We start from the raw sequence: 72089 nt of genomic DNA, 5'->3' as shown, positions 1-72089 counted from the left end.
TTACCCTACGCACCCAGCCCACCCGAGCCCCGGGCCCGGGTCCGGACCCCCGCACGTGGAAGGGGCCCAGGTGAAGGTGAAGAAGGAGGAGGAGGAGGTGGGGACGGAGGAGGTGAAGGTGAAGATGGAGGTTATGGAGGAGCGGAAGGCGGAGGGGAGCAGCGGCGTGGGAGGTAGGCCTGTCACAATTAATGCATAATCGTCTAATCGCAATTATTTGACGTCGCAATTATTTTTGCATGATTGTCAATCGTTTTCATGTTGAAATAATGATATTATTATTCAACAAAAGGGAAAAAAAGGTTGCACAGCTCGTAGTCACGATGCAAAAAACGTACCGACGTTTCGGCAACAAAATGCCTTCAGGGTATGCATACCCTGACAGCTTGTAAATCAACTATTTCCGCTATTCTTTTTTTATGTGTACTGATTTCTTTGTATATTTAAGTTTATTTGTCATATCTGACCTTATTTAAGTTTATTTGTCATATCTGACCTGTGCAACTTGTGATCCCGAACAGAAATACAACTTCCAATGTTCAATGCAAATGAATACAATTCAATCGCTAGGTCCCTCCACAACCCGTCCTTGTCCAATAGGCACGTTAGCAGCGAGGAGACTCCCCCATAGAGATGCATGTTAAATGACGGGATTTCTCCATATAAATAATCAATCATTCCACTAGCAAGAGCATCAAAATGTCTTCTAAATCTAGTCAACCAGGCCTGCAGTAGACTATGCCCTGGACAAATTTGCATGACATTATTTATATAAACTAGAAATACGAGGAAATTACAGAGGGAGAAATCAAATTTAACGACCACCCGACAGGAGTTTTCATTTTGCACGGTAAGACTACGGTCATTAGTATTATCGCCATCACCTGGGTGGATCAGTCGTGTAACTTTATCGACGTTAAGCTCTGTATATGTTCAACAATACAGCCATGCAAAATAACATAGCTATGAGGTGGCGAAAGCTTGACCTGCATAGCAACAGCTGCTAAACTATTTGGATTGGCATTGGACAATTGCTTTTTGGGGTGGGATTTAGTGAAGGGCTAATTATTCGTGTAACAATTAATGGTCAACTTGAATTTGTGATGGCGACAGCCCTAGTGGGAGGCCCGGTGGTGGGCCCTGGGGGTCCGTCGCAGCAGCAGCAGCAGCAGACGCAGCAGCAGACGCAGCAGCCCTCCGTCATCCAGCAGAGGTCCAACATGTACATGCAGCCTCTGTACTACAACCAGTACGCCTACGTTCCCCCGTACACCTACCACCACCCGGACCAGGCCTACCACACCCACCTGATGAACACCAGCCCCGCCTACCGCCAGCAGTACGAGGAGAGGCAGCGCATGTCCGATCAGAGCCGGACCGCGCCGTCGGCGGCCGACAAGAAACCCGACGTCATGGGTACGTACAGTAGGCCCGTCGCAATTACTACCTAATTGACCTAATGCTGCGTTCAGTCATGCAAAAGATACAAAGATGCAAGGCCACACGGTGTGTTTGTAGCTTTGTATCTTTGTAGCTGAAGCTGAAACCAGCTCAAGTTTTTTATTGTAGCCGTTGTAGCTTGTAGGCTTCCATTGACAATGAATGCTAGGCAGTATCTTTGCATCTGCCCGTCTGAACACAACATAATCGCAATTATTTTGTCGTCATAATCGTCAATTGTTGAATCGTCCATGTTGAATGATTTTCATACGTTCAAAAAATGATAATGTCAAATAGCAGATCTACAAGCTGGAGATCAAAGCTTCCACTATTTTGTAATTTAGTTTGGAAATAAATAATAATTATTTTTTAAACGTGTCAGTGATATTAAGTTATTTGTCATATCTGCCCTGTGCAATTTGAGATTACGAAGAAGACTAAATGGCATAAAGAAATACAAATTGTAACGTTCCAAAGTTGAATGCAAAAAGATGTTTTTTGTTTTGTATGTATATATATATATATATATATATATATATATATATATATATATATATATATTAAAGTTCAATGCAAAAGTTCATTCAATGCATGGGGAGGGGGAGAGGGCCTGGGCCGTGGCTCAGCGGTCCGTTCGACTCCTGATCCCGACGGGGTGACATGCAGTAAAGGCCGTCACACTGCCAGACTGGATTACCAGCCAAGGTGCCTGGGCCGCTGAGCCACAGCCCAGGCCTAAAAAAACAAAAACAAAAATGTAATCATTAATCGCAATTATGTGTGACCATGTGTTAATCGTCAACATACATTTGTAATCGTGACAGCCCTGGCCATGGGAGGCAAGGAGAGAGGTGAGCGCGAGCGCGAGTGTCCTGGGAAGATGCCGGAAGAGTGGAAGCAGAAGCCGTCCGCTCCCCCGGCCCTCTCCAAGGCACCCAGCCTGCCCGACCTGGGCTGCAAGGCTCCGCCACCCCAGGGTAAGGCTAAGGACGCAGCTCCACCCCCACTGGCCTCCTCGGAGCAGCCCAAGTCTGTCATCATGCCCAAGGGAGAGGAGGCCAAGACGCCTACCCAGCAGACCGAGGGGCTCAAGGTCAAGTTGAGCGAAGCGGGGCATCATGGGAAGGACGATCCCAAACCGGGCATGGAGTCGAACCGACCATCCAGCATGGAGCAGGCCATGTGGTACAGACAGGTAAATACTCACCTGGTAGGTTATAAATACTATCTATACAGACAGGTAAATACTCACCTGGTAGGTTATAAATACTATCTATACAGACAGGTAAATACTCACCTGGTAGGTTATAAATACTATCTATACAGACAGGTAAATACTCACCTGGTAGGTTATAAATACTATCTATACAGACAGGTAAATGATAAATAAGACAGATTTTTGTTCCATCATGCTCATTTAAGGACGGCTAGATGGCTATGTCAACGAATCTGATTGCTTCCTCGAAACGACCTGATGTATGATGTTTGTTTGCACATTTTTCCTCAGGAGCCAGACTCCAGGCTGTGGCCGTACGTTTACCCCAACAAGTACCCGGACACCCCAAAACCTCACGACGAAGACCGCTGGAAGGAGGAGAGGGAGAGGGACAGGGAGAGAGAGAGGGACAGGAAAGGGGGCAAAGACGACAGGGCCCGACCAAATAAGGACATGCCGCTTAAAGAAGAGGGCAAAGAAGGGGGGGCAGAGCCCAGGACTCAGCCGAGCTCCTCCGAGGAGCAGCAGCGGGGGGGTGGGAAGGAGGTGAGACCCCCCCACATGCAGTTCTCGTCCCCCCTGCCCCAGCACCAGGGCTACCTGCCCTACATGCACGGAGCCTACGCCTACAGCCAGGGCTACGAACCCAGCCACCCCGGATACAGAGGCATGCCCTCTGTTATGATGCAGAACTACCCCGGTAAGACACAGCTTGCACTTGTCTAAGAACCGCAATATCCCATGCCCGGATGGGCATGGCCTATTGGCAGGGCCGAGTTTGCACTCTATTTTTATTGCTGTTAAAACTCTGCCTTGCTAGTCTCTGCCCATCATGTGACTGCGGAGGTTGTCCATTTATCTCTCTCTCAAAAGCATGGTCCAGCTGACTAAAGCACAGGTACTTATAACTGGTTGACTGTCTAACTAGCCTACTTTATAGCTGTCAACCACAACAGTTTCGAGGCACGACCGGTCCCAATCTCCCAAGATCTGGGTCGGTCCGATCAAAGCAATCTCCCAAGATCGGGGTCGGTCCAATCAAAGCAAATTTAAAGTGATGGGAATTGGCTATTTTAAGAGATTTTTAACTCTGACCATCAGCTGCCATATATCCAACAGGCAAGTCTTTAGACATCCGATATTCATTTGATCACACAATCATATAAGCCCATTCAATTTATAGTGCCTGATATTGTCCTGATGAATGGGGAGACCTTCCCATTTAATTTTTTTCATGCGTGGACTTAAAGGACCACTTCACCACTTTTCAACATCTCTTCATATATGTGGTCCTCACTAATGTTCATGATAAAACACCACCATTTTTTTCTACTCGGTCTGTGTCTCATAGTAGGGCTGTGGGCAATTCAGACACCCGTCCACCAGTGACATCATCGTTAGACAGATTTTTTTAAAACAAGATTTGTTTTAAAATATATTTAGATTTGTATTATCGTGAGAACTATGGCTTCCATTTTTGCATTGCAACTTTTCAGGAAAAGAAAGCCTGCAGTTTCTATTAGCTTGGATTCCCCATCGATGATGTCACTGGTGGACGGGTTTCTGAACTGTCCACAGCCCTCATATGAGACACAGACTGAGTAGGAAAAGAATTGTGGTATTTTATCATAACATTAGTGAGGACCAATTATATGAAGATAAGTTGAAAAGTGGTGAAGTGGTCCTTTAATTGATTTCAAGTATGGATGTATAGGACTCCTTGATACATCAATCAATAATTGAAGGCCTCCTCATTCATTAGGACAATATCAGCCAGGGATGTTTGTTTAAAGTCAAATGGGTGTATAGGATCAAGTGAATCAAATATCAATATCTAAATATTGGATCAAGGCATTTAAAAACGGTCTGGGGTGCACACACAAGCCATAGTAGACAACAAAATGACCCTTAACGTGTCATAACGACTAAATTGAGAAAATAAAGGGATTCAGCCATGATGGATCAATTGATAACAAACACCTTTCTAACCCTCCACCGACTCGCTAACATCGTCCTTACAGGGTCCTACCTGTCGTCCGGCTACTCCTTCTCTCCCTACGGAGGAAAGCTGCCTCCCGGGGAGGAGTCGGGGGAGAAGGGAAGTCGTGCGAGCCCCACGGTGAGCTCCAAGCCCGGTCCCGACACCCCCAAAGCCCTGGAGCTGTTGCACCAACACGCCAACCAATACAAGACCAAGTCGCCCACCGTCCCCACCGACAAGCCCCCCCACGACGCCCGTGATCGCAGCACGGGGGGCGGGCCAGAGAGAGACCGAGACAGAGACCGTGAGAGGGAGAGGGAGAGAGAGCGAGAGTCGGAGAGGCCGAGGTCGTCTCCCTCCCAGCGCATGCTGCCTTCCCATCACCACCTGGGCTACCCCCTGCTGTCAGGGCAGTACGACCTCTCCTACGCCACAGGTCAGAACATGCATCAATTGAACCGTGTTCCAATAGATCCAATTCTACCGTATATTGGATAACGTTTTAATTGACAACATGCAGAATTCTGTATTGACCGACAATGGGAAGGAATTGGTGACCGGAATGCTCGCCTTAAACCCTGTTTTACTGAGGTTAGGATTAGGAATAAGTTTAGGTTTAACCGTTTAGTCATAGTTTACTGAGGTCACGGTTAGGTTTAACCGTTTAGTCATAGTTCACTGAGGTTAGGGTTAGGTTTAACCGTTTAGTCATAGTTTACTGAGGTCACGGTTAGGTTTAACTGTTTAGTCATAGTTTACTGAGGTCACGGTTAGGTTTAACCGTTTAGTCATAGTTTACTGAGGTTAAGGTTAGGTTTAACCGTTTAGTCATAGTTTACTGAGGTTACGGTTAGGTTTAACCGTTTAGTCATAGTTTACTGAGGTTACGGTTAGGTTTAACTGTTTAGTCATAGTTTACTGAGGTTAAGGTTAGGTTTAACCGTTTAGTCATAGTTTACTGAGGTTACGTTTAGGAATACCAGTTAGGCCAGCTGTACACCCGAAGCGACTGTTTTGAGGCGAGCATTCTGCTAGTCAAGGAATTTGATCCGAGTGTGTAAGGACCTTAAGGGTTAATGTGCCTTTAAGTCCACATGTGATTGACAGCAGATAGTGGCCCTTTCAATCCCTCTGTTAAAGAAAACCGTTAAACCCTGTTGACTGCCCCAGGGCTCTACACTATGCTTTCCCTTGACACCATATCTCAGAAAATAGTTTATCCACAGGCTGACTACTGTGAGCTTGTAGATATGCTCCACAGGCTGACTACTGTGAGCTTGTAGATATGCTCCACAGGCTGACTACTGTGAGCTTGTAGATATGCTCCACAGGCTGACTACTGTGAGCTTGTAGATATGCTCCACAGGCTGACTGCTGTGAGCTTGTAGATATGCTATATTTCACGACTGTTGGTCCCCAGAATAGGGTTGCTGGAGATCAAGTGGTTGAAGTAGTAGTAGTGAACTTCTCAGACAGTAGTAGTAGTAGTAGTAGTAGTAGTAGTAGTAGTAGTAGTAGTAGTAGTAGTAGTAGTGAACTGCTCAGACAGTAGTAGTAGTGAACTGCTCAGACAGTAGTAGTAGTACTCTGCTCAGACAGAAGCGTTGTTCATCCAACCGCATCATAACTGGCTACGATCCCGCAGGTTTGTCCTCGTCAGCCATAGTGGCCAGTCAGCAAGGCTCTGCCCCCTCCATGTACCCCCCTGCACGGAGGTGAGAAAGGTGAGAATACGCACGGTAATAGATCTGTCACAAATTACCCCAGTTCAACTGGTATTTTATTGATGTACGGTAATGTGTATATTGCCATCTAGTGGAAGTTTTTTTATTTCCTTAATGTGACAAAGTACCAGAGAGAAATCTCTTCATTTGGTAAGTCACAAAAGTACATACAAATATTTATACATGGCGTACACGGTAGGGCTGTCGTTTTAACAAAATGTCGTCTTCTGTACCCTTCCATAGGAACACCTGATTGGCTGAACTCTGCCCTCCCTGGGGTCATGTGACTGGATCACATGAGGAAGCGTGTGACGTTGACTGGTTTATATTGGGACATCAGTTCACTGGTGTGTATGTGCGTTTGATTTGTCTGCCTGCGAGGGGGGGTGTTTGCTTCCCCCCCACCCCCCCCTCCTCCCCACGGGCTCTGAGATGGGCGGGGCTAATGGATGTACAGACTCCTCCCCTTTTGACTCTGTACCGCCCAGTCGGCCAGCCAGTCAGCCAGCCAGTCAGTCAGTCAGCCCTGGGTACAGCACTGAGATCTTCCCACAGGCAGTGTTCTGTTCGAGAGCGCTCTGGTGGATCCGGACTTGCACCGACAACCCATTAAGACCTGTGAGGGGTTAGGAGGGGGGTGGGGTGGGGGTGGGAGTTGTTTTGACACAAACTGGATTATGTTTGGGAATCACTACATTCATCTAAGTTCTGCATCTAAAGTCCTGAATGGTTCCGTCGTGTTCTGGAGGAATGGGTCGACGGAGGCTCTCGTTTTTGGAGTATGGTTTATTTTGAGCCAGAGAAGGAGAAGAAGAGGAGAGTGGTGAGGTCACTCTATGGCTCTCTATGCAAAACTGCTGCTGTCCATCACTCAGACTCTGCCAATAACTGACAGTTCTGCCTGCTTGGACCCGCCCCCCACCGGGCACTTTGTGATTCCGTTGTCGTTTCTAACACACAGCACTTCCTGTTCACCTCTTGGAAAAATGTATTTCCTTTTTTGTTTTTCTCTCTCCATAATATGAGACATTTTGTTGCCATGTCGTTCGCTATTGTTTTCACGTTTGTTTGTTTTTATGTCCGGGAGGAGGCCGGTTGTTGTCGATGCCCGCAACAGTCACCACTTACACTCTGAACCCGCAATGACCCCCTGATCCCTGACCTTATGTCTGTCAACTCACAAGTCAAAGGTCAGCCGGCCCACGGGCTCCACCCACCACCTGCTCTCTGCTGTCTGGAGGACCTGTGATGTCACAGGAAGTACTCAACATGCGTGCGGCGGGGCTCTCAGGAGGATGAGCCAATCAGCCTTAGGGTTTCTGTGGCCTCTGTCTGTGCAGCCTTCCTCTGGAACACATTGCTGCGTGTTGTTGCGTTTGGTCCGGGAGAGGAGAGAGAGAGGAAGGGCCCGGAGCCTAGAACAGCCTGGTGCTGATGATGCTCTGAGACTTTGGCTGGCTTTGACTTTGTGGCGCTGTGGACAGAGCGTCCCAGCATCCCAGACACACACAAACCCCAGCAGGAGGCTGTAGTCCCTGTTTGGGGAGGAACTACTTCTTAGTTGTGTGTGGTGGATGTACTTCCTAAATTGTGGAGTGGAAGACCATGAACATGTTCCCTCCGTCTCTCCACTGTGCAGAGGACTGGAAGACTATGAACATGTTCCCTCCGTCTCTCCACTGTGCAGAGGACCGGAAGATCTGGAGAAAGTCTACTGGCTCCGTAACAGCACTCTCTCTCCTCTCTGTGTGTTTTCTGTATATTCTGTACAGAGGAATTATTTTAAAATAAAAGTAACAAGGTTGTTGGATGCTATTGGAAAAGATAAATTCTTACTCGTTTCTTCATTTTCTTTTCTCTCTCTTTTGTTTTTGTCTCTTAGCCTTGTTGTTTATTTTCTACGGTTGTTTATATGCTATTAAACCTGTAGCTGGTGGTAACGGCTTTATAACTCACGTCTTGTGAATTCTTTTTCAGTTTTACACTTTTCCCTCTTGTCCCTGTTCTTCCCTCCATCCTCTTTCGTTGGCCAACCTGAGTCTGTGAATGAAGGAGAATCCATTGATTCTCCTTCATCCTATCGTCATAGATACAGCCATTTCAGTTGAGCGTCACCCGTTTGGTTTGGTTGACTGAAGGACTAGCATGTACATGTGTTTATAAAATGGTTACTTGTTAAAAGCATATGGCTGAGAGACGCTTTATGAGAGAGAGAGACAGTCACTGGGTTATGAGGAGGCGAAGGTAATCCCTCCCCCCACCCCACACTTCCCTCCTACCCCTCCCAACCACAATTACCTCGTCAACTGGAGCTGTCAATGCTTCTCGCCCCCCAGAATGTTATGGGTTATAAAAGCTATAATATGACACAGATGCGTCCTCAGGTCTAAATGGGTTAAATCACCATTTGCAGAGCGCGTTCAAAAAGGTATTCGCTTTAAAAGATCACCGGCGTTGAATTTTAACAGTTGTGATGTCATATCCTGTTCACACGTAATTTCATTGGGAGTTGATGATCGGGCCATGTTACTGATGAAACGAGTTCAGCTCAGCCACGATCACCAAGCCTGTTTAGAAACAAGAATACTAATTGTAGAAGAATGAATTTTAGCTGTCCCCTTGTCTCCTAGTTGAGCCACTGTGGTGGCAGGTCTATTTCTTCAAATCATAAACAAAAAAATGAATTCATTTTATTCTTTAACGTTGGAGGACTTTTTCTTGTTTTACTAATGTTTGACGCCCCACCATAGCTGTGAACACGTGTGGCTCGGTATCAGTCAGTGGTACTTGAAAGAGATGTTTACAACATTTTCTTTGTTTTATTTTTGTCCTTATGTTTTGTTTTGTCCACACCCTTCTCCCCTCCATCCCCCTCGCCCCAGGGAATGTCTCTGATGTAAAGTGTACTTTGTCACATTTCTGTTTTTATACAATACTGTAATTTGCCTTTGTACATTTAGGCAAAAAATAAATCTTTTTATGAGACAATCACTCCAGTTCAGCGGCCAGTCTGTTTATTTCAGGACTAGAATGTTGTGTTGCTCGTAGTGCATTCTGAGCCAGGGGTTCCCATGCCAAGGACCCTGAAACAGCCATGGACTGGCTGCTCACTCATGATGCAATGTGGTGAGTTAGCCACAGAGAGACGCTGTTGTACTGTTTAGTACCACACTATAGGGTTGATTGAACATCAACCACAAACCACACGTGTTTTCATGTCATATGAAAGCAGGGAATCATAGCTTCAAATTGACATTGGTTGTTCAGTTTGACCCACCAGTTTTGGAGATATAGAGTAATGTCTTGCAGAAAACAGCGAGTTGAGAAAACAGGCTTGAAAGGTTCACTTCTGTGGTCTCTAACATTACACCTAGCTACATGTTTAAGCATTTATTTCATATTTACATGTCGATTTCAGCTCTGACACTTATTTCAGACATGAAATAAGTGTGGGGGGGGGGGGGGGAGTTTTTCTCAGGTGAAAAGTTGGAATTTGTGCGATGGCAGGCTCTCAGTCAAATCTGGTCACAAATGATTAACATCAACCACATTCCAGGACCACATTGGAAACGAGTGTCTCATTGCGCTTGTATGTGTATATCCTGGTTTTAAGGTATATTGTGTTATCTCTTGTTTCTTTACCGGTCCGAAACCAACGAGAGAAGACACCGTGGCTTTATGTAGACTGGTTTCCTTCTGCAGCCTGCAGGGAGACTTTCTCCCTTTTTGAGTGGTGCAACCACTCCAAGGAACAGCAATGTCCGTCCCAACCTGTGAGACTATGTTTAGAGTACCAGTAGGGGCAGAAGTGGTGCTGTTGTGCCAGAAATAGAGAGAGAGCACCGAAGTCTGACGTCACTTTCAGTAGAGGGCGCCAGTACACAGGTTCATGTATTTTCTTATTTGCATTGAAATCACCATAGGGCGATTTTAGGTCGCTTCATATAAGAACTGTGTTTGAAAGATAAACCGATCATCCCGGCCTTTCTGTCAGGGGGGTGGCTGTGCGTCGTTAATGATGTCCATTCATATTTGATACAGCCAGTTTCTGGAGAAAATGGAATTACTTTGGCCGCAAAAGCCTTGAAACTACATATGAAAGCAATGTTGCTGCTAATATACGTCACGCCCAGCTGTCAACACATTTTGTTCCTGAGATTCCTCGTTGACGTAAGCTCTGCTGGCGTTGACTCGACTCGTACTAACCACGAAACATTAAATATCAATACAAAAAAAACGTAATTAACATGTCAGTTTCTGTTGTGCGACGGGCAGCTGCAACCACCGCCTACCCGGAAATGTAGTCTGGGTTGTTTGACTCGTTTCTAACGCTTATTGTGTTACTCTTTGGGCATATTTGTACATTTCCACCTTCAGTTGATGCTTCATATCCATATGAGTGAAAAGGCCGGGATGATCGGTTTATTTTTCAAACACCGTTCTTATAATGAAGAGATCTAAAATCCCCCTATGGTGATTTCAATGCAAATAAAAACCTGTGGACTGGCGCCCTCTACTGACAGTGACGTCAGGACTTTGGTGCTCTAGTGTTGCACTGTTGCCTGCTAATGAGAGAGAGAGAGAGAGAGAGAGAGGGGAGTTGCACCACTCAGTTCACACGGGTGTGATTTTTTTTAGTAGGCCTAATGGCCGGGTTGGCCTGTGTGTGTGTGTGTCCAAACTAATATGACAGTATAATAGAGGAACGTGTTAAACGATAGGCAGGCAGCACGTTCGCTGAGAATGTAGGGAATTAATATGAGAAATTTGTAATTATATTATTAGCTTCTGACCTCTCTCTCGCGACTCTAAATATTTCATTGTTTTAAATACTGTGTCAGTTATTCTCCCTATTCGCATCTCTGGATTTAATCCAGAGGGGATTTATTGAGGGGATTATCGTCGACCAGTTGCATTTATAAAGTCTACCATTGTCAGTACTTTTCCATCAAAATGATGAACCCACTCCTACCACTAGAGGTCAGTCAGTGTGGCAGGAGGATCACACAATCACGCCCGCGAATAAAGTATTCATGATAATCAATCAGTCAATCAATCAAAGCATATAATGTCAAATGCTTTGATTGAAGTATTTAATATTAACGGATTGGAGAGTTACAGTACATTTCAAGCACACCTCAATACAAAACTTAACTGGACAACACCATAAAGCATTACACTTGTTTACAATAGGGTCCGCCATGTTCAATTGATCATAAAACACCTGCTGGCACGTTGGAATATAGAACTATAATGGATCTACATGGTTGTTTATGCCTGCATTGCCTGGTGGAGATGGTAAACTGTGAAAAGGAATAAAGGACCGGAATACTACTCGTCTGGAGTCACATAATTCGATAGGTCTCTGATTTCGGTGTAGCTCCCAAAGGAGGACGTTCACGAGCGTCGTGGCGGAACTTTTTTCACTGCCTCCATTTACAGCCTTTACATATAGATAAACCTTCAGATTTCAACTATAAAGCGCTCATTCCAAGGCAACGGATGTTTCAATTCTCCTCGGGTCGGGTTAAGTACCCGTATTTTACGTATTGTCAAATAAAAAGGTTTGTAATCCGATCGGTGGCCATTTTCCTCATAGTTATATATGTATACGAAGTGCAGTACACCTCCCAAATGATAGGGGTCGCATATTTGAAAGTTTATGGCGAAAGAACTGAGAAAATGGTCACCGGCCGGATTAAAATACCCTTTTTATTGAACAATACGGAAAATACTGGTACTTATTCCCGCCCGGGGAGAATTGTAACATCTGTGGCCATAGGATAAGCACTTTATATTTGAAATCATGAACGTTTTATGTAGATGTAGTAATGGTTGTAAATGGAGGAAGTGCAAAAAAAACATGTTCCACCATGACTAGGACATTAATACAGACTCAGACTGCTGCTCCTCCTTCAACGGAACACCCCCCCCCACACACACACACACGCGTACACTCAATTCAAACTCAAAGGGCTTGCCAAAGCAAAAAGCACAATAAAACAATACAATCCAAACAAAATGTATGTACATTTGAACTACACACAATGATTGATTAGTCTTTAGGGTGCTTATGTTCCATTTGATATCATCCTATCACAGCAGCTCACATCGACACCCACACCGACCGTCCGACCACTACCGACTCCCCCCGCCTATCTCCTCTTCCTCCGCTGTTTACTCCTCCCACTCTCCCTTTAGTGTCCCCCTTCTTCTCTCCTCCGTTACCGGTCTCCCCTCTCTCTCGCTCTCGCTCTCGCTCTCTCTCTCTCCCCCCGACGGAGAATGAAATACTTTTCGTCTGTGTTGTGTGTGTGACTGACTCGCTGGAATAAATGGTGCTAACGGGAGATTGAAGCTGTGTAGGAGCGGAGAGGTAAGAAAGAAAAGAAGACGTTGTTTTGCTTTTGTGTCGTTCGTGTGTCTGTCTTTGGTAACGGGACCGTGAAAACTGGGGTATAGATGCATGGGGTCGGTTATCTAATGTTTTGTAAATACGCCTTTGACCGTTTTACCCTCCGATCCGTGGAGGAACGGTTCAGTCGGTTACCGAGGAGGATTTTAATAGGTTACTTGCTGGTGCTAGTCTATTTATGGTTCAACGGCTGTTTTGTCGTCAACGTTAAATTACACTCCAGCAGTGCAGAATTGTGAATAGAACTATAGTGTTAATTTTCGTGCGTGTGTGTGTGTGTGTGTGTGTGTGTGTGTGTGTGTGTGTGTGTGTGTGTGCGCGCGCGCATGCGTGCGGCTGCAGTTTGGATTTAAAAAATATGTATAGATTATAGCCTAGATATATGTTCTCCCGTATTTGTCAGAATGTTTTTTTGGGTATTTTGAAATTATTTATTTATACGTATATTTTTGATTTTGAATATTTATGACATAATTAAGCATTCATTTTCGTGTATGGGAGCTGTGAATTAGAATACACCTTGGTCCTTGACCACTGATGGTCGTCTGCTGAGTTGGCACATTAACCCTAACCTGGCACGGCTCACTTGAACCTTAGACCGCTGCTTAGCCTGGAAAGATACACAAATAAAGATAGTTACTTTATTAAAACACACACACACACACACACACACACACACACACAGTTCCTAGTAATACCCTAGTAGTCTGTTATGTAAACAACATGAATAAATCCTTATACCCACCACAGGGACAACATGGTGCTTCTGGTAAATCAACCCCTTGTAAAACTGCAAAACAGAAGCACACTACCTGTGTTGTTTGAACTTTCTACAGCAGTGGGTTTCAACCCTTTTCATATCAAGGGCCATTATGTATTCAGCATTTGATGAGATTTAGCCTCTCAGACCCAAGACTTTAATATTTAGTTGCGGTTGGAATATTTTGTCCACAATTCCATGCTGTATTGATGTGGTACCACAGCAACAAAAGTTCAGAAACTTAACTTTAGTCCATTATTTCTCCACTTTAATAATACCAATTTGTATTGTATTTTATGTAATTTTAATCGTTGATTAGTCACCTTTACAACGAGGTATAGATTGTAAGGATCGGGCATTTGTGGAATAAGTAACACAGCTAAACCAAAAAATTGCCAAAATGGCAAGTGGTTGGTATTCTCCCTTGCTTTGAGTTGCTTAGTTAGTGGATTGGACGATTGCACACTCTCACAGTAATAAGGAAAAAAACAACACATATTGGCCATTTTTACATTTTATTAATTTTGCACTCAGTGTTATGGAACTCAGTAGCTGGTGGAAGATCCAAATGCCAAGTGGGATGGCATCCCATTCCTCAACCAGTTAGCCAACGTGGTTCTGTTGGTCACTCTCGCCCAAGCTGATCCCACAAGTGGCCAATATGTGTTGTTTATTTGCTTATTACTGTGTGAGAGTGCAATCATCCAAACCACTAAGCAACTCAAAGAAAGGGTGTATACCAACCACTTGCCATTTTGGCAAACCTTTTGGAAGCACTACACACACGTTTAGCTGTGTTGCTCATTCCATGAACGTCTGATCCTTACAAGCTATACCTCGTTGTGAAGGTATTATTATTATGGTATTATTAAAGTGGAGAAATAATGGACCAAAGTTTGGACTTTTGTTGCCGAGTTTAGATTTGTACCAATAATAAAACTTTTGAGAGCGTAGACATTTTACCCAAGCAAGAGTTAAAGATCTATAAGGGTCCATTTGGTTACCAGCTCACCATCAATTAGCTGAGGACCACCTTTAACCCCCTCAAGGACCCTCAAGGTCCCCGGACCACTGGTTGAAAACCACAGCCCTACAGTATAATGAGCAGTAGCAGCTATGTCAATAATACATACAGCGTTCTATAAAGGTCCATTTGGTTACCAGCTCTCCATTTAGCTGAGGACCACCTGGAACCCCCTCAAGGACCCTCAAGGTCCCCGGACCACTGGTTGAAAACCACAGCCCTACAGTAAAATGAGCAGTAGCAGCTATGTCAATAATACATACAGCGTTTCAAAAAGGAAATCACTGACTGATAAAGCAAAACCACTCTCAACTGGATTTTGATTCTGTCCCAGGCATCTTTCAGTGGAACTGATTCTCCAGGAGATGATATATCACTATACCGTAGTGGCCCTGGGCCTTATGTAGACCAGTGGTCTACAAGGACCCCAAATTGACACTTTTTGGGGGTCCACAGATAGACAGTCCATTTGAAAAGATATGCCAGGGACCCCCATAAGAGAAGACTTTTACGGCTCTAGCAGTGATTCTCAACCATTTTAATTTCAAGGACCCCCAGTTTGACATGCATTAGACCCCCATTTAATGGCATTTCTATCGAGAGGTTTGCACTGCAATAGTTTGTTCATTACATATTTCGATTGTATTGCTTTGCTTGGTTTTAATTTGAATTCCTAAAAAGCCACAAAGGCCACTGTACTAAGCTGTATAAACAACTCAGCCATTAAACGTGCATGTTCCAGGCAGCAGTGCTATCCCTCAGCCAGGCCACAGATCACGGAAGAGCTGGATTAAACTCTCTACATGGACCATTAACTCCCATTAATCCACTTGAATCCTAGCATCCATATTCTGGGGGAGCATTAGCCAAAAATAGCTGATCTAGACTCTTAGAGCAGCTATTTTCATTGTGGAGATTCTGTGTAGAGAGAAATACCAGCAGACCTAGTATAAATAAATAGTATAAAGCTATATAAGCGTGTGGATCGTCTATTTTGAAAGTATTTAGATTATTAATAAATATATGATATATCAGTCATTTTCTGTATTTGTCACATCTGCCCTGTGTGCAGGTTTTGTTTACAAAGCCTAAAAAGCAATCAGAAATAGTTTGTGCATATGTTCAATTTACAATTTAGGCATTTAGCAGACACTCTTAATCCAGAGCGATTTACAGTAAGCAGGAACAAAAGACATTGGTAATACATCAAATACTTCAGTATGCTAAGAACCTAACAGTGGAATATCTATATAATGAACTATGCATATATACTATATAGTGCTATGTCTAGTTGTCTACATAAAATGCTATCTAAGTTACGTAAATTGAGCCTTTGCGTATGCCTGTAAGGTAATCGGGGCAATGGCAAGTGCTGGGGCTTGTTTCCATGTTCCCATGTTCAATGCCAAAAAACACAATTGAATCGCAATTATTCGTATGACAATTCATCGGCAAGTAACGTCATGATCGTGAGTGACGGCAATCTGTGCAGAATAATATATGAGCGGTGTGTCCCTTTAAGTAGCAGCAGCACAGCACTCCATGGTTGTGTTATTTACACTTCACAGTCCACTACATCTGAATGGAGAACTCCTCAGATGTTCTCTGTTGCTTGGCATGACATGGCATGGTTTAGTTTGGCAGGTTAGGAACTGTGCGCGTGCGTGTGTGCGTGCATGTGCGTGTCTCCAGAGCAGAGGCACTGAAACAAAACAGGCTTTCACTGAAAAATATTACAGGTTTCAAACCCCTACTACACACACACACACACACATGACAACACTGCACAACAACAACACAACTGCACAAACAACGTACTACTTAATGGCACAAAAATAACACTACAACAACACAACTACACAAACATTAGGGCTGCACTGTCTCTATGCTCATCGGTGTCATGTCTTTGGTCTCACACGGTATGTAATAGCCTCTGATTTTGAATGAATTTATTTATTTATTTTAATTTTTTATTGTCTCCACCAGGCTGAAGGCATGGGGAGAGAGTATGTTTTGCACTCCGTCCGTCCGTGTGTGTGTGTCCGTCCGTCCGTGTGTGTACAGCTAATCTCCGGCACGTTAACCCGGTCGATGCCAAATTTTGCACACACTCCCTGGATGCCAACGATGAACCTCTGCCCCAAACTTTCCAGAACGGCCTGTTATAGCGACACCAGGAGGCCAACTTTTGATAAACACATTTTTTTATATTACTACTCAGGCAAATCGTTACACACTATCTCTATAGTCATGTGTTCAAGCCGGATCTGTCCGATATTTCATATTCCATCCTAATTGGCTAACATTGGCTTTCAAAGTTGGCAGGATTGGCCCGTTTTGAACAAAAAGCCTCAAATCATGAACGCAGCGTGCAATTTACGTGAAATCTTTCACAGACTTTCCTACTAGGCTGAGCAAAACACATTTTTGGAACAAAATGCCTCAAATCATCCAATTGCCATCCAAGGCGTAAGAAGAAATGGCATCCTTTTCACATTGGCCTATTATAGCGCCACCAGGAGGCCACAACCTGACCTGCCCTGGTGGAGACCTGTGCCCCGAGGGGCACTTTATCTAGTTGTTCCTCTGACTGTGAGCCTGATGGCTGAGATGGCTTCAGTGGTGGAAAAAGTACTCAAATGTTTTACTTGAGTAAAAGTATCAATACTGCCCTATATAAATACTCTGTTACAAGTCTGTAATTCAAAATTGACTTGAGTAAAAGTACAAAAGTATTGGTATCAACTATCAAAATGTACTTAAAGTACCAAAAGTAAAAGTGCTCATTATGCAGAATGTTTGAATGTATAAAAATCTTTTGGAAATGCGTCACATCGCATTGTGAGCTATTTTCAAATGGCCGAAAATGTATATATAGGGCTGTAGTTAATGTATGTTTGTAATAATAATCAAAATCTAAAAAGTAACTATTAACTAAAGTTTTAAAATAATTGTAGTGGAGGAAAGTACAATATTTGCCTCTGAGATTTAGTGAAGTAAAAGTATTAACATTTTGTAACTAGTTACTTTTCCACCACTGCTGCGGTTATTAACACTTAAGTGTTGTGTAATGATGAGGAGACGAGGGCAAGGTACAACAGCTGGCGTCCAAAGAAAGGCTTTGAAATAATCGCCAAGTTTCACGATTACATCATTTTGAAACATAAAAAAACATTGATTATTTGTGATTAATTGTGCAGCAGCGCTATACAACAACACAGCACAAAACTAATTCCAACAATAACACAACTACAGTGCACTGGCCCAACTATACAGCACAAACGCACAATAACACAAACACCTGCTGTGATTGATTTGATTTATTTATTAAATCCCCCATTAGCTTGCTGTACATGACAGCAGCTACTCTTCCTGGGGTCTCAAACACATCATCAAAAACAATATATTTAATATTATTACATACACCACGCTCACAACAGTGTGAGCTTGCTCTCTGTGCACAATACTGTTGCGCAATGAAGTATAAATGTCTCCTAGGGTGCACCTCACTAGCCAACACACAAGAGGAGGTTGAATGGACTGAAACCAGCACTCCCCAAAACAACAGGTTTGGAGATCTGTTGGGAATTGATTACATGAAACAGTCACCCGTGCGCCCAGTCCCAATGTTTGTAAACAAATAATTGGTCTATACATATCAAATGTTCCTTTCCCCTCCATCAGGCACTCGGGCTTACCAGCGGGAGGCAGTATAGAGACCAGGATTACTGCTAAGTTTTTGGTACCTACCAAGCCTCAAGAAGGGCTGGCCAACATTGGAGCTTCCACTACATACTGGCCAAAAGTGGAACTGCAGCACGGTCATGGAGGTGGACAGACGTTCAGTGACCTTATGTGCGTAACGTGCGTCAACCCTGACCTCAAATTTGAGGTCTGCTCTCAACTTCTGCTCGCTCGAGCCATTGAGTTATAATGGTACTTCCGGCAGTCTTCCGGGTGCTTCAAAACACCACTGAGCAACTTCTATTGAAATGAATAGCAGGGGGTAGTGCTGTCGTTCCCGGTCCTCACTCTATACTTTATAAGTACCCTAGGGTACACGAGGAGAACATGCAAACTCCACACAGAAAGGCCCTTTCGCCAACCCCACCTAGGGTATGGGCGCTGATGACGTGGAGGAAAGAACTTCTAACTGTGAGGCGACAGCGCCACCATGCCCCCCAAGTTTATTGAGCATGTCAGAGCAGAACTCATCCATCCATCAGCTTTGGAACCCATGGAACCCATTCTCTGTATAATTTTTAAAAAGTTTAAAATAAATAAATGAAATTAAACGAGATTAATCAATAAAATTTACAGAAAACTCACATTAGTATTCTGATGAAATATTTCATGTCAGAAAGGAACAGCTCAGTTGACACCACCGCTACACCAATCACAGTCCCCACAAAAAAGTAGACCAATCACAGCGAACAACTGACACTGTCAGGCCAATCACACTCACAGTTCATCGTGTATATCTCGGTGATGTGTGTGTGTAGGCATTGTTCAGGATGGAACTCTAAGACTGAAGAAAAAAATTAAGATGTAGCCCTATGCTAAAGCTCACATTAGCATCTTAGCTCATGATTAATGATGATGAAATAGGCATATCACACTGCTAGAGCAGTGTAATACCAATGATGTAATACCAATGATGTAATACCAATGATGTAATACCAATGATGGTTTCGGTTCTAGGGATAATGATGATGGCAATTATAATAGATAAGCATTCACTACACCCGGTGAAAACCAGTGTCCTTGACCTTGAGCCAGGCAATCAGACCCTACCTGCACACTCATGAGTCTATGGCCCCTTTTCCACTGGGGGTGAACATGTTCACTTATTCTTTTCCCACCTAATATTGAACCAGTTCAGACTCTCAGAGTGTTTCCACTGAAAATGAATTGGTTCAGAACCCTAAAAGTTGGAATGAAAGCACCAAGGTTCCAAGAATCTAGAATGGAACCAGTTCTAGAACCGAAGCTCTTTTGGTGGAAATGTGGCTAGAATGTAAAGCCTGCCCTGCCTGGTGGGCTGTCCTCGTTTGGAGGTTGTGGGTGGTTTCACCTGTAAATCAGAGTTCTTCATCCAGATTATTTTAAAGCCATTATTTTGTTGTGTAATTGGACCTCACTGTGGACGGAAATAGAGACAGAGACCGACCGGAGGACATGTGACACACCAGGTTATGTGACACAGGACATGTGCTGGGCTTGGAACCCATGATGTTGGCAGGCTGACCAACCTACGATGATAGATCACATTTCTAACTGCGTGCGTGCGTGCGTGCGTGCGAGAGAGAGAGAGAGAGAGAGAGAGAGAGAGTTTGTCAAAGACACACTGACGCACACAGACACACGTAGGTTTTGCTTTCGTGGTGACACATTGTGACTGTGAGCTTGTAGATCTACTATTTTGGAAACCTTTCGATTCGTTTTTATATTTTTGCTACATGCCCAAAACAGGAACGTCACGCCAGGGATAAAGTGCTTAACAACAATATCCTGTTAAATGTCAAACCAGGTCGTGAGCTGACCTTGATGTCATGTGACAGAGGAACCAGGTCGTGAGCTGACCTTGATGTCATGTGACAGAGACCAGGTCGTGAGCTGACCTTGATGTCATGTGACAGAGACCAGGTCGTGAGCTGACCTTGATGTCATGTGACCTTGATGTCATGTGACCTTGATGTCATGTGACAGAGGGATGTATATTGTTGCTGTTGAACAGAAACCTCTTATCTCCATATTGCATATTTCTACTTTTTATGGCGTTTGTTTTTTTCATTTTGCAGATTTTCACGAATTTTGCTACATTTTTGAAAATAGCCAACGTACTTGTAAGCTCACAAACAGGTTGCGATCTTGCGTATCGGCTATTTTCGCTGCCTTACTATTTTCTTTTTGTATAATACCGTGATAAAAAAGAGGTTTTGGACAGCAACGATATATTAATGAAAGCACCGTGGGTCTCTCCCACTGGATGGGTGATGCTGTCTGGCATCCCTCAGGTCTTCAGTGATTTAATCAGCAGCATTCTAGATGGTTCCCTGTACGGTACACCTGTCATGGAAACAACAGCCTACCTGTGTGTGTGTGTGTGTGTGTGTGTGTGTGTGTGTGTGTGTGTGTGTGTGTGTGTGTGTGTGTGTGTGTGTGTGTGTGTGTGTGTGTGTGTGTGTGTACACACATACACACACACACACACACACACACTACTACACGCCAGTAGTACAGAAGAGTCGGTCAACCAAAACGACAAGAATGTATAGTGTCACCACCTTTGTTGACTCTCTGACTTGTGTGCGTAAAGTCAGAGTGTGTGTGTGGAGGGGGTGGTCTGTTTCCGAGCTCAGGAAGTACGAAGAAAATCTCATTTAAACTGCTTGTTACCATAACAACAGAGAGAAAAGAGCTCTCCTGCTTCTGGGGTTTTACCACCTCTGTTCATTCCTCCCACGTGGAAAGAGAAGCAACCTGTCCTGCTCCAAATACACTTACACACTGTGTAATACAGAGGATGTTTACAACTTCCAATCCATGTTTGATTTACAAATGTACAGCTGTGTTGATTTCGTCGACTACCTTTTTTTTCACTGACGAAAACGAAATGGAAACGACATGAAAATTACGCTATGATGACTACAGTGTAAAAGTAAGACTAAATATACAGTTGAGTATTGACAATTTCGTCAACAAATAAAAGACTGTGGGCGACTGTGGCTCAAGAGGTAGAGCAGGTCGTCCAATGATCCATGGGTCGGCGGTTCGAATCCCGGCTCCTCCTGTCTACATGTCGAAGTGTCCTTGGGCAAGACACTGAACCCCAAATTGCTCCTGATGTGCTGGTTGGTACCTTGCATGGCTTCCGCCACAATCGGTGTATGAATGTGTGTGTGGATGGGTGAATGTAATGCACAATCTATGTAAAGCGCCTTGGATAAAGGCGCTATATAAATGCACCATTTACCATTTACCATTTAGACTAAAATGTTAGCGAGGGACTAGTGGACAAGAGATCCAGTATAAGTCATTTTACACTTGGTTGCATGCTGAAAATAGCAGATCTACAAGCTCACAACGTTGTGAGCTTGTAGAGTGGCTATTTTCAGCAAGTGTAAAATCAGTCATTACGACGGCATCAGGGCCCGCCAAAATACATTTTAGTCGACGAAATCAACTGTAGATTTAGTCGACTAAAATCTCATGACATTTAGTCGACTAAAACTAGACTAACACTAAAACATTCCAGGTGACTAAAATATGAGTAAAACTAAATAAAGTTTAATTCCAAAGACTATGACTAAATTAAAATAGAAATTTGCTGCCAAAAACAACACTGATGTACAGTCGTGTGTGTGTGTGTGTCTGTTTGGGGGGAGGGGGGTTATTTTATATTTTTACATAAAAGTTTCTTTGTGTGTGACTGTCAGGTGGGTGAAAAAAGCCACTGGTTTGATTGATTGATTGATTGATTGAATGAATACTTCATCAGATTGCAGATTGTACGGCGGCACAATTTACAATGATTGTTAAAAGGATAGTGCAAAACCCCCCTATAGGGCTTGTTTCATTGTGTGTATTCAATTCATTAAGACATTTTAAGACATACAATACTTACTACTACTTGGGCCCATCGCTCCCAGTGGAGCATAGGCCACCTACCACTCTTCTCTGTCCAGCTGTTGTTGTATGATAATGGGGGAGGGGTTAGGGGAGGGGATGATTTTATGATGCCACTAAAGTGGTGGTATTTCGAATTGGGCCTTTTGACCCAAAGGCTTTCAGCTTTCAGGAAGAAACCACAAAATACACAGGGAAGACATTGAATGTTATAACCACACCTGGGGGTCTATTAGAGTAATGTTATTAACTCCATAGACGCATACAAAACAGAAAAAGTACAAAAATCACTGCACTCGAGTGTGGGGCGAGTGTGGCTGAAGAGGTAGAGCAGGTCGTCCAATGATCCATGGGTCAGCTGTTCGAATCCCGGCTCCTCCTGTCTACATGTCGAAGTGTCCTTGGGCAAGACACTGAACCCCAAATTGCTCCCGATGTGCTGGTTGGTACCTTGCATGGCTTCTGCCGCAATCGGTGTATGAATGTGCGTGTGGATGGGTGAATGTAATGCACATTCTATGTATAGCGCCTTGGATAAAGGCACTATATACTGTAAATGCACCATTTACCATTTACCACTCCATGTTTAACCAGGCAATCCGGTACAGTCACCTTCCCCTTCTCGAGATAACATTTTCTGTGGAATTTGTTCACCTCCAACTCAACACTACAACATTGACGCGTCGTCATGATTCTGATGTGTTTGCTATATTTCATATATATATTTTGCTGATCTGAAATGTAAACCCTGCCTGGTCGTGTTGTGATGACCAGGCATGATGTCCACTGGTGTGTGTTGCTGTTTTCTCTGACACAACACAGGGAGGGAATGTCCTTTAACCAATGACATAACCCTCCCTTCTTCTCTTACAACCCCCATGCACGCACGCACGCACGCACGCACGCACGCACGCACGCACACACACACACACACACACACACAGCTCTGTTGTTCTGCTTCCTGCAAACCAATGGGAGACTGGCTGGCTTCGTGTGTGGCAGACTCCAGTCTCCAGTACCAACCCCTCAAAAAAAACACACACACACACACACACACACACACACACACCTCTAAGCCTTTCTCAGAACAGTTGTTGGATGCCCTCCAACAGCACAGTGTGTCACCAAGCCTCCTCTCTCCTCTCCTCTCTGTCAACTAACATTATACACTGGTGGCACAACGATTCATTTTACGTGAGTGGCACATAACACATGATGTGGGTGATTGCGTCCAAGCTTTTATATTAGATCTTGCATAATATATACAGTAAGAGAAGGAGCTGCTGCACTCTTTTAACACATTAATTTAAGACTAGAGACCCGATTCTACAAAATGTTTTCTGAAAAACCTGTGTTTTCTATGTCAGTGGTGCTCAAACTTTTTCATGTCAAGGAAAGGACCCCCAAAATTATATGTATTCGGCCACCGACCCCATTTGAAAGTTGTTCCAACGAGATTTTAGTTAAAAAACGCTTGCTGTGAAAGAATATATATTCAAAGATTTGCGCCACATTTACACGATTTAAAAAATATATCAGACGTTACAAGCTCGTAGAACGGCACTCGGTAACACCCTATATGAACTTGTATAACTGCTATTTTTCAATAGGTAAAGTTTTTTTTTAAATGGTTAAAGAGTGCAGAACGGTGGCACAGTTGGTAGTGCTGTCGCCTCACAGCTAGAAGGTCCTGGGTTCGATTCCCGCTCGGGACGCTGTGGCTGCTGGCGGCGTGTTTCCTCCTCCGCGTCATCAGTGCCCATACCCGAGGCGGGGTTGGCGAAAGGGCCTTTCTGTGTGGAGTTTGCATGTTCTCCCTGTGTCCCCTAAAACATGCAGTAATCCTTGTCTCTAAACTGCCTCCCCCTGGCCAGCCAGGGCGCCTGATGGAGGGGAAAGGAACTGGATAGAGCCCAGGATCACATTAGATAATTGACACAGGGGTGAAAAATGGGTTACAAAATCGTGGGATAAAGATTATAAAAAAAAAAGAAAAGAGTGCAGAACCTCCTTCTCTTCTATAACTTACTATTATTTACTAGAATTACTGCTGTTTTCTTTCTAGCACCATGGCCCCCAAACTATATTCATGAGTGTAGTGATTTTTCCAAGTATATTATATTTGATATTAATAATAACAATCCACAAAATGTAAAACGGTGAGCAAATTCCATGGCAATCCAGTCAGTATAATAAATGCCACAGACGAATAACAGTCTAAGTCCACACTATTGATCCATAATGTATAAATGATAGATAAGGGTTCAGGACAACGAGGCCTTTTCGTGGAGGGGTCAGAATGAAATTTGGACTTAGACTGTTTTTCGTCTGTGGTGATATCTTGTTTGGGAACAATGTGGTCTGTTGGTTTGACAGATTTTGGTGTGTGTTCAACTTGTTGGTGTGTGTTGTTAAGTGTATTGGTGTGTGTTCAACTTGTTGGTGTGTGTTGTTACGTGTATTGGTGTGTGTTCAGTGTCAGGGCACAAAGAATGGAACATTGTTTCTGCAACATCATAATCATTTTCAAATTAGGCTGTCAAATGTAGAAACTCTCAAACTAGAAAAAGTGCTCCTTGGAGGCCAGGTCATAAATGAGCATTGATAAAGCAATAAGACATTCTCTATTGCCGAATATAGACTAGACTAGACAGACTGATATGTCTGTCTGATACAATCAGCAATTAAATAAACAGCCAATGGGTCCCGATTTCTGACCAAACACTTTCAATCTGGCATCTCTATTTTTGAGTGTGTGTGTGTGTGTGTGTGTGTGTGTGTGTGTGTGTGTGTGTGTGTGTGTGTGTGTGTGTGTGTGTGTGTGTGTGTGTGTGTGTGTGTGTGTGTGTGTGTGTGTGTGTGTGTGTGTGTGTGTGTGTGTGTGTGTGTGTGTGTGTGTGTGTGTGTGTGTTCACTCAGTATGTGTATTCTGCAATAGGTTGTGAGCTTGTACATCGTCTCTTTTTGACAAATTTTGAATAGGGCTTAAGTGGAGAAAATAAGTTCTATATAATATTTCTTCTTTGCATATAAATGTTCTCAAACATAAACTTCCAAGTTTTCATATTATAGGTCAAAACTTATGTAATCTATGGTCTAGGAATTTCCCAAACTGGAATTGGCTTGATTGGACCCACAGATCTGGCATTGGTCTTCAGGTTCTGACTGGAACCCAAAGCCTATACTGCTCGTCGGTCTGCTGTATTTGTAGACGTGCCTAACCTCGACAATATGATCTGTGAACAGTTCATGTATGGTCGTCCTGTCGGCACTCAGCACACACATGGAGTTTAAACATTGTCCACTGCTAGACTTGACTGCAAACATGCCATCGACTGGAGTTTAGATCCTGGAGCGATAGTCATCATGTTGTAATTCAGTCGGTTGTCAAACACCGGGGCCTCATGTATATACGGTGTCCTCGTACGAAGAGGTTGCGTAAGCTTAGCGTGTTCACATACACGTGGGAATGCACTTTGACAGTTCACTGACAGTTTATGCGTGTTGGTGTCTGTTTCTGTGCATTGTTTCTATTACCACCGCATTCTGACCACTGTCTGTCTGGTGCGTCGTTGTACCAATAAACAGACTGTTCAACAAATCAAAGACAACAAAATATATACAGAAAGCTACTTCACCGTGTTTTTTAGTTGCCATTTTTTTTAGACACAGCGAGCAGGCCAGCAGTGGAAGACCTGAGGGGGCGGTTTGGGACATATTCAGGCAGGCAGTCATGTAGGTAGGAAGGTGCGAGACCATTGAGAGCTTTATAAACATGAAGTGAAATCATTTTCAAATCAATCCTAAAAACAACCGGAAGCCAATGCAGTGAAGTACAGTATAATGTGCGAACTGTACCATCCCATGGTACATTTGCACATCCTAACTATTAGGTAGCAGAAAGGCTGCCCTTAATAAAGCAGTGAGCACCCGAGATTACTCTTCTATATTTAGAACTTATGGTATCTGCTGCTTCTCTCTAACACCCCCCTCTCTCTCTCTTTCTCTCTCTCCCATCTGTTCCTTATCTACGCAAGGCAGGGTTGTATGACTGGCAGGGTGATATTCACCTCTATTGGTTCCTCATGCATGTACCTCTTACTCTCTTCCTTCCCTCCATCCCACAGCCTCTGCCTCTCTTGTACTCTCTGTTCCCTGCTTATCTCTTGCTCTCTCTCTTACACCTCATCTACAGTGCCAGCGATGTGAGCGAGCGAACGATGAAATCTCATTAGAATACATGTTTTTCATTGTGACTGTCCTGACGTACAGTACCGCGAGTGACAACGTGCCACACCTCCTATATTTGCTCGCAGAGGGACAGATTCACAACGCTGTTTACGCTCACATTTTGAGCGTACGGACATTTACGAGCATTCCCACGTTACGTGTGGAATTCATCATTTCTTTCTTTTCAAAATCCTTTTATTTCCGTTTTATAACAGTATGGGTGTCAAGTCACAGGTTCATAGAAAAAATAAAAATAAAATATCAGATTTAGTATCAGTGACTGAGGTAAACAAACGTAGCCTACTGTATGAATCAAAGAGATCGTGGGCAGACATAATGAAAAGACTTATTGTGCAAAACATGCCCCTTCAAGAAAAAAGAAAAACATTTTCTCCCCTTCAAGTCCCAATTTAGTATAGCCAATTCCCAATTCCCCAGCCTCTCTACAAGTTGGAATTCATCATTTGAACTTGCGTTGCTCGTAAAGTCCGCTCATTTCCAAGTCAGCTCGGAGGGTGCCGTATCAGTGATCAAGGCATGCGTATATGTATTTAGAATGCTTTAGTCTTCATGCTGAATCAATTAATAGTCCCCAAACCTCAAAAAAGATATATGTGCCCAGCATTTGTCAACACACACATACATAAAAGAAAAAAAAATGTCAACTGCTTAGCTTATGTTATGCCGATGCAAATTCCACTGGTTTGTTTTTGTATTTATTTTGTAGGCTATGTAGTTGCATTCAGAGCTGAATTATTAGGTCGCTCAGCATGTTGACAGACTCAGCCAATTAAAGTTTCATGTAATGATTTAAATAGACTATCGTGCCTTATGTCGCTGCATGAGCACCTATCTGCCTCCATTTGTGTCGTGGTATTAATTTATAATAAATTATATATATTGATCACATCACTCCTAACATTTTATGAGGAAACAGCCAGCTGGATGAAATCTAGCTTTTCCGACGTATAGAACAATGATCCAAAAACGGATGAATCCTTAAAAAAAAGGAAAAACTCTGGTCCGGGATGGATTGTGTCCATGTCCATTATTCCATTTGCTTTCCAAATCCGATTGCTGAGTGTCAAGCAGGGAGGCACTGGGTCCCATTTTTATAGGCAATTCACACTGAGAGGGACTGAATCCGTTTCATTGGAACCGTTTCCGAATACGGTTGCCTGGTCCCCGATGGCCATGATTCACATTGCCCGAGATTCAACAGCGCACCCGGGTACACTTGCATAACACACTTTGATCCTCCAGATGGCGGTGTGCTTGATGGCTGGCGCGCACAGACACTGACCATCAACTCTGCGACATTGTCTCCAATAAATCCAGACACACTGCATTGCCTCTTTTGGCTCTTTGCCGTTATACTACTTCACTGTCAGCCTGCCTGCTATTCACTGTGTCAGTCAGTTCTGTGCTCCAGTGTCGTGTTGATATTAGTTTGCTATGGATTCTACTTTAGCATTATTATTATTTTGTTTTACTTTGGAAACTATGCCAAGCAAAGCCCAAGAGCCACGTGTAGTCCAAGATCAGCGCGTACTGCGGTGCTGCGCGTATAGCAGATTCAACAGGAGACGGGCGGCGAACGGTACGCATCATTCACACTACCACAACATCTGCCAAGTGGTCCCGAGGGCGCACCCGGGACCATAGTGTGAATCGCCCCTTAGAGTCTTTGGTATGACCCGGCCAGGGATTGAACCCCGACCTCCCAGTCTCAGGGCGGACACTCCAACCACAAGGCCACTGCTGGTTCTTCAGTAGAATGGGCTGTTATAATATCATTGCAGCGTTTTAATATAGCATTTGGTCGTGAGGTTGAACTGTACAAATTAACTTCTTTCTCATTATCGTGAAAGTAACTTTATTAACATCAGTTAACATATTAACGTTCTGACGTTCAGCAAGGAGTGAAGCAATCGCGTGCCAAAATAAGTTGACAAGTTGCTATGCGTTGCACCGTGCCTCCCGACGTGGTTCCGTCCGTTTCATTTATATATAACTCTTATGGTACCGACGTGCTTAGCTTGAAGATCTGTCTGAAGTCCGTTGACATTGCGAGAGTTCATGCAGTGCGATGCATCGTGGAACACCACGTTCACCATTGTAAGCTTGGAGATCTGTGCATTTTGCTAGCCTGGTATCCAGCCTGCTTCGCTACGTTCGGCGGATTTTTTTTTCTCTCTTCGCTTATCAGTCTGGAAAGCCTCCCATTGGGAGGTTTTGCAGAACTACACTAGAACTACATATGTTACGTAGTCAACGTCGTTGCTGATTGGATGTTGTTCCAACGAATGAGAGTAGCGTTAGGCAACCTACGTCATCAGCCAGCGCCACCCTCCATGCTTTTCACACTGCAGTAGCTGCGCTTTGCTATGACGTCTCACTGGTGCTTTGTCCCGCCCCGCACCACAGACCAATCAGAAGCCACGTTAGGTTTCGAAGCTTTTGGCATGTCCCGCCTCCCTTGGAGATAGGAGGCTTTCCAGACTGATAAGCGAAGAGAGAAAAAAAAATCCGCCGAACGTAGCGAAGCAGGCTGGATACCAGGCTAGCATTTTGCAGGGCTGTGATGACGTTTTTCACCCGAGGAAAGTTATTTCCTCTTGCCTTGTATGGCGTGGAATGGGCGTGGATGTTCAATTAAACCAGGCGACACCAGGCGAATCGCTTGGGAAATCGCTTGCGAAATGAGATACACGGGCGATCCGCACAAATGAAGTCATTACGCCACCTTTGGTGAATGACACGTGAGTTTGATCGGACGGATTAATACGCTCTCATTACGCACTTCATTTAGACCTGGTCGTAAATGTCCTTTGTGAATCTGGCCGAATCTCTATTTGAGCGATGTTTCGCAACTCCAAACAACGGATATAATCACTATTGTCAAAACATTGGTTGAGATCTACGCGCTACTATTTATTGGTTATTTGATTGGTTCGGGCTGAGGCTATACGTAACGTCGCAACACAATATCCATATAACTCCATATCAGGACAGTTTTTTGTATGATCAGAACGCTCGCTCCTTGCCTGTGTAGATGAGGTTTTACACCCCATCCGCACCGCTAGCGATGCGAGCGAACAATGAAATCTCATTAGAATACATGATTTTCAATGAGACAGTCCTGACGTAGTGTGAGCGACAACGTGCCGTGCAGCGTCGTCGTCCACCCCTCCTATATTCGCTCACAGAGTCTCTATTTGAGCGAGGTTTCGCGGCCCCAAACATTTTATGGGTTGAGATCTACACGCTACTATTTATTGGCTATTTGGCTGGTTCAGGCTGTATGACAGGTTTTCGTGCGATATTGCCGTCGGACTGCTCGCTCCTTTCCTTGCTATCTCTCTCTCCATCACTCTAAACCTCTCTCTTTCTTTTTCTTTCTTAAAGGTATATTCAGTGATTTGACTTAATTCAAATATCACTTATTTTTTCTTTTTTTCTGGATAATCCTCCCTACTATAGAGTGTGCTGACCATATAAGGCGTTCCTCCCTGTCCCCAGTGAGCCCCTGGGGTCAAAAAACCCTAGTTTCAGTTTTGGTGGCGGGTGGCAAAGCCTTCATCCAATCAGGATGAGAGGGGCCTTGCTTCCTCCAATCATGATCGAGTGGGGGCGGGCCTTGGTGCACATGCTGTTGGCCTGTTGCACTTCCCCCCACTGTGGAGCGTGCATGTGCACATTTTGTTACCGGGGCGGACTGGGTGGTTTTCCAAATCACCCAAATCACTGAATGCTCCTTTAATGTATATCTCTCTTCCGTTTTCCATCACTCTCAATCTATCTCTTTCTGTCTCTCCCTCTCATGCTCTCATCCTCCTTCTCTACCCAGTACAGTACTTAAGTAAATGTACTTGGTTACTTTCCACCACTGCAACTAGCAAATCTTTTTTTTAAATCCCCCATTGTAGTACTGACTCTGATGTCACTTTCTGCACACTTTGCGATCGCTGCTGTCGAGTTTGAATGTGAGAAAGGCAGGTTGACAGTTGACAGTTATTTTTTTTATCATCATTTATTTTGAGGATTTTCTCTTTTTTTTTTACATAGACACAAAGACAACACAGACAGTTACTTAAAAAAAGTAATATACAATAATATATATAAGAACAACAATGAAGAACAAAGAAAATGAAAGAAAAAGGAAAAAAATATATAATAATAATTCCCAAGTGGTACAGGGTTGTGGAATGCATGTGTGAATAGTGATGGTGGGTTTCGTCCTACATAGAATCAACTGCGCTCTTCGATATAGTCCAAAAAGGGGGTCCATACCTCTACGAATACATCTGGCTTATTTTGTGTTTCGTATTTAAGTCTCTCAAGTGGTAGTAGTGACATTATTTGGGCCGTCCACATATGTTCTGAAGGTATCTCACCTGTCTTCCATAAAATTAAGATACATTTCTTTGCTAAGAATCTAAATAGATCAAATAGTTTTCTATGGGCAGAGCTCATATTTACATTTGGGTCAGCCCCCAAGAGATATAACAGAGGAGATTTCTTCAATTTTATCTTGAGGATTTTTTCCATTTGATCGTGAATTATTTGCCAAATAAACAGTTGCCAAAACAGTTGACAGTTCTACCTTCCCTTACAAAGCAAGTCTTTCTCTGTTCCATCTCACTTGGGCCTACCCTAAGCTCTCCTTCCTTATATCGGGGAACAACGGAACAACATAAACAAATATAAACAAATGTGAGTCAAACACTGCGCCAGGGGCTGTTTGGACTGAGTACACATGCAGTGGTGATGTCGGGAAGCCCATGTGATTATTCTATCGATTACTCTTTAGATTAATTGAATAATCACTTTATTGTTATTGTAAACAAGGATCTCTCAGAAGAGCCTGGCACAATGGGGTTGAGAACGTCTTCGCTTGGTGCTACAAGCTGTCGATGCTACGTGTCTAGAGTTACTCTCTTCTCCTCTTACTACGCTCTGTGCAAGTCTCTACGCTCTGATTCTCAATCTCCTAGGGTAGACCTTTGTGACATCACTGCTGTGGCGTCACGCTGCTATCCGTATCTGTGGTAAAAGTTATGCATCACCGAATCAAAGTTACTTAATCATGATGATTTTATACTTAGTTGCACAACGGTGTCATGCAACAATATTGAAAATAGAAGATGTACTACCTCGTAGATCTGCTTGTAGATTTTTTTTGTAGTTTTTTTTTAAATAGATTTTCACCTACTGTATTAAGGATTTGCCAAAAGTAGGGATTGGTGGCCAGGTTTCAACTATAGCAATTGTTTGTTTTAGTGATGGGAGATTAATCGGCAAACACATCGGTATCGGCCGATTCTGGTAGTTTTTTGATTAATCGGCAAATAAACAAGCCCAAAGTAACAGCTTGAACAGATCTACAAGCTCACAATATTAAATATAAGGTATGAAAGTTAAATCTGACTTGCCTAAGCCTGCAGTACAGATACCCTGTTACATGTACAGCACCGTTTCAAAAGTTTTGAATATTGTGTAAAAGTTAATTTTCTTCCCAAATATAATTCAAAAAGTGAAACTTTCATATATTCTCAATTCATTGGGCATAAAGTGAAGTATTTAAAACTTTTTTTGTTCTAATCTTGATGATTAGCATACAGCTCATGAAAATCAAAAAAATCCTGTTTAAAAAAGAATAGAATATTTTACGAGACCACTAAAAAAAGATTTCTTTCAAACGAGAAATGTCGACCATCTGTCAAGTATATTAATGTATGCAGTCAATACAAATTATTTCATCAATGGGGCGTGGCATGGAGGTGATCAGCCTTTTTTCACTGTTGAGGTATTATGGAAGCCCAGGTTTGCTTTGATAACAGCCGTAAATTAATTTGTATTGTTGACTCTAGTGTCTCACACCTTCCTCTTGACAATACAACCTAGAGTAGACATGTCACTGTGTCCGGTGTTACCGGTGGGCGGGCACGCCACCGAGTACATTACTTGTGCACCGATAGTACAGTTTTATTATTATTTTACTAGACTATTTATTTTCTCGTGTACCCTATGAAACCACTTCAGTTCATTTTCATGTGGCACCCATGTGCTTATAAGCAGGTTATCAATACTTTAGTCAGATAACAGGTGGTACAATTATAATTATTATTATTATGAAGAGAAGTGAGTGCTGCTCTTCGAGCGGAGCTGAGCACACACTAGCCTAAGATTTAGACTCTCGTAGACATATTTATTGATTCTGACGTCATCACTCTCTATTAGAGTCTGAGCGACCTTGCCCCATGGGTTGCTGTCTGAAAAGCTGTGCCTCAGAGTAACTCTTAACTTGTACAAATGCAAAATCTAAGGTGCTTTCCCTGCTGCCCCACTTGTCCGGTAAGGGTACGCTATGCAATTACAACCCGTACGCCCGTAGTTTTCAATAAAAAAGTATTTTAATCCACTCTGTCTCGGAATCTGGCATCCATCTTGGATTTCCCTCCATTGTAAATGCGCAACAGAACCCTGACCGCTATGGGTGCTGTCCATCCAAACAAACGCATTAAAGTTTATTTTTATATAATGGGGACTCTCAATTGGAGGACAATTTCTGCTCTCTCAATGAGTCCTTTCATTAAACTCCTCGTAAAAACTGGCTGTTTTATATGGAGATTAAGATATCCACAAACATCAAAGAGTCGGCCAAACCATGCAAGATGTGTGACTCACATTACCAGACTGATTCAGCAGCTCTCGTTACTTAAGATCTGCATCCAGATGGCTATGAAGCACTGTGGCTTCACTGGTGTCATGTCAGTGGTGTGAGGAATGCTGAGAATATACGTGACATTTTCATACATACAGTTGGAGGCCATCGATATTGTCCTTTTCTTTTTGCTGAGGTTTGCGTGATCTGCGCAAAAGGACAGTTAACCCATTTTGGGCGGGAACCCCTTTTGGTGTTTTAAACATTATGTTATAATTTAGCTATTGAAAAATAGCAGATCTACAAGCTCATAGCGCGCCACCGAGTGGCGCGCTACGAGCTTGTAGGTCTGCTATTTTTGAAAAATCGTGAAAATATTTATTTCAGCAAACTGGAGGATTTAGAAGGATTTTTTTAAAATTTTGAGGTCAGGCCTAAATGGGTCAAATGATAAGGGACAATATCGGTGGCACCCAACTGTAGGGTCACTGGCACTGCATGGTGGGACTGAGCCATTAGACTCCAGAGACACCTGAAGGTGCTGCTGTGACACAAATAGCTTTAGTAATGTTCCAAAGCCACAGGTCACCAGTTGTTGTATTAGTGTCAGTGTGCATATATGCCCCGACCAAGACTTATTTTATGTTAGAGATTAGGACATCTTACTTACTTACTTACTTACGCCTATTACCCCTTCTGGGGTTTAGGCCGTCGACAAGAGTTCTCCAAGCATCTCGATCCTGAGCCAACACTTCCAGCTGTCCCCAAGTGTGGCCCATAGTTTTTGCATCTGCGTCCAAGTCTCTGCGCCAGGTGTTCCGTGGCCGACCTCTCTTTCTTTTCCCTTGGGGGTTCCACTTGAGGGACTGCCTTGTGGTGTTTGAGGCTGGTTTACGGGAGAGTATGGCCTATGGCCAATTAGATTAGGACATCTAATCTAATTTAATGGACAGTAAAACATTCACGAGTAAAATACCACACCTCAACTGAGAGTTTAAACGATTTATTGACATGAGACTGGAATGGAGAATGTGTAAGAAGCTGGGCAGAGAAACCTGGGGAAGGTCGAGACTCCAGGATGGGGTGGAACGAATGGCTGATATCGTCGTGCTTTTCTGCTTCTCTGTGTGTTCCTAGAAAGAGGAATGTAAGACTAATCAATTTAGTTCATTAGAAAAAATATCTGAATTGTTTTGCATTCATTTGTTGATGATATATGTATATGCTTTTAAAAATATAAAAACACGTCTCAATTATTTGATCAATTCACCCTTTGTCAAGTCCGTGGTTGTGCCCCTCTTTGCATCCATTTCTGTTGGACAAGAATCCTTTCTCTCCATCCACTACCATTGAAATAACAGGTTTTTCAGTTGCTTCATATTGATATTCTGTGCATTCAATTCTTATTTTTAACTTGGTGTCAGTAAAAAGGAACATCACAGGTGCAGCATGGTGACTGGTCATGTTTGTTTTTAGTTTGTTTTCTCTCCAATAATGATGTTTTAGCAAATTCAACATAAACAAGGCGGAACGAGACAGTAAGAGCCTGCTGGTTGGTTAGTCAGTCAGGGACCAATCAGAATGGTGAATTGAAAAGATATTCGATAGAATAATCACAAATAATAATAATAATAATCGGTAGCAGGGCTGTCACGATTACGCAATTAAGTTGATGAATAATTTCCGCACAAATCATTGTGTTTTTGGTTATGAATGGAAATTAAATTTCTGTTTGCCTTTTAGGCTTCGTAATAAAAGGGCAGATATGACAAATAACTGAAATATACTAAGAAATTACTTTCATTTTTAAAAATTGTATACTTTCAAAAAGTAGCAGAAAGATCACAAAGATCAAGATCTACAAGATCTATACAACGTGTCACAGAGTCATGCGTTGTTGAGGGTGGTGTTTACTCGGTGCTTCATTTAATTTGTGCCTCAACCTTAGGCTCACGACGATGATGATGATGACGGAGCATCCGGAGCAGGGTGATGACATCAGTGTGGCCCCGCCCCCCCTGGAACTGGTGGAGGCGACCAGGGAGGATGACGGACACTTCCCTCCGTACTTCAGGTGAGGAATGGCTCTCCCTCGTTATACCAGTGCTGGAAAAAGTACTCGCAAAACTTTACTTTTTTTACCCATTTAGACCTGAGTTAAAAACATTCACTTTGAAAGAATATATAGTCAAAGATTTGCGCCACATTTTTACGATTTAAAAAAAATAGCAGACCTACAAGCTCGTAGCGCGCCACTCGGTGGCGCGCTATGAGCTTGTAGATCTGCTATTTTTCAACAGCTAAATTATAACATAATGTTTAAAACACCAAAAGCAAGGGGTTCCCGCCTAGGGACCTTCGTGTCTTCTATTCCCACAAATACCCAGTTTTGAACAATCAGGCCTTCTCTTCATATCTGGGTGTTTATGTAAATTGGTCTCACAATGGGCCAACTGATTTGCTGCTTCCCGTGATGTCACACAGGAATCTACTTTGTATAATCCCTCCCCAGTGGTGGAAAAATAACTTGCTATGTACAGGGCTTAAATTAAAGTTATCCATCCTGGGGACGGATTTCCGTCTTGAGGATGGGCCATTCATATGGGCCATTTATGAGATCAGTGCGGATCTGCAAAAAGATTAGATAAGAGGGGTGGGGGGTGTATGTAGCCATGGCCATGGTGTGAATGACATAAACGCAGCATATACTTGAGCTACTAGTCAAGAGATCTATCCAAAGTTCAAACTACCAAGCATCCATCATCACCTCAATCAGCTGCTCAGAATGCACCACCAATGTAACCCGACACGGCGACAACGAAGTGTTGGCGTGCGAAGTGAAAACAGCACATTATAGGTAAATGTTATTTTGCATTCCACAGAGCAGAAGACTCTGGCCACATTTAGGTGTTTAGACAGATATCTGGTGTTGTGTTTATAGACGGTTGTGTACCCTCACATTTGCACTTTCCCGGTCTGCCCGAGTCGGGCAACCTGAGAGAAGACTCCACCTGCCTGAAAGTTTTATTTACCTGCCAGGGGCAGGTGGGCAACCCTTAGTGTCAATGCCTGTTGAAGAATTGTTATTTTGATCAACGTTTGCCTGTCATCTCTCTTATGGTACCACATCAATACATACTCAAATGCCAAATAAATAATGGACCTTGATGTGAGAAGAGTTGAAAAGCACTGCAGTATATAGGCCAAGGGTGGGCAACTTTGACGACGGAGAGGGCCACTATATTTCCACACTCACTCCCTAGGGCCATATATTACTGTCGTCGCAAAAATAGCCGATCTACAAGCTCAAAACGCGTCGCGCTGCGACGCGTTTTGAGCTTGTAGATCGGCTATTTTTGCTATATTCGAATTGAAACCTTTTTTTTTTGCTATTTTTTAATTGAAATCCTGAACATTAACATTTTTATGTCATTTCAAATGCCTTTAATTATACTTGTGTTGAGCAATGAGCTACTAATTTAGACTGAAGTAATTAAAGCGGGTCATGTTTGCATGTTGTGGAATTGTAAACAGCTGAAACCAATATTATATCAGTATTCTGACATTAACCTGAGGGCCACATTAAGTGAAGGTGGGGGCCGCATGTGGCCCCCGGGCCGCCAGTTGCCCACCCCTGATATAGGCCTAGGTGTTTGTCTGCTGTCTTGCTGTCTGTCTGGGGCAGGTGTGGACAGGCCTGCTCTCTGCTCATCAGAGCACACAAACACTGGATTACAATTCACAGGGAGGGGCTGATAACTCAACTGTGAAATGGCACAGCTGTATTTCCCCCCTACCTGTTCTTAACAGGAGAGAAGGCAGTTCCCACGTTTTTAACCCTACAACACCAACGTTGGGTGAATTTCACCCAAACTATTGTAATTATTGGGATTTTCATAATGTTGCTGTGCTGATGTCTGAGGTGGGTGGGTCCTCGGGTACCTTCAGGATGCTCAGTGACATCATAGAAGGTAGGTGTGTTTCCCTGCCCACATCCCTGTTTTTGAGTGCTGCAACCACTCCTATAGACAGCTATGTGTGTCCCTGGGTCTGTCCCTGGCTGGCTGGCTGTGTCCGAGCACGAAAGCTGGCTGGCTGTGTCCGAGCACGAAAATAGCCTTTGGTTGGTTTTCACAACCAAGTGTCACTGTTGCGCAGCCACACACACACACAAAAATACATAGTATATTTAGCCCCATGTTCGAATGCCCCCGCAATTACTTTCTCTAATATCAATTAGCACATAAAGTGCACAAAGACCCGCACACCGTCTTGCACTCTATTGGCAACATTTCGGTCAAAGACCTTCTTCAGGCATAGAGATGCATTGCATTGAGATGAAATACATTGAGCCCTGCCTACGCACCCGCCTCACAGCATACAGGTGTGCATACGACTTTGTTGCCTCTAATATCAACCTAAAACATGAACCTTGGTTGAAACAAACTGTTGTCCTTTGGGTTCTAGATGGAAGGCCAAGCAGTAGCCTGACCAGTTTGTTTTGGGATGTCTGAAGCCTTGTTTTAAAGGCCTTTGTGGTGCTTTGGTACCATGAGGTGCATGCATAGTCAAAGTGACAGTGGATGAGTCCTCAATGTATTCCAACTGACCACTCCAGTGAGGAGATCGAGATCCAGTACAAAGATATTGTTCTTTGGTTGACGTTTTTGATTACCTTATTTGCCCCTTTTTCACTGGAAAAGATTTGCCTCTAAAATATAACCCAGGCAGGTAATTTCCTCTTTTCTTGCGATAACATTCTCAACCCACTTTTATGGTGAAGCCATCGGCCTGGCAGAGGTTTATTGTCTAATCCATTTTGGGCGGGAACCCTTTTTGGTGTTAGCATTATGTTATGCTTTAGCTATTGAAAAATATCAGATCTACAAGCTCATAGCGCGCCACCGAGTGGCACGCTACGAGCTTGTAGGTCTGCTATTTTTGAAAAATCGAAGAACCACTGACATAGAAACATAGCTTTTTTAGAAAACTAGGATCTAGAAGACATTTTTAGAATCTGATCTGATCAGTTTTAGCCAGTATTTTATTTTATAATTATGTTGAACATTTTCATTTGTGATGAAGAAGGCTGCAGATTCTATCAGTGTTTTCTGGGGAAGCTTTAAAAATGGTCAAGTTGGAACAGTTTTAAATTAAATACTACTCAAGCTGTTTATGTAAGGATAAAGGCCAACATTTCAATAACGGTGCATCCCTAGTTTTGGAATAAATTCTGTATTTATACTGTATTTATGCCCTTTTCAGAATGGGCAAAATTATTATTCGTTTTTTTTATTATGCAGTCCGAGATCATATCGACATTGGTTTATACCAGCTATCGGCCATAACAGAAATTCATTATATCGGATATCGATATCGGCCAGAAATGTCATATCGCCCGTTCTGTTTTGCTGGAGGCAGTGTAGCTCAGGAGGTAGAGCTGCCTTCTTAACGAGTATATACACCAGACCTTTCGTGCGCTAAATTCCTAAACAGTGATGTTGCTGCCAGGTTTTCAAAGTAATGAGTCCCGGGACTCACAGCCTGGAGTCTTTTAGATGAGTCTCAGGACAATGTTATGAGTCTCAGGGAAATTTGAGTGCAAGTCCTAATAAAAAAATGACATTATTGACAAAGTACAGTACACAACACGTGTTTGATCTTATATATTATAATAAAAATCACACTCGTGGAGGGCAGTATTTATATCAGCCAGATGACGTATTACGTTATCATTTACTTGGCTGGCGACCACACACACACACACACACACACACACACACACACACACACACACACACACACACACACACACACACACACGTCACAGACATCCCCCTTTCTGCTCCATGTCCTGCTGTCTCACTGGACACACACTTCCTCGTTCCTTGTTAACGCGTGCGTGCGTGCGTGCGTGCGTGCGTGCGTGCGTGCGTGCGTGCGTGCGTGCGTGCGTGCGTGCGTGTGTGCGTGCGTGCGTGCGTGCGTGCGTGCGTGCGTGCGTGTGTGTGTGTGTGTGTGTGTGTTGTGATGAGTATTGTGCTGTTTGGCCGTAGATGAAAGCAGAGTGGGTCATGAGAGACCTCAGAGGGGACGGTTGGAATTCACACACACACACACACACACACACACACACACACACACACACACACACACACACACACACACACACACACACACACAGAGACACACACAGACACACACACTGCGAGTACAAAGCCAATGGCGGTCACATTATTATTGCGTCATCTATATCTGCGATTATAGCGTGCATCTCCATTCTCCACACAGTACGTAGACTGTCATTGGACTGAACTACACAAGGCGAGTGGAAGCGCAGATCGGTGAACGAATCACCGGAACTAATCTTTTTGGTGAACACGAGCGAAAAGAGTCACTGAAACGATGGATGGAATTCCCACCACTATATATAGTAACAAGGAGCAGAGATGCTGCTAGAACAACAAGTGTAGGATAGAGGATGGTGCACTTCAACACATGCACACACACACACGCACACACGAGAGCCTGCCCTTTGCACCAGGCCGTAAATGGACTTTCCTCCTACAGTCTGACCTGACTGCCAATGCTCAGCAGACACCATAGCCCCCTCACCAACTCTCCATCACTCACACTCACACACACACACACACACACACACTGCCCTGTTATTCCTCTCACGTACAGAACAAGCTACAGGAGGAGGAAGATTGGAGGGGCTGGATCCCACACAATGCTGTGTGCGTGCGTCCGCACGTGCGCGCGCCTGTGTGCGTGCGTGCGTGCACGTGCACGTACAAGCGTGTACTGAAGTGCAACACGTGCAGCTCAGCTCACGTTTGCAGAGACCTCGTTATGTAATGAGAGTGAGTGAGTTGGGGAGGGGTCTGTCACCGCAGGGGGTGATAGAGAGAGAGAGAATCAGTTCATTAGTCTCAGCTGGTCCTGCTACTCTGTGTCAAAGCATCATCGAAGATGTGCAGTGCAACGTATGAGCCTAAATGCAACATTTTATTTGTATTAAAAAAAATAGAAGCTGAAAGCTTAAAAACAAAAAAGGTTACTTTGTATTTCTCATAATTTGTGATCAATGTACCATAATGTGGTTGTTTAAGGAAATGAAGAGGGATCAAGAAGAGGGCATGAATTTGTGCTGGGAGAATATGAGAGCAAGATAGCCTGTTGTTGTTTTCTATTTAACCCTGACGTCGAAATAATTAAAAAGTCTTCTGAAAGAATATATATATTATATATTCAAAGATTTGTGCCGGATTTTCACGATTTTTCAAAAATAGCAGACCTACAAGCTCGTAGCGCGCCACTCGGTGGCGCGCTATGAGCTTGTAGATCTGCTATTTTTAAATAGCTAAAGTATAACATAATGCTTAGTTAAAACACCAAAAGGGGTTCCCGTCCAGAATGGATTAGTTGGTTATACCATGATGTGATGTTCATGTTACAACAAGTCCAATGAAAAGAGTATTAAAAAAACATAATTGAAGATGTAAGACAAGAAATAGAAATTCAAATCTACAATTGAAACTTAGAAAAGGACAGCATGTGGTGCTGTGAGTAAACAACGGCATAGGGAGCAGATGGCATGAACAGCAGGTGTCAATACAATGCAATCAGTGCTAACCTCTTAAGCCATTAAGACCTGAGACCAGATTCTACAAAATGTCTTCTAAATCCTAACAGTTTTCTGAAAAACCCATGTTTCTATATCAGTGGTGCTCAAACCTTTTCATGTCAAGGGCCTCAACAAGGGCCCCCCCCCCCCCCCCCCCCTAAAAATAACTTTACCTACATTTTTAAATAATGTTTAAAGGTAGTGTACGTGATTTTCTTTGGTTACTTAAAATAGGTGTTAAAAAGCTCTACATCAGTGGGATAGCTATTTTATCCAATCAGGATAGAGAACGCAGGGGCGCCCGCTGGCCAAGTGGTCCAGGCGCATGCCACATATAGGCTCTGGCCTGACAGCTCGTCGCATGTTCGAGTCCCATTCATGACGACCTTTGCTGCGTGTCTCTCCCCTTCTCTCTCTCCCTCTTTCCTGTCAATCTTCACTTGATGGTTGATACTATCAATAAAGGCAGAAAAGCCAAAAACAAATCTTTAAAAAAAAGGATAGAGAACGCAGTCAAGATACAGGTTAAACATGTGGAATTGTAAGTGATGACACAAAGAAATTTGTAGACAAAATTGACAAAAATTAAGCTCATAAATAGCTACCCTCGCCTGATTGGCTGACATTTTGTCACCTATACCTGAAAATTTATTTTCTGTTTATTGAAGATCTGGAGATACAGGGAGACCCCTGTTACTGAACAAACATGAAGATCTGGAGATACAGGGAGACCCCTGTTACTGAACAAACATGAAGATCTGGAGATACAGGGAGACCCCTGTCACTGAACAAACACTTATAGCAATGATTACTAGCGTATGAGTAGCACGGCTTGATGTTGTGCGGTAATTACTGGGAGCTGATGGTAGGTGTTGCGCTCCACCTCAGCAATCCATCTCCCAGAGGTCTACTCTAGCGCATGAAACGGGGATAGACTCCTACACCCTGGCTGATACAGACAATAAGCCTCTCTGACTTACTTACTTACTGATATAACCTTTTTACAAAAAACGTTACAGTACCCTATAACTTTAAAGTGGTTAAAAGCTAAGGTGACACAGATGTGTTCCAGGTCTTAATGGGTTTTTAAGCCCTTTGCATTTACAGTCATCTGAAGGCTGGAGTTGCCAGATTGCGTTCCGAAATATGCACTGAGAGCACTGGTGGTCTCAGTACATGTGTGCTTGTGTGCACACATGCACTGTTCCGTGTCGTGTGTGCTAGCCATGACCCATTTGTGGGTCACGGACCCATTTTTATGGATCACGACTCAAGTAAAAATCCATTTTCTTTCCCTACAAATAAACAAATGTAAGAAATTACGTGAATTAAAAAAAATAAATAATTAAGAAGTAATGAAAATAGCCAATCTACAAGTTCGCAGCACACATTTTCACTATACTTCTTAATTCGTATTACTATTTATGGAATGGCTTAGATTTGTTTGTTTTAAAATGTATACAATAATTTTCCATTTAACAAAAAACTAAACAAAAAATAAATATAGGAAAAGTTCTCGAGTCGTCGTGACCCATAACAAAATTGGTCCGTGACTCCCAATTGGGTCCCGACCCACTGTTTGGGAAACAGTGTTCTATATCCTATATAGGCAACTGGCGGCCCGGGGACCACATGGCACACCTTCACTTCACCTGCAGGTTAATATCACAATATTTATATATAACTTTTTTTCAGCTGTTACAATTCCAAACATGCAAACATGACCCGCTTTAACTACTTCAGTCTATTAGTAGCTTAATGACTATTTAAATGTTAATGGCCATTAAGGACATTTCTTACACCTCTTCTTAACCCATTCAGGCCTGACGTCGAAATAAAAAAAACGTTCGCTCTGAAAGAATATATATTCAAAGATTTGTGCCGCATTTTTACGATTTTCCAAAAATAGCAGACCTACAAGTTCATAGCGCGCCACTCGGTGGCGCGCTATGAGCTTGTAGATCTGCTATTTTTCAATAGCTAAAGTATAACATAATGCTTAGTTAAAACACCAAAAGGGGTTCCCGCCCAAAATGGGTTTAAAGCTATAATATGACACACATGCGTCCTCAGGTCTAAATGGGTTAAGAAGACATTTCTACACATGTGCAGTTGCCCTCTAGGCCGCACATGAAGCCTGTGAACATAGACAGTTGCCCTCTAGGCCGCACATGAAGCCTGTGAACATAGACAGTTGCCCTCTAGGCCGCACATGAAGCCTGTGAACATAGACAGTTGCCCTCTAGGCCGCACATGAAGCCTGTGAACATAGACAGTTGCCCTCTAGGCCGCACATGAAGCCTGTGAACATAGACAGTTGCCCTCTAGGCCGCACATGAAGCCTGTGAACATAGACAGTTGCCCTCTAGGCCGCACATGAAGCCTGTGAACATAGACAGTTGCCCTCTAGGCCGCACATGAAGCCTGTGAACATAGACAGTTGCCCTCTAGGCCGCACATGAAGCCTGTGAACATAGACAGTTGCCCTCTAGGCCGCACATGAAGCCTGTGAACATAGACATTCTGTGCATAGATGTGCCACGCAATGGTAGGTCTCAGGCCTGGTATAGGCCTCAGGCCTACCATTCTGAATTTAATTTAATAATATGTGGACTGCTGGACAGCTGACAGTAGGCTCTCTTTACTCTTATATATATATATATATATATATATATAATATTAATATATACACACACACACACACACACACAGTCACTGGTTACTTTGAATCCGTGGTGGGACTGGGAAATAAATAATGCGCGGAAGAACTTGGCATCCGAGAGGTGGTGTGTGTGTGGTAGAGCTCTTCACGGGTCCAAAAAAATGGTTCCGAAATCCAAAATGAATCTGTGACATGTTACCGATTCCGACCCGTTCCGAGATTTCTTTCAAATTGCTGCGCCGAGTCCGACCGAAATCCGATTATTTCTGACATTCCGAGAGACCCGACCCAGCTGAGCCAGGCAGTCATAAATGTGGACTATATAGAAATAATATAACGTATTGACCAATTGCCATTTTATGATTAAAGCACGAGAGAGAGACAGAGAGAGAGACACAGACAGACAGAGAGAGACAGAGAGAGAGACACAGACAGACAGAGAGAGACTGCGCGCTGCAGTAGAGGGTGAGAGAGAGGGAAAAAAAGTGTCTCGTCTCTTCTCGTCTCCTCAGCGTGCGTGCATTTAAAATTAACCAAATGGATCATTTGTTTTTTTACACACAATCAGAGTTTTAGCAGAAGCAGATACATCATGCATGTACCGGTCTTGGCTGAATGGAATATTACTTTGCTCTCTTCTTTATCCACGTGTGGGGAATGGGATACACAGGAGAGTTGTCATGGTTGCTTTAATCCTTCTTATATTAATTTGATTTGAGCTTTGCTAGTTTGCTTTCACCTCGTTGAGGTCAACACTGTTGTCGGGATCCGTGATCGTGATATAAAGTATAATTGCACGTCGGTGTTTTCATTAAAATCAGCGCAAGGCAAAACCATGCAGGACGGGGCTTGAATTGTGTGGTAAGTCTTGCGCTGCTGATCCTAAATCAGCATAATCATCACACGTAACACAGCCGTCCGTGTCGCTGCAACACTAACCTGATCCTAGGTCAGCCTAAATGATCACACTTTAAACAGAACTTTTTCCCCCGTTTTTCTCCTCCGCAGCGATGCGGAGCATGAGCGCACATGCAGCGGACAGAGAGAGAGAGTATATAGCCTCAGTCAGACTGGCACACAATCACACACTGAATGAATACAATCCTCCACAGTGTACTGTGAAGTTATAATAGCCGCATTTTCCGAAATGTGCTGTCACAGGTAATCAAATAATTCTAAAAGAAATATAAAACATATGGCAAGATGGCTGAAATTCTCTAGATGATGCTGAGATAAAAATTTAATTACGACATTTTTCTATTTAAAAAGGCTTTAGGAAAAACGGGGTTGCTTCTAAATTCATTCATGCAGGAGGCCTTATGACACGTAAGGCTGTGCTCTATCTACAGTAGGTATTCTATGTCTATGTTGTCGTGTTTAGACGGTGTTTCCCAAAAAAGGACATGGTGTCTGATTCGCTGCCATGCAGCCAATTAGGCAGCAGACAGGCTTCTGTGTGCGGCCTAGAGGGCATCTGCGCATGCGTACACTACAACTCTTACGCATGTCTTGTTTGAGAAACCCGGCCATTGTCAATGTCAATGTATTTGAAATGAAATATAAATGTTAATTTCCAGGATTCCAATAAAAAAATTATTCAGGATTTCAATTCAAATATACTTGTCGATCTGCTATTTTTGCTACAACAGTAATATGCAATGTGGAGTGAGTGTGGAAATATAGTCGCCCTCTCCATCGTCAAAGTTTCTTACCCCAGTTCTATATGAACACTATTGAGCGTGTTCAGGCCAGGGGAGGGAGGCTGGGGAAGCAGTGTTCATTTTGTTGATGAAGACGAAGACTAAAGACTAAGTCGACTAAGGTTTTTCAGAAGACTATATGGGACTATGACTAAATGATTATTCAAAAGACTAAGACTAAATCAAAATATTGTGAAAAAATTAACACTGTGGGGAAGGCAATCATTGTTGCGGCGCTAACGACTTCTACGGGCTGTGTTGGCAACTGTCAACAGGCTGTTGACTGGCCTGTAATTAAAAACTATTGGATACTGGAATAGGATCACTGATGACTGGCACGCACACACGCACGCACGCACGCACGCACGCACGCACACACACACACACACACACACACACACACACACACACACACACACACATACAAACGTACTCACACACACACACATACACACACACAGCTCCTCTGTTAACAGCTACAGCTCTGCCAGAAGAAACGTGCACACACATATACACATAATCACCGTGCACGTGCATACGCAAACACACTGTAAGCAAGCATGCATGTGTGTTTGTATTTAGCTGTATCTTCCAGAGGTATAAACAAACAGTGAATGTGGACCACACAGTGAATGGACCTACAGTCCACTGAGCAGGGCCTCTCATGACCTACTGAATAGGAACGGCTCCCAATGAGGTGCGTGCGTGCGTGCGTGCGTGCGTGCGTGCGTGCGTGCGTGCGTGCGTTCATTCGTCCCTGCGTGCGTGCGTTCATGCGTGCATGCATGCGTGTGTGCGTGCGTGCGTGTGGCTGTGTTTGTTTGAAAAACATGCTAGCAGCTCAGCAGCTCATGTGAACAAACTCACTTATTCAACTGAGCTCACTAACTCCTCTCATTACACCATTACACATTGCACAAGGCGTACTTCTGTTTTCATGAAAGATGTTGAGGCCAGTCCACACCAATGCAACTAGTCGCAAAACTTGCAACCAGCAAGACATTGCAGTGGTCAGCAAGTGAATTGAATATCACGCAGGTTCCACCTCCAGTTCATGCAGTCCGTAAGCTAGGACCCCAAATGTACCATATAGGGGGAATAATCATTACATAGTGATCTTTGGGAAAGTATACACCCCTAGTGCTATTAAAATATGTGATAATATTGCAGCGGTGGTGGCTTTCTGTGTGTTATTATCAATCCATTCATAACCCCATGCCAAAACACACATTTCAAATTGAATACCTGTACATGGAATGGAAGCATTCTACTTCAAACTGATGATTAATATTGACCTTATCTTTTTGAAAAGCGTTGGGCGTGGCTCAGACTGTTGTTCTCTATTCCTGGCAGTGAAAACATAGTCATAGTGACTATACATTATTGCAAAAGTTGTAATACCATGATTACATACATAGATTCTAAGGAAATTCAAGAAACTAGTGTGTGAGTACCGGTAATGAATTCTACAAATGCTCAAAGAACATGACATTTAATGCAAAAAGAAAACCAAAAAAAGTAGAATTATGGTTGTGTGATCAGTGTTTTATCTCTCAAATGCCGTTATTGGTTTGTCTGGGGAATTAAAATATCTGGGACATATCCTCTGACTGAGACGCTCAGGGATAATAATAATAATAATAATAATAATAATAATAATAATAATAATAATAATAATAATAATAATAAACTTTATTTATAAAGCACTTTTCAAAACAATGTTACAAAGTGCTTTCCAATAGTAGAATAAAATACAGTGCAGTAGTCCGGCAGTCGAGGTGGACGGGTGGGAAATTTGGTATATAGTATTTTTTATTGGCCTAAAATATTGTCTATATACATATATTTATGAATCCACTTGCTGACCGGCTGTTAGTATTGGGCAATTGTTTTATAGGGGTTTCTTGTGACTCTATCATTAACGTCCTATGGCAGGCAAAAATGTCAAACTTTCCTTTTGCTTTAAGTAGCATGTGACATGTCAAACTAGGGGGTTTTCATGATTCTGAATCCATTCCAAGCATTAGTTTTGCACAAAATACACTCCTTTGGCTAAAAACAGCCATAGCCACTTGCCCAAAATGTTCTGACCTCATCACATTTGTGCTGACATCTATGGCCGTTTTTAGCCCAAGGAGTGTTTTTTTGTGCAAAACTAATGCTTGGAATGGATTCAGAATCATGAAAACCCCCTAGTTTGACATGTCACATGCTACTTAAAGCAAAAGGAAAGTTTGACAATTTTGCCTGCCATAGGACGTTAATAAAAAAGAAACGCCCAATACTAACAGCCGGTCAGCAAGTGGATTCATGAATGTATAGACAATATTTTAGGCCAATAAAAAAGACTATATACCAAATGTCCCACTTTAAACAAAATAAGCCTGTCGGCTGCCGGACTACAGCAACAATTAAAACAAATGTAAACATGTAAATAATAGGTGAACACAAAATCAATAAATCAAGTGAAAGCCATTGTATAGAGGTGAGTTTTTAGCTGTGATTTAAAAGAACACAGTAAGCTTATATGTCTTACTAGGGCCTCTGGCAGGGCATTCCAAAGCTTAGGTGCCCGGGCTGAGAAAGCCCGGTCACCCATGGTGACAAGCTGGGTAACCGGAACTTCCAGGAGAGCCTTCTAAGGCTGCGCGTTGGCCTATGAGGCTCCAGCATATGTTTAATGTAGCTGGGGGCCAAGCCATGCAAGGACCTTAAAAGTGGTAATTAAAAATGTAAAATCAATCCTAAAACTAACAGGCAGCCAGGAGGACAGGAGTAATGTGGTCACACCTTCGCTGCTGAATTTTGATGATGACAGTCACATCCAACGAAACAATATATGCCAAGGCCAACATGCTTTTGCACCGTGGCATAGTCGGTAGTGCTGTCGCCTCACAGCTAGAAGGTCCTGGGTTTGATTCCCGCTGGGGGCGTGTTCTCTCCTCTGCGTCATCAGTGCCCATACCTGAGGCGGGGTTGGTGTGTGGGGTTGGTTGACCTTTCTGTGTGGAGTTTGCATGTTCTCCCGTGTCCCCTAGGGTAGGTACCCTCACAAAAAACATGCAGTAATCCTGGTCTCTACCTCCCCCTGGCCAACCGGGACGCCTGATGGAGGGGAAAGGAACTGGTCAGAATAACGTGTTCCTTTCACGCGCTACGTCCGACTGGGGAAACTCCCCTGTCAGGTGAAAAGAAGCAGCTTGGACTCCTCATGCATAGAAGGAAGCATGACATGAGGTCAGTCCGCTGACCCCCCCCCCCCCCCCCCCCCCCCCCAGGTTGGCAGAGGAAGTGTAGCGCCCAGGATTACATTAGATAATTGACGCTGGGTGGAAAAAATGGGTTGCAAAAAACATGCTTTTAATGAAATGTGCACTGTTTCAGAGCACAATGTCACCCCCATGTATACAGCCCATGGTCCTCTTACATAGTGAAAAGCATGCAACGGCATCGTGTTCCCAAGTGGCACAGTGCCAGTCAGTTGTTTACTTGTGTTGGCGTGCCCACCTGCGAGGCACTGATGTCCAGTTGTATGCAGCGCCTCCTGGATGTGACTATTAACAGCACCATGGTGGATCTAACAAACCCACATCTTTTACTTGAGTTAAAGTAGCAATGCTGCAATTTAAAAATACTCTGTTGCAAGTCAAAGTCAGGAACTCTAAAATGATTTGAGCAAAAGTGCAAAAGTATGGGCATCAAAATGTACTTTAAGAACCAAAAGTAAAAGTACTCATGATGCAGAACGTCCCATTTGAAGTTTTCAAATTATATATATATTTTCTTTTTAGAAAATAGCAGATCTACAAGCATGCAACACATTGTGAGCTTGTAGATCTCCTATCCGAGATGTAGTGGACTATAAAAAAGTATTGGAAATACTCAAGTAAAGTACAAATACCTCAATTGTACTTAAGTACAGTACTTAGTTACCTTCCGCCACTGGTAATGACCTCTTATCTCTATATAATGCTGCTGAGCTTTCTGTATGCCCACCGTGTTTCCTTCAGTTGGTGCTTTTACAAAATTGTTTTGCATAATTTTCATATTCCTGAAAGCCTTTCTATCCATCCACACACGGTGAACTTCCCGGGGTTGTGTGTCTGTGCGTGGGTGCGCGCGTGCGTGCGTGCGTGCGTGCGTGCGTGCGTGCGTGCGTGCGTGCGTGCGTGCGTGCGTGCGTGCGTGCGTGCGTGCGTGCGTGCGTGCGAGTGAGCGAGTGAAATATAGGGCGTGTCTCTTTGTACTCCAGAGAGGATATATTTTATAAGAGAATGAAATAAATAACATTGGTTTTGTGTGTGTGTGTGTGTGTGTGTGTGTGTGTGTGTGTGTGTGTGTGTGTGTGTGTGTGTGTGTGTGTGTGTGTGTGTGTGTGTGTGTGTGTGTGTGTGTGTGTGTGTGTGTGTGTGTGTGTGTGTGTGTGTGTGTGTGTGTGTGTGTGTGTGTGTGTGTGTCCATCCTCAGGCTCCAGCTAATAGATGACCTGTCTTATGAGGATGTTAAGAAGTGCTATCGAGGATCAGTGAGTACTCCTGCACATGGACACACATAGGCACGCACGCACGCACGCACGCACGCACGCACACACACACACACACACACACACACACACACACACACACACACTCACACACACACACACACACACACGATCACTCATCAGAACTCATTAAAACCTTGGCACCAGCAACACAGAAATGTGACAAAGATTATAAATATGGATTCTAAATTGAACTCATGTGTATAAAATGATTGTTCTAGTCAGAAGACACACAGACAGACAGAGCAGTCAAACATTACACCTGCAGTGTTACAAGCTCACAATGTGTCAATGTAGATCGGATTGTTGAACAATATAAAACCTTTTGCAAAATAGTAAAAACAAAATAGGGGCAAAGACGTCTAGGGCCCTAAGTTAGTATACAGTACATAACAGCAGTATACTGTAGTAGTGTATACAGTACATAACAGCAGTATACTGTAGTAGTGTATACAGTACATAACAGCAGTATACTGTAGTAGTGTATACAGTACATAACAGCAGTATACTGTAGTAGTGTATACAGTATACACACACATACAAAACAACGTACTGCAGAACGTGAGTGAGGGCAAATAAAAAACGGCAGAGTTATATCAAACCAGTGCAACCTATTAACCCATTATGACCTGTGACCAGATTCTATAAATGTCTGCTAAATCATATCAGTTTTCTGAAAAACCTATGTTTCTATATCAGTGGTGCTCAAACTTTTTCAATGATATGTATTTGGCTGTAGACCCCCATCTGAATTTTTTTTTTTTAAATATATATATAATGTTTTATTAGGTTTTTTTCAGACATACAAGGAACATGGTACACGAAAAAACAAAACAAAAAACAACATCCACATACCCACCCACCCGCTAGCCCTGAGGGGAGAATAGACTTACTAATACTAAATAATTGGGAAAGAAACTTGTAGGCAAGAGATGACCATATAAAAGAAGCTAAGGAAGAGAGGGAAATTAATCAATTGCAGTTAAAGAATTAATATTTAAAAGAAAAGGGTCCCAGGTTCTAGAGAAGTTATTCACTCTAGTTGAGAATTTAATTTGTTCTAGGTGAATAAAGGATGACAGGTCTTTTCTGAAAATGAGTTGTACCAGCAGAGACCCCCCCAGACGCAAAGTTTTCAATTTGAAATGTTTCGCTGTGAAAGAATAATGTATCAAAGATTTGCGCCACATTTCACGATTTAAAAATAATAGCAGATCTACAAGCTCGTAGTCCGGCACTCGGTGCCGCGCTATGAGCTTGTATATCTGCAATTTTTCAATAGTTAAAGTTTAAAATAATGGTTAATAATGGCTAATTACACATATTATTACTGAATATATACTGAGTGCATATTATTACTGAGTATATACTGAGTGCTTTAACTCATTTTCCTGCTAGAATTGTTTCTGTCTGTAGTCCCTTCCCTGCATGCCAAACTTAAGGCCCTTGGGGGGAATGGGGTAAATTTGTATGCGCCACTCTAGACCAGAAATCACACTGGCTGGCTGGAGCAGGCTAATTCGTGTTAGAATAGTTACTAGAGTGAGTATTTTTCTCCCAGCAGATGAATATTGTTATATATAATATGCAGGCAGCATCACAGATGAGTCATAGTTCACAGAAAAGGGTTATTTTGGACGTTGCGTGCAACCTCAGTGTGTTTTCGAGTGATGTCTCTGAGGTGTTAGCTGTGAAGATGACTCAGCTGCAGGCGAAGGCGTTAATGACACAGAAGTGTGTGTGTGTTTGTCTTTAACATGGTTCGGTTGAGGCAACACAACGTCATGTTAAAGTGCCGCATGGACCTGTGTGTGGTCATTAGCCAGCGGTGGAAAAAGTACTCACATTTCTTACTTGAGTGAAAGTGTCAATGCTGCAATGTCGAAATACTCAGTTGCAAAAGTAGTGGCATCAGTGTATAGTACAAGTACAATATTTGCCTGTACTGAAACTAAATGGTGTGTTCATAACACTAAGGTTTTTGATATTTAGTCGACTAAGACTAGATTAAGACAATTTCAGATGGCTAAATTGGACTAAAACTAAAATGGTGTGTTATTCAAAAGACTAAGACTAAAGGGCCTTGCAAACGGGGAGCGATAAAACGCGCCTATAGTTCATTTTCAATGAGACCTGCGTTTTTGCTCGGAGAAGTCGCGGTGCGACAACGCAAGCATATTTACGTGAGCACGGTCCTGAGAATTTGTTGAGCGTGTGCTCGTTACGTGCACACGCCCGCGACTCACCAGACCTGGATTCTGTTAAGCTTTTTTTTACGCTTGCGTTGTCGCGCCCCTCTTCAACACACCTGGAGGAGACCTGTGTTGATCCAGGCAACAACGCCTGCATTCCTCGCTTCACGTTTGCAAGGCCCTAAAGATGTAAAAATTAAGATCTGCTATTTTTTATCTTAGTTGTATGACAAATTATAAACGGACAAAATAGGAACAAAAAATCTTATACATATTTAACCACTGGCTTACATGGCGTGTGGAGATGAGAAGCTTGTCTTTCATGTTGAGCCTAGTTTGCCAGTAATTTAAATACATTTGCATAGTGTGTGTAATACTAATAATAATAATGACCCAGTGGGTTTGAATATGACACACACGTCCCACCCCACCCAAGGGTGCACAAAGTCATCAACACATACACGCTTTTGTGCACGTGTACACACGTGTGTGGTTTCTGTGTTACATACAGATTGTGTTTTTTCTGTGTTTCTTTGTTACTGTATGCTTGCTTGCGTGCATGTGTGTGTGTGTGTGTGTGTGAGTGTGTGTGTGTGTGCGTGTGCGTGTGCGCGCGTGCGTGCGTGCGTGCGTGCGTGCTGGTGTGTGCGTGCGTGTGTGTGCGTGCATGGATGCGTGCGTGCCTACCTTCTGTACTGTAGCAGGTTCAGAGGCGGTCAGGGTGTTGTCTGTTTAGTCTGGACAAAGAGGAAGCTGTTATTTGTTGGTGTGTCCCTGTAGACCAGCCCGCTGTCTGGACTGGGCTCCTAGTCCTAACACTGCATCAGAGCTGTGGGGAATCAATTCTTTATCAATTCTGTTGTGTGTTTGTCTCGGAGCAGACAGGAAGTAGCCTGCTGTTCTGTGTCCCAGTAGTCTCGCATAGCCAGACAACTGTTCCACAATCTTCGAATATATACTAGAGTCTGGAACTACACCTCCTGAATGCTATATACTAGAGTCTGGAACTACACCTCCTGAATGCTATATACTAGAGTCTGGAACTACACCTACTGAATGCTATATACTAGAGTCTGGAACTACACCTCCTGAATGCTATATACTAGAGTCTGGAACTACACCTCCTGAATGCTATATACTAGAGTCTGGAACTACACCTCCTGAATGCTATATACTAGAGTCTGGAACTACACCTACTGAATGCTATATACTAGAGTCTGGAACTACACCTCCTGAATGCTATATACTAGAGTCTGGAACTACACCTCCTGAATGCTATATACTAGAGTCTGGAACTACACCTCCTGAATGCTATATACTAGAGTCTGGAACTACACCTCCTGAATGCTATATACTAGAGTCTGGAACTACACCTCCCGAAACCCGAGTAAGGAAGCTGCCACGAAAATATATTTTGAAATATCTTTACATTTTATTTTTGTATTTGCTTTTCTGCTAAGCAGCAAGCTATATATAAATCTGCGCGACTGTAACGACGAAACGGAAGTTGGATAGTCTCCCCTTCCGCTTTGCCTTTGTGGCTGCAAGCCACAACTCGTCGCTGATGCACCGCGGTGTAGGCTTGCAGATCAGCTCTGTTCCATGCGTGTCTTTTAAAAGGGAAGAAAATAAATAAATAGCGTACCCAAGCATGTCCGGTTCGGACGGTACATGCTTGGTCCCGAGGTTCGAGACCCAACCCTAGTCGGGAGTCCGGGACCCATTTGTGTTTGTGTTTTAATGTAACTTCAAACTCCTCTCCTCTCCTCTCCTCTCCTCTCCTCTGCTCTGCTCTGCTCTCCTCTCCTCTCCTCTCCTCTCCTCTCCTCTCCTCTCCTCTCCTCTCCTCTCCTCTCCTCTCCTCTCCTCTCCTCTCCTCTCCTCTCCTCTGCTCTACTTTCCTCTCCTCTGCTCTGTTCTCCTCTCCTCAGACGGTCAGTAAATATAACTCTCAGTATCATAAGCTCTTCCAGACTGTTCCCAAGGAGGAGATCCTCATGAAAGGTGAGCCGATGTTAATTACTGTACAATGTACATCCTGTGTATTCCTCAATTTCTTGCTGTGTATTTATAGTTGTTGTTATTATTATTATTAATCTCAAGTGTATTTCTTTGTTCTTAGGCTGCAGTATACTGTATATATTTGTTGTTGTTCATCTCCGGTGTGTGTTTTGTTGGCGATATGCAGTGTATTCGTGTGCTCTGCTGAGAGACATCCTTCTCCAGGGCAGACTGTACATCTCCAGGAACTGGTTGTGTTTCTACGCCAACCTGTTTGGAAAAGACATCAAGGTACGCTATGACGGCCCGGACGGTTAGCACCTATCCTGCTGAGCCAGGCTGACGGCGTGCCGCGGGTTCGACTCCCTATCCCGACGGCCTTTGCCTCGTGTCTTCCCCATAGAGTATAAAGAAGGATAGACTGAACTGGCGCGAAGCTCCCCCCCTTGTTGGTGTGTGTGTGTGTGTGTCTTTGTTGGTGTGTGTGTCTTTGTTGGTGCGTGCGTGCGTGCGTAGGAGTGTGTGAGTGGGGGGGAGTCAGTCAGTCAGTCTGTCTGTCTGTCTGTCTGTCTGTCTGTCTGTCTGTCTGTCTGTCTGTCTGTCTGTCTGTCTGTCTGGCTCGTTGTCTGTCTGTCTGGGTGGCTGTCGAAGGTCAATGTTTGTCTGGTTAGGACAGTTTCATGTTTGACAATACTCTCTCTCTGTCACACGATGTGCAGCTTGGAAACAGGATACATGTGCATTGTGCAAAATATATTCAGGGTGGATCCACACTACAGAATGTAAACAGTTTACCTATAAGTACAATGCATGTCACAAATAGGACAATATACTGTACATAATCAGAATCTATGTATTGGAAATGCATATGTGCATACATTATCTACAGACATAATGTACACTGCTGAGTATTTTGTAGTCCCAGTAGTTTAGGAAAAAAAAGACCAATTACAATAAATAATATTCAATTTAGGCATTTAGTGTGTGTGTGTGTGTGTGTGTGTGTGTGTGTGTGTGTGTGTGTGTGTGTGTGTGTGTGTGTGTGTGTGTGTGTGTGTGTGTGTGTGTGTGTGTGTGTGTGTGTGTGTGTGTGTGTGTGTGTGTGTGTGTGTCACTAGGCGGTCATCCCTGTAGTGTCTGTACGTCTGGTGAAGAAACACAAGACAGCTGGTCTGGTTCCTAACGGACTGGCTATCACTACTGACTCTGGACAGAAGGTACTTACTAGTTACTATACACAGAGTACTGCATATAATATAATATAATAGTTAGGGATGGGTCCGATTAATCGATTAATCGATAATCGTTAATAGGACCCGAAATCGATTATTTAAATTATTAATCGATAACCTTTTTTTTTTTTTTTATGAAAATCTGTTGGAAAGGCAATATTGTCATCCAAACAGGACAGGGCTATAGGCCTACCAAAGTGTGCCTGGGATGTGTCTGTGTAGCTGCATGACTGAGAGGAGTGTGAGTGACTGAGTGTGAGTGGAGATTGAAAAAGCTCTACTACACCAGGGGTTCTCAACCCGTGGGTCGCGACCCCTCGGGGGGGTCGCCAAATTATTTTGGGGGTCCCCAAATTATTTTAATTATTATTATTTTTTTTCAACTGAATTGCTGGAAAATGGAAATTAAGAGTTTACATGGTACACATAGTACATCATGCATACTCCTCCCTAATGATTATATCTGGTTTCAGTATTTATTTATTAATGTATTATTATATGGTGTATTGTCTCTATTATTAAGGTTATTGTAGCAGTCAATTTATATTGGGGGTCGGGAGGGGGCGGGGCGGGGGTCCCGAGACATTGCCAAAGCATCTTCGGGGGTCCCCGGCCAAAAACGTTGAGAACCCCTGTACTACACAGTACAGTACATACTGTACTACATTCACACTGCCTAATGAACTGACTGACTATATAAGTTATATACTGTACAGAACGACCATGTGCAGCCCATCTCCTCATGCTGTGTGTGTGTGTGTGTGTGTGTGTGTGTGTGTTTGTGTGTGTGTGTGTGTGTGTGTGTGTGTGTGTGTGTGTGTGTGTGTGTGTGTGTGTGTGTGTGTGTGTGTGTGTGTGTGTGTGTGTGTGTGTGTGTGTGTGTGTGTTACAGTATGTGTTTGTGTCCCTGCTGTCCAGAGACAACGTCTATGACGTCCTCAGAAGAATCTGTACCCACCTCCAGGTAAGAGAAAGAACCCTATTGGCCGATCCCGTGGGTGCCGGGAGCTTGAGCCACACGGACTAGTGTTGTCAGGGTTTTTTATGACCCACGGGTCCCGCATGTATTCATAATTTGACTTGTCCCAGCCCGCCCCACATCACTGCATCAGTTTTCACAAGCCGTCCTGCCCCGCAACCCGCCGACATTAAATACTCAAATATGTCTTTGAATACAGCTTTTATTCGTCAACAAAGGTGCTTCTAAACTGTCTTAAATACACGTCAAATATGTCTTTGAATACAGCTTTTATTCGTCAACAAAGGTGCTTCTAAACTGTCTTAATAGGAGATATCACGCATGGTCCCGGGTGTTCCGATCACCTATGCCTTACAGTCTGTGCAAGGCACTTTTGGTGTATCACTTTGTTTCCATGAATTTGTCACACACGTGTGCGACATGGCAGAGATTGAGAGAAGACAGAGAGGTTGCCTTGAGGGGAGAAAAGAGAGACTCACACAAGTGCGTCGCGGACATACAGTACAGTTATACAACATCAGGACTGGGGGCACAGACGCTGAAAGAAAACGCGTCTAAAGACCAGAGAAAAACACTTTGTTCAAGTCGTCCCAGAGCGGTGTGTCCACGCGCGCGCACACACACGCCGTGGAGTCACACAGTTTTGGGATTTATTGGTGAAAGGAGGATACTCCGGTAGGCTGCACAAATTTCCTCCCAGGACAAGTGGCAACAACATTTGTAAAATTCCATTTTACATTATTTAACCCGCCCCATCCCGCCTGGCAAATAAAGTGAAAATATCTTGACTCGGTTCATCCCGCTCCGCCCCGGGGGTTACAGGTCGGCCCACGCAACACTAACAGGAACTGTGCCGGTCGGATGGTTAATATGTGATGCTTTGTGACGTGCGCACTGATGCATATGATGTACCTAGTCTTAACCCATTTCGGCCTGACATCTAAATTAAAATGTCTTCTAAATGTTTTCTGAAAAACCTATGTTTCTACAGTATATCAGTAAGGACCCCCAAAAATCGTGTGTAATTGGCCCAACTGAAAATATGTTGTTCCAGAGACCCGCCCCGGAAGCAAAGATTTGAGTTAAAAACAGTCGCTCTGAAAGAATATCTATTCAAAGATTTGCGCCACATTTTCACGATTTTTCAAAAATAGCAGATCTACAAGCTCGTAGCGTGGCACTCTGTGTCGCGCTATGAGCTTGTAGATCTGCAACAAGTGTAACATAATGCTTAAAACACCAAAAGGGGTTCCCGCCCAGAATGGGTTAACTCATCTACTGCCAAAAATGAGTTAAACAAGTTTTTAGGTTTTTATCGAATTAAGTTAGATCACACTCTTCACCACTGTATGGAATAGTTTTTTTTTATGTTTACAAATGTATGGACATTTTTCAACATGAAAACGATTGAAGATTATCTCCTCTCCTCTCCTCTCCTCTCCTCTCCTCTCCTCTCCTCTCCTCTCCTCTCCTCTCCTCTCCTCTCCACTCCTCTCCTCTCCTCTCCTCTCCTCTCCTCTCCTCTCCTCTCCTCTCCTCTCCTCTCCTCTCCTCTCCTCTCCTCTCCAGGTGAATGGGAAGAAGAGTTTAAGTCTGAAGCAGTTCCTAGAGGAGCCCAGCTCACTGTCCATGGTAACTCATCATATTTGGAGAATGTACTGGGGGGGGAGTTGCTTTGCAGGCTGTTGATCCAGTCTAGAGCTAGACTCTAGAGTGGATAGGGACAAGATGCGCACTTGTCTGTACTTGTGAATTAGCACACGATTAACCATTACCATTTATTGCAAAGCTATTGCATTTAGTTTGGCGGTGTGGCTCTGCTCATGTGATATCACAGATTACCTGTGCACCAAGACACATTTGATTTGATTTGATTTATTTATTAGATCCCCATTAGCTTACTGTGAGTCACAGCAGCTATTCTTCCTGGGGTCTTAAACATATCATCATATCATCAACATTTCTTCCATATTATTACATACATTTACATACAACATTCATCCAACACAACAATACAACACAACACAAAACAACTCATGATCCGTCTACTACATTTGATAGCTAGCTCCACAGTACAATCAAATCTACAACATTGATAATAAAGTAAATATACATTATAATGGGATATATAGCTCATATGCATCTCCTTCACATCTCTTGAGTGAACAAAAACTCAAGAGATGCTCAGCTTCTTCTTAAAACTCATATAGTTATCCTCATAAACAAAAAACATAGGTAAAGAGTTCCATGCCACCATTGCTCTGTAATGGACTGTTCTTTGTTTAACATTTGTTCTACATGAAGGCAGCATGAAACGACCCTCTGATGACTGCCGAGTAAAATAATGATGTGTATCTGAGAACAATGATAAATTATTATAAATTATTGCTGGGGTTTTAGTTGTGATGATGTTTTTCACAAAACACAGCAATAAATAATCCAACCTACTTTTTACACTTAACCACACTAGATCATTGTTCATTGTACTTACTCTTGTTCGATATGGGCATTGAAGCACTATACGAGCTGCTTTGTACATACGCCAACAACCCCAGAGCAGAGCATATAAGATTTCATGAACAACATAACTTTCAATTCAATGCATTCCATATACCACATAGATACATATCACATGATAATAATCATAAATCAACATTATAATCACAGAGTCACCCAGCCATAACGGAATAATTCAATCCATAAATCACATTATAATCACAGAATCACTCATTACAAAACTAAATGCCATAGGGAGGAGGCCGGGGAAGTGGAGGGAATTTGAACACTGGCAGCTGAACAACCATTGAGTCTGCTAGCATGTAGAATGAACACAGAGTAGTGACTGCTTAATAGGGCCACCTGATTGTATTGTGGACGTGAGTAAGTTAACCCATTTTGGCCTGACCTCGAAATTTCAAAAAAATCTTCTAAATCCTAAAGGTTTTCTGAAATAAATATTTTCACAAATTTTCAAAAATAGCAGACCTACAAGCTCGTAGCGCGCCACTCGGTGGCGCGCTATGAGCTTGTAGATCTGCTATTTTTCAATAGCTAAATTATAACATAATGTTTAAAGCACCAAAAGGGGTTCCCGCCCAAAATGGGTTGCAGAAAATGAGAAACAGACAGACTTAAAGGTGATATAGACAAGTTTTCAGCCAAAATTTAAAATATATATAAATGTATTTTTTGGGCCTTTTCCCCCTCTATCTTTCCCTATATTGTGATGCTGAGGTGTTCTCCTGCAACAGCACACTCTCCCTTTGCCCCCCTCTGGCTGAATGCACTGTTTATATCCACTACAGTTTACTATACGGGACGTCGGGGGGGATTTAAACTTTTAGCCAATTGCAGCGCGAGGCTGTGACGGTGTGTTCAACCCAGCAGTATTATAATGAAAACGCGATGCGATTTCATTGCAATGTATAATATTATCCCCATATCTTAGTTTCATCAACATTGTTCATGTGAAATAGTATGTTTATGATTTAATATGTAAGCCTATTGAAATTACCATATGAGAATCGCTATGTAGCCTATAGGCATGGCATGGTTGGGTGGTGTGAAAACACCAGCAGCCAGCACCCCTAAGAACTCAGAGGATCCTAGAAGTCACAGAACGTCGGACCCCGACCCCCCCATAAAATCTCCTGGTTGCATCAATATGATCGTTCATGTGGAGTGGGTTGTATGTGCTTATTTGTTGAAATGGTGGAAGTGAGTATTAGTATCATGTCGCGGTTTGTCACCGCCGCAGCGACTGCCTGCCCCGGCCGGCTTGAAGCATGCCATTCAACCCGTGCTTGCCAACGGTGACAGCCGTCGCGGATCATCATATCGATTTTTCTTCATTGCAATGAATAACCGTGGACAGAGTAGTTCACATGAACGATGCTGTAGTAGTGGCTGGGGCATTTGAGGGGCAATATATGTTTTATATGCACGATTACAAATAAAAGAGAATTGAATTGAGAGCCAGTGAGTCTCCTCCTCCCCTACTTCCTCATTTGCGGGACTCGTCGTGTGATATTGCGATTATGCTACAGTTACCCTTAAAACTCAATGTCATTGTTGTAACTAAGATATCGATAGAAATTCATAATTTTTTAATGTCATATTTAGCCATACGAGCGCAATATCCATAGCGTCCCTCCCAGCAGCAACAACAATCCCATAGCCTGAAGTGACCTGGCTCGGCCAATAGAATGACAGGGGTGGAGCTATTTGAATTCTGTGTACAAACACTGAAAACTTGTCTATATCACCTTTAAAGTAACTAGTAATAGGTAATATATTAGAGTTTTTGAGTAACTTTTCCAACACTAGTTTGTCTTGTCCATATCTTTGTGGATGACCCCCCCCCCCAAACACAAAATAACCGGCTACGTGTGGACTCTCTCACTTCCTCCCTCTCTCTCTCCAGGATGAGTTTGCGGTGTCAGGTGACTTTGCTCCGGTGTTGAAGTGGCGCAGGAAGCCGTCCATTCCTGTGGTGTCCTCCTCCCTGCCAGACCTGCTGGGGGACTCCACGGCCAGCCTCAGCGCTGTGGTGGACACACCCTTCATTGGCCAGACGCCGCTCATCACCGGTAGGCCACAGCACCTGTCAGTCATCCCACAGCACTTCACCGGTAGGCCACAGCACCTGTCAGTCATCTGTCCATCCATCTGTCCCACCCATCTGACCACTTGGGGGGCGGTGGTGGCTCAGGGGTAGAGTGGCCGGATGGCAACCGCAAGGTTGCCAGTTCGAACCTGGGCTCCCCCAGAGTTAGTGTCGAAGTGTCCTTGAGCAAGACACTGAACCCCTAATTGCTCCTGATGTGCTGGTTGGTGCCTTGCATGGTTTCCGCCGCCATCGGTGTATGAATGTGTGTGTGAATGGGTGAATGTAATCTATGTAAAGCGCCTTATATAAAGGCGCTGTATAAATGCACCATTTACCATTTACCATTTGGATGGCCCACGTGCATTCTCAGAGCACGTTTTAGTGTTCATTCATTCAATTCGATTGTGTTCCGTCTTGGATCAGTGGAACCAACAGCAGTAGTGTCACAATGAAGACAAAATATTTTTTTATATTATATTATATTTTCTCTTAAATGTTATATTATCATTAAAGTTGGTCGGGTAGGGCAGTTGTAAAATGCCTGCCCACAACCGCGGCAGTTGTGGAATCAAAAATACACCTCACCTTGCAATCAAATTGGACTCTTCCCATACTTTTTTGCCAGAAAGTAGTTTTTCGCCACTCAGTAGGCATTCCCGCATAACTTCCGGGTATGATGATGATGTCACGCGCGCATACCCTCTATTCAATGTTGTTGGCAAACGTTGATCAAAATAACAATTCTTCTACATTCTCTAATTGTGTACACTTCTTCTAAATTAACTAAGTAATGCAGATGTAACGATAATGTAACTCTTGATAATAAATTCAATAATATTAGTACTTCTCAAATTGCAAACCTAAGGGAGTTCAGCCAGTCAATGATAGGTTATTATAGAAAGCAATTCAACATGAACTCTTGGTTAAGTCCTTTTGGACATTCAGTGTTCGACTTGTGGATGCAATAAGCTTCTCTCTGTAAGGAGCAGCTCCTCTTTTTAAATGACTCACCAATTCAGTACCCTGAAATCTCAACCTACAGACCTCATGCCACGTGGCATTAAAATGCCTAGCTACTGGGGATTTGTACACAGGGATACTTTAAAACATATACTAACTATTTATTTTTTGCGAGTAATTTCCCCCCTCACTTTTATCTTTCTGCCTGTCTGGGGGGGCATGATGAATGACGTGGCATTTTTGGCCTCACTGGATAAAGTGTGCCAATGACGTATAACTATCTGCTTAATATTTAGAGAGATTGGTAGACAATACAATAGATCGCCCCCTGGAGGTAGAGGAGAATTTGGGTGTAAAGAGGCTCATGCTATCCAACACTTGGACTTTAGACATGCTGTTGCGCAATGTCTCCTCACCATTCCATCTCACTCTGTCAGTCGCACATGTCTTTAGCCTGTCTTTCATACTCTTGACTCTGTATTGCAAATACGTTTTAATGTTAACAGTTGACTGCATGGTTTCAGTCTAGAGGCATGATAAGTGGAGTATTGCAAGTAATTGTTTCTGTCTGTTGGCTTGCGGTATACAGTAGTCTGCATTCCGTTCGTAATTTTCACGGATTCTTTGCTGGCCTCCAAAGAAAACTTGATGGAGTTGATATACAATACAAACTCATTATTATAATTGTCAGTGCACGTAGTCAATCCTACGGGCTGCGGCGCCACCTGTCAGCCAGGAGTGTTGGGCGGGAAGAGTAGGACGAAGTCTCTACGTCCTCCCGGTGGTGGTTCCTCACTGGCAGGTGAGTCAGTAGGATACGACACAGACATTTGTGTGGGGAGGTATGAATTGCATCACGACTAAACTAGAAAATGGGAGTATCTTCACGGATCTCTGAAGACAAATATAAATCAACGCTAAGCGTTATATGTTGTATATCTGACTCGCCAATGTCATAAGCACGGTCTCTTGTTTTCCCCCAAAGCAATGTATACGGGCCTGTAAAACCTACTGAGGCATCAGGTGATATTCTGATATAGGTTTCACTTTCGGTTTCCAAATGGATGCTGTTCCAAGTCAGCCACTTTCTATACCATCTATACGTACATAATTAAAAAAAAAACTTGGCTCCACTCAAATTAAGTAGTCGCTTTAAAAAAGAAAAGTCTCTTTAAATCATAAATGTGACATCAAACTATAAGGTCTGTGAGGACTATTTAACCCATTTTGAGCGGGAATCCCTTTTGGTGTTTTAAACATGATGTTGTAATTTAGCTATTGAAAAATAGCAGATCTACAAGCTCATAGCTTGTAGGTCTGCTATTTTTGAAAAATCGTGAAAATATTTATTTCAGAAAACTAAAATGTAGAAGATTTTTTATTTTATTTTGAGGTCAGGCCTAAATGGGTTAAACACAAACAGCGCTGGATCTCACATCATCTCAGCACCGCTGGACGTGTAGTGACAGGCTTGTTTTACTTGACCACAATGTCATTTAGATGTTATTTAGACACATGCTACTGCATAGTTCATGGTTTACCCGGTATCCTTAGATGTATATGTACAGATTACCTTTCAAAGTATATTGTTTAGACTCATGCTAGGTTCTTGGTTCACTCATGATCCTAGTTTACTGAGGCACCGCACTACACTGTCTCTCTGCATTTGAGTGAGAAACCAGTACAAGTGAGAAAATCAGAATGGGACGGGGCCGGGTCCCTTTGAGGTAATGTACTGTTTGTGGTACTGTACTGTACTGTACTGTACTGTACTGTACTGTACTGTACTGTACTGTACTGTACTGTACTGTACTGTACTGTACTGTACAAGCCCTCCTCCCTGGCCTGTGTGTGTCTGTGTGTTAGGCTGTGCAACAGTGACACTTGGTGGTGAACAAACGCTATAACGCTATTTTCGTGCTCGGACACAGCCAGGGACACAGACACACATAGCTGTCTATAGGAGTGGTTGCACCACTCAAAAATGCCCGGGATCTGGGATGGCGATTGCCGGTCATTGGTGGGCCATGGTTTGGTCGTTTTATTATTATTATTATTTATTTATTTATTTTCAACCGGGACCGCCCGCACACTTTCCCTGGCCTCGTCGTCCCTTCCTGTTGGGCACGCCAACCCCCCAACCACCCACGGCCCGAAACCGGTTGCCCCTCGCCCTGTTTATCTCACTTGTACTGTAACGTATGCTCACTGTAAGGCTCTCTGGTTAAGAGTGTGTACTAAATGCCTACATTGTGAATAGATCCATTAGTAGTAACACAGCTCCTATACTGTAGCTATTAATAAACACATGCACGCATGAAGACAGAGCTGGCACTGGGGTGACAGCATTAACTGAATGACGATGTTCTTTGTGCGTGTGTGTGTGTGTGTGTGTGTGTGTGTGTGTGTGTGTGTGTGTGTGTGTGTGTGTGCGTGTGCGTGTGCGACTGTGCGTGTGCGTGCGTGCAGACAGGGTTTTGGAGACAGAGAAGATCCTGTTAACTGAACCGGTACCAGAGCTGGGCCACACAGAATACCAGCTGCTCAAGTTCTTCATCCTACTGTGAGCCAAAAAGGAAAATAAAAACACACCACTTTACATCTTCACGTATATTATAATCTTTTTACAAATACTCAAATGAAACAGCCATTTAAGAGAACCAAGCTCCTACACAGCTGTTAATGAAGGCATCTTGTCTGTATAGTAGAGATTATATAGGTCCACAACCTCCTGACCGTTGTAGGCTGGTATATACTGCCATCTAGTGGTTGGTGTTATATTAGACAGTATTTTAGCGGACCATGATGGCGTCGTAATGCCTGATTTTAAACTTGGTTGCATGCTGAAAATAGCCGATCTACAAGCTCAGTGCATCACTCATTTGGACTGTTTGTTTGTAGGCAGGGTTTAAATCTAGACAAACTACTACTTAAATGCGTAGTGTTCATTTCACTCCAACGATTGTACAAAATGGCAATCTCAAGAGCAGTGGTGGAAAAAGTACTCACAATGTTTACTTAGCCTAAGTAAAAGTATCAATACTGCAATATAGAACTACTCTGTTACAAGTGAAAGTCCAGAATTCAAAATGTACTTCAGTAAAAGTACAAAAGTATTGGCTTCAAAATGTACTTAAAGTACCAAAAGTAAAAGTACACATTGTGGACAATGTCCCATTTCAAGTTTTCCAATAATCTTTTGAAAATAGCAGATCTACAAGCTCACAGTGCCATTGTGAGCTTGTAGATCGGCTTTAGTTTAGACATACTATTGGTCTGACTGTCATTAGACCGACAACCTATACCTCAAACCCTAACCTAACCCTGTGGTGTGTCTAAGCTGCGTGTGCATCCCAATGTACTTACTCACTTACTTACTTACTTTCCACCACAGCTTAACACATTTTGTGCCCATGGATTCTTTCAGAATAGAGACGTAGAGTGCCCTGCGTTTTTTTCTTTTTTGCTAATTCGTCCCCAGATGTCTTGGGCACCACACTGGGTTATTATAAAGACGTCTGGAGACGTCCTGGGCATACAATGTTAACACTCCCATCGCCCAGGACGAAGTTCTTTGTCCTTTCTATTAGTAACGCCCGACGCCCAGGACGAAGTAGTGTCCAAAAGACGAAGTTTATTGATATGAGAACGGATCGCATGGCTCCACAGCCTGGGAGCGCCTGTTGGGCAATCCTCTGTGTTGTGCAAGAGTGAGACGTCATCGAAAAACTCCCTCCCCTGTTTAGCTGATGAAAACGAAAATCTTAAAACATTCATAACTCGCAATCTAAATCATCCCGTCTAATTATGAAAAAAGTTGTCCTGTGTTAGACGGCGCTCCGCGGTCCAGTCGCTAGTCGCGATAGATTTATTCTTGTCTCCCGTTGTTGTCGATCGACTCTAGAGTGGTGTGGCTATTGTTAGCTGCTACACACACATCAACAACTTCCGGTCCGTCCGGAAAAGGGGTCCGTGTTTATAAATCGAATGGGCGCTATAATGTAATGGATTAAATAACCCTGAGCGATTAAAGTGTTAAGAGTTAAGAGTCATCACTGCTGCAGATTCTATGTATGTATGTTGATGTGAATTCTGACCGCCTGTGCCTCTGTCTGTCTGTTAGGATCATCCTGCTGATCCTGTCCTCCTGTTACCTGGCCTTCAGGGTGTGTAGCCTCGAACAACAACTGTCCTTCCTCAACACACAGCCCACCGTACCACTAAGAGACAGGTGTGTAGTAGCCTCGAACACTCAACACACAGCCTAAAGTACCGCTAAGAGACAGGTGTGTACTGTGTAGTAGCCTCGAACACTCACACACACACTCGCTACACACACTCTAGTATCATTGGAACAAGCACACACTGTTTACCTTTGGTCAGAAGCTTTTACATGGCGGGAGCGTCACGGTACAAAGGCACAAATTAAATCCGAAATTTGGATGGCAGAAGATCCACCAAGGACAGCTCTCCTGGAATCCAATTTATGGAGGTTTGAAAATCCTCCTTTCAACGTCTTTACACCGTGATTATATTTTCAATCCCATAGCTAGAACGGTGGGGCGTTAGGAACCGGACCAATGTTAAACACTGCGGTTGGACTCAACCATTATATAGACGTATAGAGTATATATACAGACCTGGGATATGACGCCACCTAGCGTCGGGGTACGTATATATACGGACATGGGAAAGAAATAATTTAAAAAATCATACTTTTTTCTTAGTTATAATGAATTTGAGTTGACATGGTTTTTTTAAGGGTAACTGTTGTACAGTCGCAATATTACTAATATACTAATATTGCTTAAGTACACCCCCTGGACATGATGTACAAGTACATGCCCTTGACATGACACTAGTATGTCGCAGAGACTTACCCCCATCCGACCCTTGATTAGTGCCAAGCAGGGAGGCACTGGGTCCCATTGTTAGGACCCCGAGTCTTTGGTATGACTTACCCGGGATGAGATCAAACCCCGACCTCCCACTTTCAGGGCTGACACTCTAACCGCAAGGCGCAAGGCCACTGAGCTGGTTTCAACCACACGCTTCTGTGTAAGGTGCAACTTTCATAGAAATCCAAACCACAATAATGCAGGGTGAAACCTTGGTTCGACAACGTTATGCATCTTTGGTTACTTCACTCGTCTGCAAGAATATTCTTTGGTACAAAAGCCTTAAGTTTAATTTATAGAATGACTCAGTAATTACAAAAAAATCATGCAAAGACAAAGAAATTAGTATGATTCATCATGTTAAATGTGTTTCCATGGGAATGACAACGTCAACTGAGCTCAGAAATTATTATGCACAATGCGTGCATGTACTGTAAAGTCAGAACCATGAGAAGTTTGTCAATAATTGTCAAGAGCAAGTAGGTCACATGAACTACTATTTATTTCATGCCGGAAAACATTGAAGTAGTACTAAGTCAGTTAAATGCTGCAATCGTTTACAGTTGTCCACAAAACCCCTCATGCCGTTTTGTTTGTCCAGCGCTTAATGTGCATTCACACCAGAGAGATTAATATAAGCACTTTCCTTTGCTTGAAAACGTGGGTGACAAGTTTTTCAGTCATGTTATGAACGTGGAATGTCTTTAGGCATATTTAGGTCGACGAGAGGCTGAAGTGTCTGCACAGTGCACACTACTGAACGGTGTTAAAGGGGAATTCTACTCATTTTCAACATTTTACCATGTCATTAATATACCTTAGAGCTGTTGTGTGGAAATAATAAAAAAGTCCCCCCATTCTGTGTTTCCTAGAACTGGAGGTCTGAAAAAAAAAGAAATTAACATGGTGAAACACATCTTGATGATGTCATCAAGATGTGTTTCACTATGTTAATGAGGTATATTAATGACATAGTAAAATGTTGAAAATGAGTGGTATTCCCCTTTAAAGGCCGTCAGCATGGCTCGCTTTGGTGAATTTGACATAATAAAACATCGGGTGTCAGCTACACCTACTAATTTGATACACTGTATACATTTTGTATAATCAATTGGACATTTCTTTCAGTCGACAATTGTTCAATTATTTATTTGACAGCCCTTGTGTGATGTGGTCCAATGAGGGGTCTGTAGAGAGTGATTTATTGACTGAAATAAAAATGGATTCTACAGGTGTGGAGAGGTACCCTGCTGGCTGGCCAATGAGAAGACAGGCACCTGAAGCCCCAACTTCGGCAAATCGGAGAGGGGAAAACTGCACTTACACAGACAGACTGACCTATAGAGGGCAGGCAGTGAGCCGGGGCTCCTCTCTCCATCTTTAAACCTGGCTCCTCCCAGCAGGAGAGAGGACGACGCCCCGGGACTGAGGGGCCATGCCAATCTCTATCACCCGCTGAAATCAATGGGACGGATCTCAATAGACCCCCCCCCCACACACACACACACACACACACACACACACACACACTAACCCTGGTTTATAGCGACGTCCCAGTCACACTGTAGAATGCACTTTACCCAGAGCTGAGTTGTTATTGGCTCACAGTAGAGGTTGTAGACGAACAGAAGAGACAACCACAGCCAATGAGGTGCTTGCGTGGGAGGCACCTGCGTTACAGACCAGTCTGTGGACCCATGTCGCCCTCCAGAGGCCAAACGTAAAGCATGCTTGACATTTGTGTGGTCAGTAGTGCTCCAGGTGTGTAGATAGAGTTGTAGGTATGTAAGAGAATCTAGCTGTAAAAACAAGTTATGTATATCATAATGGTACTGAGTGTTAAGTGATGGGGAGATGTGTGCGTGTGTGCGTGCGTGCGTGCGTGCATGTATGTGTGAGACAGAGAGATACAGTGTGTGTGCGTGCGTGTGTGAGTGTTGCCCCAGCAAATATTACACATGATGTTAGCTTGTGTAAAATCGTGAAATGTATGATGGTCATTGGAAGGTCATTGGAAGAATGCCATTGTGTCGTCATGAAGAACGCCTTTAGTTCCAAAACATTATGAACTGTAAACTGCTGAAGAAAGACCAGTGGAGAGACAGCAGCAGGTGAGATGTGAATGTCATCTACTGTAAATGTTTTACTGTTTTTAACGGGGTGGGGGGTGGGGGGGGGGATACTGTTGCTTAGAGGCAGTTCACTTCAAATTCAATCATATCTCTTATATCTTCAAAACCGCATTCTGCTGTGTTCGGTTTGTCCCGCCCCCAGCTCATTGCCAAGTTGTTGATGATTCTGAATCATAAGCAGCTTTATTGCCAAATCACAGGTTTACAGGTGTAAAGAAGTTTGTTTTTAATTTAGGTGAACTGGTTTCACACCATGGCCAAGGACACATGCTGGGGGCCAGGCCCGGATTAACAATGGAATTTAGGCCCTCTGCAAGACTATTTCAAATAGATACAGCTGTTGCTTCCGTCGAAAGCGTATTCATAGGTCACCGATGTCACAGGAACCCCCCGCTAGTGTTTTTGGTCGTCCAACAGTTTCTTAACCACTCGGTGGGAGGAGACTCGAAAAATAGCAGATCCAGTCGGGGAGCAGCGGCGATCGTGCTGGCGGTGACATCGTGCGCGGCGGTGCGCTGAACGCACGCGCGTTCATTCACTGGGCGAACGAACACATAAAGTGTCGTTGGGCCATGGAGCCCTTTGATTGGGTGTAGCGCCACGGCCCTAGGAGGGAGGGGCTGCAACCTGCGTTCCCGTTATGAGATGTTTCATTTGAACTTGAAGTGAACTGACCCTTGCCCAGCGATACCGCTGCTGGTATCTACACTGATGATGACTGATCCAAGCTGTCACTTTAACAGAGCACTGAAATCAAGCATTCAAAGGCCCTGAACAATGATACGGGTGTTTTCGTTCACTTATAGCATGGTACAGTCACATGCACCACCGAAGGGGAGTAGCCCACGCCATGCCAAGGTGTCAAACCGCCAGGTCGTCATGTGGAGCCAACGTGGGGCGCTCCCTTAACGGGAAACTCTGCCCTTTCGCTCGCATAGAATGGAAGTGAGTGGGACGCAACCTCTTGAGTTTAGTCAGGTTAAACCTGGGTGGACCTATACGCTGACAATTTTAGGATGTCACAAAAGAACCTATGGCCTAGCCTCGGGGGAATGATAAGGCACATTGACCTGCCCTTAGAGGTGCAACAAAACTAATAAGGATTGTGAGGGACCTGTCAATCAAACACAGTTTGTGCACGCCCCACCACACTGCCCTAACGGAAAACACCTGTATGAGTGTTCGGAGCCTTTTAACGGGATCTGTGTCTGGCTTAAATGTTATCTGGAGGAGGGATACACACATTAATGCAAACTGTACAGGCAGAACTACAGTATGCTCTTTTAAACAGATCTTGTGCTATTGGTGTTAGTACTGGGTGAAGGTCTCAGTGGTGCTAATGCTGTACTGTACAACAGTGGTGGAAGAAGTACTCAAAGGTTTTACTTAAGTAAAAGTATCAATACGGCACTATAGAAATACTCTGTTACAAGTAAAAGTCCGTAATTCAATATGTACTTGAGTAAAAGTACAAAGGTTATTTGTATAGAATCATTATATAGAATTTCAAGTTTTCAAATGTATGTATTTGAAAATAGCAGTTCTAAATGTATATAGGGCTGAAGTGGTTAATGTATGTTTTGTAATAATAATCAAAATCTACAAAGTAACTAAAGTTGTCAAATAATTGTAGTGTAGTAAAATTGTAATATTTGCCTCTGAAATGTATAGTGGAGTAGAAGTAAAAGTACTGAGAATTTGACATACTCAAGCAAAGTACTAATGCCTCAAAAGGTACAGTACTTAAGTAAATGTACTTAGTTACTTTCCACCACTGCTGTACAAGCAAGGCCCGACTCACACCTTTACATCTAGCATACAACATTGATGCATGCTTGTTGTATGAGATGTATAGCTGATGCAAGCTCGCAATGCATTTCCAATGGGAGTCACATGGTTTGACACAACATTTGTGTTGTATGGCTTTCGGCTGTGTCTCGACTTCCCCCCACCCCCTCATACAACACATGTTGTGTCAAACCATGTGACTCCCATTGGAAATGCATTGCGAGCTTGCATCAGCTATACATCTCATACAACAAGCATACATCAATCTGTTGTGCACGTGTGAGTCTCCCCCACAAAGACGAGAAGCAGTAACTATTTAAAGTGTCTTTAAAAGTCTTTATAAGTTGGGTTTAGATTCCAATTGTGAGAAAATGCTATACCATCCACTTTGGTATCCAACAATTATTCTGGTTTAGCGAAAAGAAATTGCTGGTAAGTCTTAGGGATGGGCGATATGACAATTCTGGCTGATATCTGATATAGTTATTGTTATTGCCGATAACCGATATAAACCAATGTCGATATGACAATGTCGATATGACACACACACATACACACACACACACACACACACACACACACACACACACACACACACACACTATATATATATAATTTTGCCCATTCTGAAAAAGGCATAAAAACACTGAATTTATTCCCAAACTATAGGATGCACCGTTATTGAAATATTGGCACATACAGTAGTACAACATAAGCAGCTTGAATGTAGTATTTTCATTTGAAAATGTGCCAACGTGTTGACCCTTTGGAAAAAATTATTGCGCTCGATGGTCACAGTTAACTATGAAAGCTTGCGTTTTTGTCACATGTCACACTCAATTTTGTCACTCAATTTGTCACGTCACGTCATATATTGTGCCTAGGTCACATGATGTCACACAGGTGACATCATCAGGGATGATAGTAAAATCCCCATACATGGGGAAAGCCCCCATATATTGTGCCCAGGTCTCGTGACATCACTATGGCATCATCAGGGATGATAGTAAAATCCCCATACATGGGGAAAGCCCCCATATATTGTGCCCAGGTCTCGTGACATCACTATGGCATCATCAGGGATGATAGTAAAATCCCCATACATGGGGAAAGCCCCCATATATTGTGCCCAGGTCTCGTGACATCACTATGGCATCATCAGGGATGATAGTAAAATCCCCATACATGGGGAAAGCCCCCATATATTGTGCCCAGGTCTCGTGACATCACTATGGCATCATCAGGGATGATAGTAAAATCCCCATACATGGGGAAAGCCCCCATATATTGTGCCCAGGTCTCGTGACATCACTATGGCATCATCAGGGATGATAGTAAAATCCCCATACATGGGGAAAGCCCCCATATATTGTGCCCAGGTCTCGTGACATCACTATGACATCATCAGGGATGATAGTAAATTAGGGATCATATCATATTAAATGCGACCTGCTGTCGCAATTAAGCCCATATATGGAGATCCCTGATGTCATCAATGTTAGTATATGTCAGAACCTGTTTTGACATTCCATATGCTGATCCTTCCCCATCCATCCTTCCTCTTCGATGTCTCCCTTTTGACTGATACCTGTCCATTTAAACTCTAGACGGGCCTGCCCCAAAGTTATTTGTGTAGCCACGCCCTGTACACTCAAGACACTGCCACCGCTGCCACCC

The 72089-nt window shown here is 43.2% G+C and overlaps 2 protein-coding genes across 4 annotated transcripts in view; both read left to right on the top strand.

The window, feature by feature from the left end:
• The window catches only part of LOC306922900 (zinc finger protein 609-like), a 51813-nt gene extending 42456 nt beyond the window's left edge, over window positions 1-9357 (top strand). For 2 of the 3 annotated variants that reach the window (XM_079500790.1, XM_079500788.1), the window contains exons 8-14: window positions 1-173; window positions 1114-1416; window positions 2265-2635; window positions 2948-3356; window positions 4678-5073; window positions 6283-6352; window positions 6605-9357. The exon at window positions 1-173 is cut by the window's left edge and continues 1244 nt beyond it. In XM_079500790.1, the coding sequence (XP_079356916.1) occupies window positions 1-173; window positions 1114-1416; window positions 2265-2635; window positions 2948-3356; window positions 4678-5073; window positions 6283-6352; window positions 6605-6614 (1732 nt within the window). In that variant the 3' untranslated portion in view covers window positions 6615-9357. Of the gene's footprint in view, window positions 174-1113; window positions 1417-2264; window positions 2636-2947; window positions 3357-4677; window positions 5074-6282; window positions 6362-6604 lie in introns of all 3 variants that reach the window. The other variant, XM_079500789.1, reaches the window with a different exon arrangement.
• Window positions 9358-12696: 3339 nt separating this feature from the next.
• On the top strand, window positions 12697-69134 carry gramd2ab (GRAM domain containing 2Ab). Its single transcript, XM_079500791.1, has 12 exons — window positions 12697-12737; window positions 35035-35160; window positions 49546-49603; window positions 53745-53817; window positions 54002-54105; window positions 54933-55031; window positions 55939-56010; window positions 57595-57657; window positions 60449-60614; window positions 64064-64157; window positions 65718-65825; window positions 67725-69134. Exons 2-12 carry the CDS (start codon window positions 35045-35047, stop codon window positions 67771-67773), a joined length of 1002 nt encoding a protein of 333 aa, XP_079356917.1. The 5' UTR covers window positions 12697-12737; window positions 35035-35044; the 3' UTR covers window positions 67774-69134.
• The last annotated feature ends 2955 nt before the right edge of the window (window positions 69135-72089 follow it).

The sequence above is a fragment of the Electrona antarctica genome (genome assembly GCF_951216825.1).
Source record: "Electrona antarctica genome assembly, chromosome: 5".
NCBI lineage: Eukaryota > Metazoa > Chordata > Actinopteri > Myctophiformes > Myctophidae > Electrona > Electrona antarctica.
Note: the sequence above shows the minus strand (reverse complement) of the source record. Positions and strands in the feature narration are given on the sequence as shown.

What these genes read in the sequence shown, in the direction of transcription:
- gramd2ab (XM_079500791.1), top strand. Translation starts at nt 35,045, where the DNA reads ATGATGATGATGACGGAGCATCCGGAGCAGGGTGATGACATCAGTGTG. An exon ending in GGAGGAGATCCTCATGAAAG is followed by an intron (nt 53,818 to 54,001) that starts GTGAGCCGATGT and finishes GGCGATATGCAG; the next exon opens with TGTATTCGTGTGCTCTGCTG. An exon ending in CTACTGACTCTGGACAGAAG is followed by an intron (nt 55,032 to 55,938) that starts GTACTTACTAGT and finishes TGTGTGTTACAG; the next exon opens with TATGTGTTTGTGTCCCTGCT.